General features: G+C 38.5%; 4 protein-coding genes and 1 pseudogene across 4 annotated transcripts; 3 read left to right on the top strand and 2 right to left on the bottom strand.

Annotated features, from left to right (window-relative positions):
* Positions 1–17,982: 17,982 nt before the first annotated feature.
* Positions 17,983–22,794, top strand: LOC122063659 (annotated as a pseudogene).
* Positions 22,795–24,976: 2,182 nt separating this feature from the next.
* Positions 24,977–25,588, bottom strand: LOC122063652. The gene has a single exon (XM_042627350.1). It carries the CDS (start codon positions 25,586–25,588, stop codon positions 24,977–24,979), a length of 612 nt encoding a protein of 203 aa, XP_042483284.1.
* Positions 25,589–27,782: 2,194 nt separating this feature from the next.
* LOC122063643 (phospholipase A1-II 1-like) lies at positions 27,783–31,633 on the top strand. Its single transcript, XM_042627338.1, has 2 exons — positions 27,783–28,385; positions 30,849–31,633. The coding sequence occupies exons 1-2, from the start codon at positions 27,783–27,785 to the stop codon at positions 31,440–31,442; spliced, it is 1,197 nt and encodes a 398-aa protein (XP_042483272.1). The 3' UTR covers positions 31,443–31,633.
* An 8,383-nt stretch (positions 31,634–40,016) lies between these two features.
* Positions 40,017–47,038, top strand: LOC122072305 (phospholipase A1-II 1-like). Its single transcript, XM_042636896.1, has 2 exons — positions 40,017–40,727; positions 46,165–47,038. Exons 1-2 carry the CDS (start codon positions 40,092–40,094, stop codon positions 46,771–46,773), a joined length of 1,245 nt encoding a protein of 414 aa, XP_042492830.1. The 5' UTR covers positions 40,017–40,091; the 3' UTR covers positions 46,774–47,038.
* A 2,091-nt stretch (positions 47,039–49,129) lies between these two features.
* LOC122087383 (phospholipase A1-IIgamma-like) lies at positions 49,130–55,223 on the bottom strand. Its single transcript, XM_042656493.1, has 2 exons — positions 54,627–55,223; positions 49,130–50,523 (listed from the first exon to the last, which is right to left on the bottom strand). Exons 1-2 carry the CDS (start codon positions 55,221–55,223, stop codon positions 49,441–49,443), a joined length of 1,680 nt encoding a protein of 559 aa, XP_042512427.1. The 3' UTR covers positions 49,130–49,440.
* Positions 55,224–59,053: the final 3,830 nt, after the last annotated feature.

Here is a 59,053-nt window from a genome sequence, read left to right as displayed (position 1 = left end):
ACCACCTTCTTTTTTGGTTTACACACCGTATCCCATTTAAGCACAATCTTCTTCGAGACCTCCATATCCCCTGACCAGAAAAAATTTCGGATCCAACGCTCCACCAACTTCATCGATCCTTCGGGCCACCAATATATAGAGAAATTATGGATTGGAATCCCAGAAATGACCGACTTAACAAGTTCCACCCTTCCAGCCATAGATAGGAGTTTCCCTTTCCAACCTGCAAGTCTGCTTTTTATCTTATCCAGAAGAGGAAGAAGGTGGTTATTTTTTACTCTTCCTTTAAAGATCTCCACCCCCAGGTATTTGGTGGGAAAAGTAGCCGCTGCCACTCCCAAATACTCAGTAATAAATTGTCTTCTATGAGGAGCAATTTTCCCAAAAAATATCTTGCTTTTCTCCAAGTTAATCTTCTGACCAGAGAAATCCTGATACTTGGATAAAAAAGCATGGAGCTGCTTAACATAAGTGGTAGAGCCATTCATAAAAATGAAAATGTCGTCTGCGAAAAGCAGATGAGAGGGAGTAACAACACCTCTCGGACCCGAGAGAGATTTCATCTTACCTTCCTCCACCATATTTTTGAGGCCTCTGCATAGCACTTCCTTGCCAAAATGAATAGAATAGGAGAGATGGGGTCCCCTTGTCTCAAACCACGGCCAACCCCAAAAAAACCCACTGGACCTCCATTCAATAAGATAGAAATCCTTGTTGAAATAAGCAGCTGGTGAACCCTGTTAATCCATTTTGGAGAGAAGCCAAATTTTTCTAATGTGGCAAACAAAAAATCCCAAGAAAGGGAATCATAAGCCTTTTGCACGTCCAGCTTTATGCCCATACCACCTCCCCTTACTGCAGAGTGCATCAAATTTGCTAACTCGGACGCTAGGCCAATATTTGATGAGATGATTTTACCCTTTTGAAAGGCACCCTGTTCTGCAGAAATTAATCTTGGGAGAAAAAAAGTTAATCTAGTAGCAGAAATTTTGGATAAGACCTTACAAAAAAAATTCCCCATACATATGGGTCGAAATTTATCTAAGGATGATGCACCATTAATTTTTGGGATCAGGGTGAGGAAACAATTATTGACCCCTTTAGGGATCTTTCCAACCAGGAAAAAATTAAAAATTGCCCGACAAAAGTCTTTCTCCACAATGTCCCAACACCTTCTAAAAAACTGACCTGAGAAACCATCAGGCCCTGGAGAGCTATCTGCATCAAGATCCCACACCGCCTGCTTGATTTCCTCTCTGGTGGGAATGGCATCCAGCAAAAAATTATCGTCATCAGATAATATTCTTGGAATCTGGTCCAGCAACTCATGGTGAGGAGTTATCGGAGTATGAGAGTGGAAATTCTCATAATAATTAACCATATAATTTACCAAATCCTGATGTTCCAAAATACAAGAACCATCCTCACGCTGCATAGAGCTAATCTGATTTTTTGCTCTTCTAATTTTAACCGAGAGATGGAAAAATTTTGAATTTCGATCCCCATTCTTTAACCATTTGATTTTTGCTTTCTCAGACCACATTTTCTCATGCAGCTTTGATGCATTCAAGAGAGCAGTTTTTGCATCCGCCTCTTCATTAAAAAGAAGGTCGGTCATTCCAGATTCAGCAATAGAATCCTGCACTCTTTTTAAATTTGATGTAGCCTTATCCACTTCCTCATTTAGATTAGGGAAAGCCCCTTTTGCCCAGGCCTTGACAGCTAATTTTACATTTTTCAGCTTTTGGGCTAGTCTAGAAATCGGGTTTCCACCAACAGACTGCGACCAAACATTCTCCACCAATGGGAGAAAACCATTGTTCTCCATCCAGAAGCTATGGAAGCGAAATGGGATATTAGGGGGTTTTGGGACAGCAAAAGACTGAATCAATAGAGGAGAGTGATCCGATGCAGAACATGTGAGGACCCACTGGGAAACATTCTTGAACTCATCAATCCACTGCTCATTATAAAAACTACGGTCCAAGACCGCCAGCACATTACCCCTTTTACGGTTATTCGACCAAGTGTATTTTTTCCCTTGAGAGGGGCAGGGAAAGAGCATACACGAGTCAACCATAGCTTGGAACTCTGCTGCCGATCCCAAATTAAAATTACCCGGCCCTCTTTTCTCATGAGACATTAGAGTGGCATTAAAATCGCCAATAACTAGCCATGGAGAAGAAATAGTAGAAATCGAAGCAAGATCAGACCACAGCGATCTACGCTCAATTTTGAAACAACTGGCATGAATAAATGACATGAGAACTCTTTTACCCATCCAATCAATCTCAACAGTGAGTTGTTGGTCTGACATTGAAATCAGGGAAGGACGAGCCATACCTCGCTTCCAGATAACCCAAATATTGGGCACCCTATCCTGACGATTATTGGGAATCACTTCAGCCGCATACCCCAATTTATCAAAAAATAATGAGGGAAAACTACTGACCTCAACCATCGGTTCAGCTACACATAGAATCTCTGGCGAAGATTCTCTGAGGAGAAATTTCAAAGCCCTCCTTCTAGCCTCCTTTCGGACACCTCGAATGTTCCAGAAAAGAACACGCATGGTTAACAATTTTTGCGACCACCTTTGTCAGGATTTGAAGCCTGACCGCTCTGCTTTTTCTTTCTTCTCCTTTTTTCTCCCACTTCTGTGCCTTTCTCGAGAGCCACCACTGCATCATCCACCACTGTAATTTCCAATGTTGCTGCTTCCCTCCTACTCAATTGAGCTCGAACAGAGGGCTGAGGGTCCCTATTGGAGGAAGATCGGCCTCCCCTACCAACCAAAATCCCACGACCAGAGGCTAAGGACATTCCCGTCCTCTTGGGACGAGTGGAAATACGCACAGGGTCCACAGGGAGAGCGTGAACCACATCCTCCTGGTTCTGTTTTTGTATTCTGCTAGAAATAGGCGGGTTCCCATTTTGGTTAAATTCACCCTCCTCTTCATCATCTTGGCCTGAAAGAGACCCATATTCTGAGCCAGTCTCAGAGCTAGACCGGTCCACATCATGTTGACTCACATAATTGTTCATATCCACATCCTCTTGTGCCAATCCATTCTTTACTAAATTGGGGAGATTTGAAACTGTAGAGTCCAAATCAATTTGAATTTCTCCTTCTTCCATATTAGGAATATTGGGAGAGTTATTCACGGAAAGAGTGATACCATTCTCATCCTTTCCATTATGAAAAGATTGCTGACAATGCTCTTGTTGATTTCCTTCCAAAATAGGAGAGAGCCGACCCACCGAGTTGGCCCTGGTTGAGTCAACTTTGTCTTCTTCAACGTATACCGCCCTTGGAATCTCAGCCAATTTCTCAGCCGCACACAGCTTTTCGTCATCCACTTTCTTCAACCTACAGTTGGAAATCAAATGGCCTACTCGCTTGCAATGGGCACAACGTTCCACATTATCCTCATATACAACCTTTTGACAAAAACCGTACACTTGAGAGGTGCCTGGTTCAAATCTCTCAACATGGACTTCCTCCACCCTCACTGCCAAGTCAGAAATGTCAATCTCCACCAACACCCTTGCAAAATAATCTAGAAGGCATTGTCTTGTTCGTCTGTCTAAAGCAACAGGGCGCCCTACTGCCTTTGCAATAGATAATAGGACGTTTTCATGCCAATATTCCAGCGGAAGATCTGGAAAACGGATCCACACAAGTTTTGTAAAGAACTGCTTCTCATGAATATTGAAATCAGGCTTCCAATGTTGAAATCGAATAACCTGATCCCCAATCCTAAGGGGTGATCTTCGCCACATTGCTGCCTTATCACCCTCGCATTGAAACTGAAAGATAACATATCCTTTTCCCAGCGGATGCATTATTACCCCTTGACTTAGGTTCCATTTTTCCCTTGCCTCCCTTCTCAAAGCATCCAAGGAGATCAAATGGAAGTTAACCCTTCCGATTAAGCCAAAACGGAAGTTTTATCTCTTCGATTCATAGTCTCTCTGAGGGATCACTACTCGCCGTTTACCTCCTACCTGAATTGGCTCTGGAAGGGTGTCAATGGCAGGCTATGAAGAAACACCCAAAGCTTTTGCATATGAAAGTCTCTGGCTTGCACCCTCTTGTCTTTCAACCTGTGGAGGACCTTCTGGACCACGATCCAGAGATTCCCGAGCACCTCCATCATCATCCTCCACAGCCATAGCTCCATTCTCTCCTGAATCTCCAGACACTCTCTCTCCCATTCTCCCAAAGGCCTTCGTCTTTTTTCACTCTCACTTTTCACCTTCTTGATTTTGTGTGAATATCTAGGGTTAACTGCTTAATATCCTCTGGTTGCTGATCAAGTTCTAAGGTAGATCCCTCATTCAAATGATCTCATCCATTAACATGGCTTTTTACTTACGTCGTGGGCTGATGGCTAAATAAGCAAGTGATATAGTTTGAGCCTTTCGGCTCAGTGCATCAGCCACTACATTAGCCTTACTTGGATGGTACTGCATATCACAGTCATAATCTTTTATGAGTTCTAGCCATCTTCTCTGTCCCATGTTCAGATCCCTCTGAGTGAAGAAGTACTTGAGACTTTTGTGATCACTGAATATCTTGCATTTTTTTCCATACAAGTAATGGTGCCAAATCTTCAAGGCAAAGATAATTGCCACCAATTCCAGATCATGAGTGGGATAATTCCTCTCATATTCTTTCAACTGTCTAGATGTATAGGCCACTATCTTGCCGTGTTGCATAAGAACTTAACCTAACCCAATTCTGGAGGTATCTGTGTAGACTGTCATCCCACTAGTACCTTCTGGTATCATCAGCACTGGGGATGACACCAATCCTTTCTTTAGTTCTTGAAAACTATCTTCACACTCCTTTGACCATTCAAATTTCACCACTTTTCTAGTCAACTTGGTCGTTGGGGTGATGATTCGGGAAAAATTCTCAATGAACCGTCGATAGTAGCCTGTTAATCCCAAGAAACTTCTGATTTCAGTGGCATTCTTGGGAGTTTCCCATTCTATGATTGCTTTTACCTTCCCCAGGCCAACTTCGATCCCATTCTCAGAGACTATGTGCCCTAGGATTCCAACTTGTTTCAACCAAAATTCACACTTGCTGAATTTTGCACATAACTGTTGTTCTCTTAATCTTTGAAGTACCATTCACAAGTGTTGTGCATGCTCTTCTTATGTTTTTGAGTATATCAAGATGTCATCAATGAAAAAGATGACCTATATATCAAGAACATCATAAAATACTCGATTCATTAAATCTATAAAGGCTACTGGTGCATTGGTTAAACCAAAAGACAGCACTAGGAATTTATAATGACCATATCGGGTCCTAAAAGCCGTCTTGGGTATATCACTGCTCTTTATATTGAGCTGGTAGTAACTAGACTTAAGATCAATCTTTGAGAATACTTGGCACCAAGTAACTGATCGAAAAGATCATCTATGCGTGGTAACGGATACTGGTTCTTGATGGTCAACTTATTCAATTCCCGGTAATCGATGCACATATGTAAACTCCCATCCTTCTTGACAAATAGAACTAGGGCACCCAAAGGAGAAACACTTGGGCATATGAACCATTTCTCTAATAAGTCTTGCAACTGAGTTTGTAACTCCTTTAATTTGGCTGGTGCCATTCTGTATGTAGCTTTAGACATTGGTGCTGCTCTAGGAACCAAATCAATGGCAAACTCTAACTCCCTATCAGGCGAAAACCGGGTTAGATCATCTGGAAAGACATCGGGGAACTCCCTAACTACATTTAATTCTTCTAATGGTGTGACTTTTACTTTTCCATCTTATATTGAAGCTCGGTAGCGTAGACATCCGTCCTCCAATAACTTTACTGCCTGTAATGTAGAGATAAGAATCTTTCTAGGTCATTTTATTTTATCTGCTTGATACACAAGCTCTTCACCATCATCTCACCACTTTAATTTGTTTCTCAGCACACATGAAATTTTCTTGGTGAATAGACAACCAATCCATGCCCAATATAGCATCGAAATTCTACATATTAAATTTGATAAGCTGGGCATCCAGCTTCTTCCCACCTATTTCAATGGAACATGGCCCACACACTTCGTTCAACTGTGCTACCTTACCCGTAGGTGTGCTAACAATTAATTTGCTTTCTAAGGCCCTTGGTGATACATCAATCTTACTAGCAAATCTCTTAGATATAAAAGAATATGATGCACCAGAATCAAATAATACATAAGCTTGCATTCCTATGGTAAATAAGGTACCTGCTATAACATCGAGGCTTGCGTCAACTTCTTTAGCTGACAAAGCATACATTCTTCCTTGAGGTGGACCACCTTGAGTCAAGGCAGGTCTAGGAATAGGAGGCTGATTCTGCACCACAGCTGACTTATATGGGCAATTATTTACAAAATGCCCAAGTGAATGGCATACATAGCACCTGTTCTAAGAGGCTAGCACTAGCAATGGTGCCCTCTGTATCTGGCCCTATGTAGTAGGGAGACGAGGTGGCCGTGGAGCCGTAGGCACCATACTAGTGTTCGGGCGAAAAGAGATAGTCCCCGGTCTACTGGTTGGTCTGGGCATGTAACTCGATGATCTATAAGGCTGCTGATATGATGGTCCATAATTATACGGGCCACGGAAACTCTTGTTTGGGTTGCCCGAATCTGTATAGGGGTTGGACCTCTTCTAAAATCCAGGTATAGTAGAAGACTCTCCCTTCTGCTTGTCTTCTATAGTCTTGGTCTTCTATACAATTTGAGCAAAATCAGTCAAGTCTATAGCCCCCAAAATTGTGCCAATAGATACTTTTAGCCCTTTCAGAAATTTCTTTACCTTTTCCTCTGCTGTTTTCATGTGTAGAGGGGCAAAGTAGAATAATTCCTCAAACTGCTGCTGGTACTCAAGGACAAACTTATTTCCCTGAGTCAAAGCTAAGAATTCAGTCCTTTGTGATCTCTAAAGCTTGAGGGGTAATAATTCAATAGGAACATTTCCTTAAACTATTCCCATGTTGGTTCCGGATGGGTTGCCAACAAGATAGGCTCAGAAGCCTTCCACCATGAATCAACTTCATTTCTTAACTGTAACCTAGCACAGATGAGTTTCTGAAGTTCTGTACATTCCACCACCTCGAATATCTTTTCCAATTCTTGGAACCACCGGTCCGGCTCTAATGGATCACTCCCCACCTTGGTGAAGATAGGTGGTAAGTGCCTCTTAAATGATTCCACTTGCCTTGCAGTAGTGGCAGCCGGTGGATAGTATGGAGGATATTCCGATAATAATGGTACGGGGGAGGCACCATATATAGAGGTGTGCCATGAGGAGGGAAACGTGGAGTAACCCCAGGTGGAGTACCTCTAGGCTGGTCCTGTGGTGGTGCCGCAAGTAATGCTCCCTTGTGTCTCAACAGGTGGTGCTCGAGGAGAAGCACCCCCCGACTATACTCCAACATCGGGTACAACAGGAGGATCTTATGGGAAAGGTACCCCATAAGGATGTTGACCCATGTACATAAGGTGCAATTGTTGCTGTACAGCATTCATGAAAGTCTACTGTTGTTGGAGTAGCTGTTGCTGGAAAGCCTGTTGCGACTGTTGGATAAGAGTCGCAACATCATTGGGAGTGACAACGGGAGAAGGATCCAGAATTTTAGGTGTAGGTGAGCCCCCAACTATATCTTCTAGTCCAGGACTCACCCGTGGTTGAGGTTCCCGAGGTTTAGGTGGTCGTCCAACAGGACGGGAACCACGTGGGGCCCCTCTTGCATTACTGCTAGATCTAGTACGTACCATAATGCTTCACATCTGTATTACATCAAGATTTGGTACAATTAAGTGCCACATTCACTTCATGTAAGCATAAGATCAAATCATATCGTGCCTCCCATCCCGCAATCGTAATGCATTTCATCATCATAGCACACATTCCCAAACATTAAGTTCTATATTGTATCACAATTACCCCACATGATCATGCATGAAAATTCATTGCGCATTAATTTATAATTCTCATAAAAATGGGGTCTACAAGGCTTAAAAATCAAATCCCAAAAGATTTGGGAATTTACGGCCTAAAAACCCACACCGATGGGTCATTTTTATGACCCGCCGATGGCGACCCGGTGGTTCTCTCAGGAGTTTTGTCTTAAGGACAGAAAATCCCTTATTTTTAAAACCTTTCATTTCCCTCTTCTTCTTCGCTTCTCCAAAACGCCCAAGGCACCCAAGGAACGTCCAAGAACACCATTACAAGCCCTACACATGCCTCTCACTTGGATTTAAAGCCTCTACATTTCGTTTTCAACATCAAGTAAGTAAGTTTTCCCTTTTTCTTTTTGGGATTTCGGTTACTATTGTTCAATAACCTCAAAAACTCTCTTTTATTTTGATTTCCTCCAACTAAATTGAATGTAGTATGTGGATTTTTCATCTCTTTAATGTTTCTCATCTCTAACATCACATATGCCATCTCTATGGGTTATTTAACCCCATTTTCTCAAAATTCATGCTGTTATAGGGTTTCTCCAATTTCCTCTTTTATTATTTATGAAATGTTTGATTCAATGGGTCTATACACTCACATTTGTTGGCATAGTAGTGGTATGAGTACTACATTGCACATATGCATCACTTTTCTCACTTTGGCACAAAGTTTCCCCATTTTCTAGGTTAATGTTCTTAGAAAAATTGGGGCTTCCATTTGTTTGACTTCAATATGTCAATTACACACCTTGTTCATGAAATTAAACCCCTTCCTCACATGTTATTGCCTACAATTTTCGTCAATGCCTTTGGTATGCTAGATTTAGGCTACTCCTTGTGAATTTTCTTCCTTTTTCCTCATAAAAAAAACTTCCAATGCTTTAAATTATTGCTACCTTTGGCAATTTCACATTTCTACACCGTAAACAAGTACTTCCACCTCTTGTCTTTATTAATGTATTGCATCAAGCATTGAATTCTCTATCATGTTCAATTATTCATATATGGGTTTTTGTCAAATTCTCTTTTATATGTAGTTCCATTACGACCATGGCTTTGTATTTGTAGGGCTCTTTACCTTCATTTATCATTCCACCTATATTGCCCTCTCAATATACTTAGTGTGGGGTGTTTCAATTTCACTATTCCATTCCTTGAGAACATATTGTTATGTTCCCTTACTTTCTCCATTTGTTTTACTTTTTTCCCTTATAGCATCTTATCGTTTTTCTTACATACTCTTTTCCATCTATCGCAGGATGTCTTCCCGCAAAGGCAAAGGGGAAGCTTCCTCTTCTAGGAGCAGGCAAGCTTCTAGCAGGAGAAGGAGCGGTTATGCTTCTAGCTCCTCAGCTTCCCTTGCTCGACCTGCTAGAGACCTATTCGAAGAGTTTGAGGATTATGATGACCAAGTATTTTGTAGTCTTAAGGCTGCATGCTCTTGGGTCGAGTTCACCAAGAGACCCATTTTGTTGGAGAGATCTGTTGTGGTGGACGACTTCGTTCGAGTTCGGTTGCTTGAGAGATTCACCGCCCTTGGTTGGGAATCCATGCTGTCTTTTGACTGACGTGGCTATTCCAACCTTATGAAGCTGTTCTATTGCAACCTGGAGGTGACCTATGTGAATAGAATGTACACCCTTACCAGTCGGGTATAGGGTTGAGACATTCAGCTTCCCATTGATCTACTAGCGGAGATCCTGGGCATCTCTCAAGAGGGTGCATGGTATTATTGCCCTCCCAGGGGTAGGCCTTGGGTCCCTATATGAGTGAGAGCTTCCAGAGGCACGTCTACCAGACCATCTGTGGTAGCAAGGTCTGACAAGAGTCTGAGACTTCCTATTTTGCCGAGGTTCGAGTCTTCAACTGCTTGGCCCAGTTCAACTTGCTTCCTCGTGCCGGGCACCAGAACTAAGTGAACTTCATGGCTGCTTATGTGGCCTTCTGCCTCTACACTACATTAGATGGTCCTCCACGCTTGTGCCTCCTATACGTGATCATAAAGACGATGGAGTACCATACGGCCCATCCTGCAGATGGTAACTACCCCTACTCTCGGCCACTGACCAAGATTTTGAGTACTTTCACGTTGACCTTGAGGGTGACATGGGTAGTGCCCCCTCGGATCGTTTTTCTTGGGGCATCTTGCACAAGATGGAGCTATTCCATCTGATGGAGCCAGTGGTGGGGGGGGGGCAGCTTAGAAGGTGGGTGGTGATGACGAGGAGGATGATGAGGACTACATCCCTGAGGAGGAGGATGATATAGAGATGGAGGATGAGGTCCCCCTCACAGCAGTTCCACCATCTCCAGGCAGAGGGTTTGACTCCCAGGATATGATGGCCAGTTTGAAGGTACTTTAGCAGGGCTAGGAAAAGCTCCTGATAGGGTAGGCAGAGATAAAAGAAACTTTGGTGAGCATGATCATAAACATCGACGACGTAGACCATGCCTTGGACTTAGCCTCTAGGGATATGGTGATGAGTCTCAAACATCTACAGGATGGCGTGGACTTGCTGAACCGTCGATTCGACTACTATGATCGCCGCTTGGGTATTAACTCAAGAGAGCAGGTGGAGGAGGTCATCGACTTGGATGACATTAACAATGAGGACTAGTGATACTGCTGCTGTTTTCTTTCTTTTCTTTTCTATCATATGTGTTGTAATTTTGGGAACTCTGTTGTTTTTCTTTTTCATTTTCTATTCTCTTTTCTTGTCTAAAATTATTGGAACAGTTCTCTAGTGTGTAGAGAAATTTCTGGATGTATTTATGTTGTGAATTCTCTTCTTATATATGAAAAATTCTCTATTGTTATGTAATCTCTTCTGTTTGTATGAAACTTTTGGTACTCTTAAATTATAAATACATCATGGCAAAAAATTTTAAGTTCTGTGTTCTTTTAGATTTAATTTGAAGTCTTTTATGGTTTCCCCAACTCCTTGTCTATTTTTGGGTTTGTAAGAACTTAGTCTTGCAAGATGTGTGTGATTAGAGCATCGCGCTCTGATACCACTGTTGTCATGCCCCATTCACATAAAACCGGACCGGTGACCGAGTTCTCTCTGGGTAATCCAAACCACCAGGATCATCAGATACAATAACCATAGCACAACAAGCCACAAGTGATCAATGGAATATAATAATATGATACAATGGAAGTCTTGTCATAAATGATTAACTGTAATTCTCCATATACTCTTGATACCCAAATTGTTATACATAATATAATTACATGTGGGACCGTAAGCATGATATTTATACAAGAAATAGTAATTTAAATATTGAGAGCACAAAAAGGAAAATATACCAAAAGAAAAAAATGAGTACAATCAATAAAATCCATCATTGTTGCCCTGTAACACAACCCTCATACGGGTAGCCTTCACCGTATTCAAGTTCTCAGGGACCCACCAATCCCCACTGGGGTTTCGTCAAGGGAACTTGGCATGGGCTCCTTTACAGAGTATCCCACAAAATCATCTAAAAATGTGTGTACACGAGGGGTGAGCTCACTACCTCAGTAAATGGAAAGAAAGATGCACACAAGCAATGGCAAACAAATGATTCTATAAGCATGAGATTCATTTTAGTCCTATTCCACCTAAACAAATCATTCTAGGTCATAATCACATGCTACTCACAACCACAGTGCGCGTATGCCCCGGGTCTGAGACGCATTCTCTATGCCGCAATACGCCCATAGAGTTGTCGAAGAAGGCCCACCGTGAGCACTCAGAAAAGTAAATCGTGGCCGAACCATAGCGGAAATTAAAAGCGGTATGATTAGCCCTTTGAATATATCAAGAAGGTTTTCAACTGTCCTAATGATCAGCCAGACGTACTTCTAACCACCACAGTGGTCTGTGATTGATGCTTCCCCCCAGTGATAACCTAACATGTAAACTCTTGTTGGGAAGGGTCGTAGCATGAGGGAATATGAAATCCTAACCACATGCTCCTACATGAGATAGTACAACTACATAGTTCTTTCGTGTCCCATTCCATAGTGAACCAATAATCTAGAAATCCCACTCATGTTCGGCAAGTCAGCGTCATAAACATCACATGATAAATCCATTCTCAAGATTTCAGCATATAACAATGTATATAGAATTTAAGATATACATATTCAGTTCTAATGCATCACTCATTCATCAATCATATGCATGCGCATGGCAATTGGTATGTCAATATAGTTTATGAATGAGAAGGATGCCAAAAACACTCCAAACATTAAGAATCAAAGTCCTCTCCCCACTTACCTATTCTTGTGGAAGAATCAGCACTCATAGTACAGGTAAGATCCGGAGTAAGAAGATGAGTTTTTCGAAACCTAGCACTGATAAGGGTTTAGAAATACTTACAAATTGAGACCATAAACGACGTAGGATATGGTTACTATACGTATAATAGTGCAAAGAAGATTGTCTGTGAGTTTGGTTTCAATCAAAGCTCAGTTGGGCTACAAGTGGGTCATACAGGTGGGTAGGAGAACCCACCTGTACAATCTGCCCAGATCAGCGGGTTATATAGGAGGGTCAGGAACCCACTGGTCTTACCCACCGGCGGGTCAGGCACTCGCCGGTCCTACCTGTTGGTTCTCTCGGATTTTGCTGTTTTCCTTCCTTCTTCCATTCCAACTCTTGGAACCCCAATGGGGTGATTCCCACATCATTTCTCACACATTCTAAGTTTCATCTACTTGATTGTACCATGGATCTAAGACAACAACAAGATTTGGGGGAAGAAATCACACCTGTACTTGGGAAAACCCCAAATCTTGGAATCATTTTCCCAAATTCAAATGCCACTTCAATAATCACCAATCTTTGTTTCCCTCCTAAAATACTTCAAAAAAATACACAATGGCTTCATTATCCTCTAGATTCAAACATATACAAAGAGGGTTTCATCAAATCTCATGGTTCATGGTGTTACTTACCTCAAAATGAAGATCTCAAGTCACCAGACACTATTCCAACGATGAAATGGCGACGTGCGGCTCTGTAATCCAAGGGGGGAGCCTCTTTCCCCTTCCTTCTCTCCTTCTTCCTCTTTTCTCCCTCTTCTTTACTCCTCTCACCCACTTTGCTAAAAATCTTAAATGAGGGAGAGAGTGTTATAAGGCTATGTATACCCTAGTGTTATAAATATCTACTAGGGTCCATTTGGTTTTGTCCATTTATGGATCGAATCGCCTTAAACCACGTTTTTGGGCGAGGTAGCCAACATCATCGGGCATACAAGACCTCATTATAATGAAGAGGCCGAGACACACATGCTCATCCAAGCCGGGCATGCTGGGTTCCACAATACCCCAAGAGGTGGGTCACACTGGTGGGTCTCGCATCTACCAGTGACACCCACCAGTTGGCCAAGCAAGCCAATCTTGCTGTATTTTAGAGGAAAATAGAGTCTTAACATGTACTTCACTCTCGCCATGCGTTATGGACCAAGTTCCTATCATTCAATACAATAGCGTACCTTTCCTATTCATATATGGCCTTATGACATATGCAGGCGCACGACTTAGGCATGTGGCTCATCTCGGGTACTGGCTCAATCATATCCGGCCACCCCACATTTGACGTCATCCTTGCCATCATGTACCATAAGGCACCGGCATCAACCCGTTTCGGTTCAGACCCTGCTGACCTAACCAAACCAACCGATCAATAAACCGGGTTTAAAGAGCAGGGCTCTACCTCTTCACTGCCACTTACTACCAGCTAGAGGATTTGAATCCCAACAAATGGTGCTTGGCATGCCTCAAAGCATAAGGAAAGTTGTGGTGTGGTCTTGTTGTCCAAAGGAGGTCCTCATACCCATGGACAGTTTGAGATGGGGAGGGGATCCAATCTCTCCCTCACTTCCCTATAGTCATCGTATATTTACTTAAAGCCCCCTATTTTAAACTTCTTTTCTAGTTTAAGAAAAAAATGTTTACTTTTTTTTTCCATGGTAATTTAAAATCCCCATATTATCCCTCTATCCAAGTAAACCCATTCCCCCCCCCCCAAAAAAAAAAAAAACCCGCTTCCTCATCACCTCTCGTCGTCATCCTCCCTGTCCCACCTGCTTTCCTTCTCCCTTGGTTCTTAGTTGTATCTTTCTTCACACTTGGAAAGAGGGGTGGACTCAACACTAGGACATTGTCTTAAATGTGGAAGTTAAGGTCTTGAATTCGGCAATAAGCAAGCTTCAGGTACTTCAACTCATAGTCTATAGATGAAATGATCTCTCGAACATAAGCCTTTTGGAACTTCTCAATGACCATGATGATAGCATAGGCAAAGTTGTCATCTATCTACCGTTCACCCTTATCACTTCGTAAATTCACCTCCATTCAAATTGAAAGAATTCTAAACACCCTCCGCCAAAAAAAAAAAAAAAAAGAAAGAAAAATAATTAGATGTAAACTTAAGGTTATTTTGTTTTCTTTGATTTCTCATCTTTCAAAATTTTAACTTTTTCCCCCCTTTCCCTTTCCTTTGTTTTGACTGCTCGAATTTGCATGGATAGAAAAGAGAATTTTTTTTTTTGGCTAAAAATTCATGTGTATTAAAAAAAGAAAAATAAGAGAAACAAAATACACACTGGTTCTAGAAGGGCACTAGATACAAGAATACAAAAAAAGGAGGAGATTTAATCTCGAGCTCCTTTCCTCACCTTCGGCATTGCCATCAGCAAGGAAAAGGGGCCACAACTCCACATAACATAGCTAATAAAATCTATATCTTGGCCTACTTTCAGCATCCCATCTAATCTCATCCATCATGAGGGGATAGAAAAGAGAATAAAACCTTAGCTTCTTCACTAAAGAAAAATCATCATAAATAAAAGATAAGCCAAATATAACAAAATCAGATGAGAAAAACACGAGGGGAGGGGGACAGAGCTCCCTGGTCGCGTGGCCTTTGGGCCAAAACGACAAAATGGAAAAGTCATATAAACATCTCTTTGACAACAAGAATACAATAATGAGAAGCAAGAAATAATGATTTAACAAATAGGGGTGAGCAAGGGTGATCAAAACCTCTATAGCAACCCTTTCATTGCATTACCTTAATCAGTTGTAAGAGATCGAAAAGTATAACAAAAAAACGGAGGTACATAATAACAACGGGATGAAAATGGTCAAATTGAAAACTAATTTCAAAATTAGAGAGGACCAAGTGAAGCAAGGAGAGATAGAAGGAGTGACTAGTGAGGGAGAGAACTTACAATCTTACAGCAGCTGAAATGTCCAAAATTGGATGTTTCAACTAACTTATAGTCTCCTCCTTGCTCCACTCAACTCTCCTTCTCCCCTTGTTTTTTTAGTTGTTTCTTACACTTGGAAAGAGGGCCGGACGGAGTGGGGGAATGGAGATGGAGCGTGGGGTGGTGGTAGTTCGTAAGGGGGCTATGGGAGGAGAGCAGGTCAGGCGGGATTAGAAAAGAGGAGGTAGGGGAGGGAGGGTGAGGACATGGATGAGGGGAGATGGGGTAGCTAGTTAGGGGGATGGGTTTTACTTGGATAGAGAGGTGGTATGTGGATTTTAAAATATCATGGGATGAAGAAAAGTGGAATTTGCATTTTTGGGAGGAATAAAAAAGAAGTTCAAGTTAGGGGACTTTAAGTAAGTGCCCCAAAACTTTATTTACTGGTAAAATTTCCATCACTTCCCTTTACTTTCCTACATTTACTCGAACTTCCCTATTCAAGCTTTTACATATAATTTCCATCAAAAAGTAAACTCCTACCTCTCTTTCTTCCTTGGATATTTTAAAATATCAATCAAGATAAAGTTCCCTAAAACGCAGAGTAGTTCCCGCACCAGTGTAGGGCCCAGTGGGAGCACACACTGAAGCATCAACTGGTGGGGACCAATGGGAGCACATACTCAAGCATCAAAAGCGTCGAGATTTCTATTTTTCAATGGTCAGTGCAGTCATTTCACCAATTCCTATGTCTAGGTGTAGAAGCCATGCTGCGGTCTAGGCTTCTTTTTCCCATATCTAAAATATCCCTCCTTTATTAATAGAAGTAGGACCCACGTCTTACTCCTCCTTCTTAGAGGTAATTACTATCATTCCCCTACACTTAACTTATACTTACTAAAACACCCTGATCCAACTTCAACATACAAATTTGACTAAAAACATGTTTTTCAAATTTGATTTACATAATGGATTCGACTTCCAAAGATTGACTTGGACTTGCTAGTTTGTGAGTTTACCTGTGAGGTCATATGAAGGTGCCTTTTTTTCTTGGAAAAACAAACCCAGTATGGTCCATTTGATATGTAGAAATGCTACTCTAAAAAGATGCAGAAGATAATAGAAAAGCAAGAACAAAAAATGCATAATGGTTTACGACGTTCAGTAAGATTGCCTACGTCCTCGATGAGGTGAGATCTTATTTCACTATCAATGGAGAATAGGGTTACTGTGCTTGTCCTCACACCTCTTAGTATTTCTTGCATTACAGAGAAAGAAACTCTCGCGTCCTGCCTGTCGAGGTGCCTGCACCAGGACTCTCTGGATTAAATTGTAACGGAATACAAGACATCGTACACCAACATGATACAGATTCCACACTGATATAGACAGAAAGCAAACCCGTGAATAAATGGTCCATGGAATATGAACAGAAATACTGAGCATAATTACTCCTAATTCCAACCAGCAAAAGTTTCTTTAAGGGTAATTTACAGTGTCATCCCCTGGAGAATGCCACAATTATAAGAACACCCTATCTGTTTCACCAAATTAAACTCAGACCCCCAACCGTCAGTCACTATTAAGGAATATACCTTATATGCTGATGTCAGCAACTATATTTTATTTTAAATACCATAATATCCTTATAAAATATGGAATACCTAAAATACCCTTGCAATAAATTAATATTTATTTCATCCAAATCGGTGGATTTGGACCCATTCCAAGACCTAATTTACTTTCTTCCAAATCATAATTTTTGGACCACAGCCGATCATTCAGAGCAGCGGTAATGGCATCGGCGACGGACGGCAACTACCAACAAGACCTCGTGGCGACCAGGCGAAACCCCTCTGATATGGTCAATCGTGTCTCTTGGTTTTTAAAACAACTATGGTTCTCATCGTTCTGTCATCTCTCTTCTGTTATTCCATTCCTGAAATTTCGTCGGAATCTGATTCCGATGGTGGCCCCCAATAACCTTTAAAGCCCCGAGATTTCTCCAGTCCAAACACAGCTCCTGCATTTCCAGTCTAGGCACAAACAGAAACCTGCCGTCTAGACCTCTCAGCCGAGATACTCGACGGTGTGAATGAGGCCTGCGGGAAAAACCTCGTCTACAGCCGGTGCTGTCCTGTACTGGCCGCGTGGTTGAAGTATGTGGGCAGTGAGTCGGTTTTACCAACATCTGGTTTTATAGTCCCTTTCTTATCCTCTTTTCAAATCTCCACTTCAGACTGAAATGCTTCTATTTGTATTCTAAGGTTCGATTTAAATTCATTTCTCTCTTCGCTTCTATTCTCTCTCTTTAAATCTAAGCTAAAATCCAGCGATTCAGCAAGAGTTCATCAAATTCGCTATGGAGCGTAATTAAATTCACCTTTTGTTCCAGCCTGAACCATGTGTAAGTGAAGGCAGCGGAACCAAAATTATTAGAGACTGCATGAAGAAATGAAAGTTTCAATAGACAAAACAAAAGAGTTCAAAAAACATAGCACAAGTAGTTGAACTTCGTTTGACATCCACGTGGCACAAGTAATGCCGTTCAAGTTGCAAGGCTTAATTATCAAAATCCATTAATTTTAATTCCTTACTCACTCGCTGCTTTGAGTATAACAATCAGTTTCAGTTGGTGGAACCAGGTTAGAATGGTAGGTTTATAGTTGCCCTTGCCATGTGCATGCAAAGAAAGCACCTTCTTGGCTTGTTTATTTGAAAACCATCAGACCTGGTCCAAACTTCAAGTCTATAAATTAGTTATTGGTGTGATAGGACAACCCAAGGAACTCCCTAGGGAAGCTATAGTATGTCTACTGCGTTTAGAAGTTTGATCAAAGGAAAAAGAATGGGTAGCCACAATCACATCTTTTCCAAAAATTGGAAGCAGCGGAGTGGGGAGGATAACTGGAAGAAATGCTTGACCCTCTCAATATTGATCTCCGGCGATACCTTATCCACTACGGCCAAATGGCGGAGGCGACATATGATGCCTTCAACTCAGACAAGGTGTCCAAGTATGCCGGAAGCTGCCGGTATGGGAGGTCGGATTTGTTCTCTAAAGTGGGTTTAGAGATGGGTAATCCATACAAGTACGAGGTGACCAAGTTCCTCTATGATACATCCTCAGTGAACTTGCCTGATCCTTTCATCTTGAAGTCTTTATCAAGGGAGGCTTGGTGTAAGGAATCCAATTGGATAGGTTACGTTGCTGTGGCACTGATGAAGGGAAGGAAGTTTTGGGAAGAAGAGACATAGTGGTTGCATGGAGGGGAACTGAGCAGCCTTTAGTATGGGCCAATGACTTGAACTTCATCTTGGTCTCTGCTGATCCCATATTTTGGTCTGGTTCTGGCAAGGCTGAGGTGCATCAGGGCTATGTATATTTCCCATGATCCACGTTCCCATTTCAATAAGTCCAGTGCAAAAGCTCAGGTAAATTATTTTTTCCTTTTTATTTTTTTATTTTTTGAGTATTTTTCTTTCTTTATTATTATTATTATTATTTTTTCCACTTAAAAGATAAGTAGTACTAAAATAGTGGAGGGCTGCTAGGTAAGAAAGAAAGTATCCATGCTAAACTCTTTGTTAATCATTTGGATTTGGAGGGCGGCACGTAAATAACAAAGTTTACGTGATCCCATGATTTGGTTGTTTCAACCATTGAACTTTTGGGATAGAAACTTTAAATGGTATTGAAGTAGATAATATTTTACAGCCAAAGTTGTAATCTCAAAAGTTCAAACTATAGGTGGAGGGTTCCCAGGTTATATAACCAGGTTGTGGGCTATTTAATTGCCGATTTGGGACTAATCTCCTAGCACCAATTGATGCTGTGAATTCCTGGCTGATTCCCCACTTGTTTTGAAAATATTTCATGAAAGAAAGCAAATTAATGAGTTTTTCTTTGCAATAACGATATAACATTTAAATAAATTATAATTATTAAATATTAATTAACAAACAATAAGAGCACACAGAAGGGCAGTGTCATGTATAAGATTTTTAATTGATAGAGGGGCAGGATGGTAATTTCACATCTTCTTATGTCGACCATATAGTATTCTTTTTTCGATAAATAAATACACATCTTAGAGTTTCGATTCCAGCCCCTTTTTTCCTTAGTAACTTTTCTACTCTATACCTTTTGAAAAACCCCTCTTAGAATCTTCTCGTTCCATTTAATAATTGGTTTCAAGATCAGATCTCAGACCCATTCCATTCAGTAATCGGCTGGAAAGATCAGTTTCAGATTTTATTTGAAGAACTAAAAAGTGGATCCCAACATCAATCCCAAATTGACACCCTAAATTGATTTATTCATCAACAACAAGAAACAAGAAGAAAACCTATATAACCGAGAACATCTAATAAGCTACATTCCCTTGGGTCTCTCTCTCCGTGTGTATATATATATATATATATATATATATCTACCAGTTCTGATATATTGGATTGTTCTATACATTAGATCAATATCATAGAGTCTAAATTGTTATCTATATATATATATATATATATTTTTTTTTTTTTTTTTGTTAACAAAACATGAGAAGACCACGCATGGTGGATAATGACCAAATCATTTAAAATTCAACAAAACAAACGATGATTACAATTTATTTGTCACCACACATGGTGATCACGACGTTTTTCAATTCCCAAAATATATATACAATAGGTTTCTTTGGAATTTGGGTTTTCGCCTTCTCTGGCAGACTGGCATATCTCTGGATATATATATATTTTGTAGTTAATTTCACAAGTTACGAAATGTCGTAATAAGTTAGAAAGTTCAGAGCAGAAAACCCCAAAAAAACATATTAGATTATGCCTGGCATAATAAATACTATAGTTGAATAAAGTAGATGTATTTATAGGTTAAAGGGAAACTTTCAGAACATCAGAATTCTATCCATTTAATCATATGCGATAATTTTTTACCAAAAAAAAATAAAAAATCATATGCGATAACTCTATCGTAATTTGGATTCTTTAGAGTTCTAGTAGTAAGTAAATAAAAAAGCGTCCTTTTTGACACTAAAAAAAAAAAAAAAAAAAAACCGAACAAACTGGCTAAATTCCAAATGTAGCTACAAAGAAAAAAATTTAGAAAGACTAACCCACCTTCAACATTGCCATCAATAGATTAGACTATCCAAGAGAAATCACCAGAAAACTTTAAAAGAATGAGTTAAATCCCATTATTTGAGACAGGGAATCTTGATCTTTGCTGAATGAAAAAACATACTTATCTATATTTAACTATAATTTAAGATTGACGCCAAGGGGTTGTTCAGTTGACAAAGATCAAACCCCAAGGGGTTAGCGCAGTTGGTTTGGAGGGACATGGTACTCTGCCTTAGGAAGTGAAGTCATGTGATCAAATCTTTGCCGATGCACCTAATTTCTTGGTCTATCTTGGATTGAGCCGGTTCTATTTAAGCGGTATCATAGTGACCGCAGAGATTAGTTGGGTCAAAGATCCGGACACCCTGGGTGTGATCAACACCTCAAAATTAAGAGATGTTGATTTCAATCTCGTCTAGTGAAGTATAAGGCTTCACTATTTACTACAAGGCAGTATATAAATTAACCCATGTGATACAGAACTAGGTAAGCATCTCATTGGCACAATTTCAACTTAAAATGAACAGTAGAAATAGATAAAAGGGAGAAAGAACCCTACCAGTCTAGTGTAGGCAACATCACTAGGCATAGTGACACCTAGAAGGACTCAAGATTTAATATCTATTAGGACTTTGGCTCAGCCTGTGGAAACTGAAACTAAGATTGTGCAAAGCCCCTAGAAGGACCCAAGATTTAATATCTAATGCCCTGAAAGGCAAAGGTGAAGGCAAAGAAAGGCATAAATAAGAACGGATTTCCAAACTTGTTCTTGTATTTATTAATGTTATTATTTTGGAACTCTGCATAAATACACATTAGCGAAAAATGAAGTATGAGAAGAAATCAATATTAGTGAAGGTCCGGTCCATTCCCCGTTCAATATTTTTTGCATTCCCATTCAATAGTTCTATTGTGGTTAGGTCAATGTATTGGAGTAGATATGAGATTGAAGATGACAATAGAATATATAGTGGTGGGGGCTTTCATTATTATTAAATTTTAATGTTTAATTTATGGGACAATCGCCACCTCATCACAACTGAACTAGACAAGGTATTCCTGCCATGTGATAAGATGATGTGGTGATTCCAATTGTTGGATAGAAAGAACAATGTCTGGATTGGCAACATGTCAAATATAAAATAAAAATTCAATTAATCCCATTTATCTCATGCACTTATGTATTAGCATGTCTGCTCATGGTCAATGAAATAAATTTCACCCTTGATTTATTTTCTTCTAACGTTGATTTTCTGAGAAGTAGGTAAAAAGAGTTATTATGAAATATATGAAAGACAAAAGGTTCCTTTTGTATCTCTCCCTCTCAAAAAAGACTTAAACTCCTTAAACAAGGTAATTTGAGCATCTTAATTGACTGAACTAATAAGTATTTTGATTTCAGTTGTTTCAATTTAATGAGAACTTATGTCTTCCTTTTTTTTTTTTTCTTCGGTTAGAGGGAGAAGGTGAGGGGGAGGGGGAGTAGTAGTCATGCATTTGTGCCTTCAAATGCTCTAAAGTATGAGTTTTATGTGAAATGCTCAAATTGGAGCAAATAAAGTTTTCTCTTTTCTATTTTTCAATTGAATTATGTTTGGGGCTAATTACTCAAAGAAAAAAAAAAAAAAAGTAATGGGACCCCTGCACCTAGAGGGTGACGAAATGACTGCCCCACCCGTTATGAAAGGCAGAAACTTTGCCCTTGTCGATGCTTCCGCGCACAAGGGCCATGCTACTTGTCAATGAACGGACCTTGAACAGTTGATAGCATCAACAAATTATGTTACTCAAAGAAGAATAAAAAATGTTAGATCCTACATCAATTTTATTTCATATATAGTATTTTGGGCTAATTTGTTTCCTGGTTGGTATTTTAGGTATTGGGTGAGGTGAGAAGACTAGTGGAAAAATTCAAGGACGAAGAGATTAGGATAACAATAACAGGCCATAGCTTGGGAGCAGCGCTTGCAACACTGAATGCAGTAGACATCGTTGCCAATGGAGTGAACAAGCCCAAGGACCACCCTGACAATGCCTGCCTAGTGACGGCCTTCGTCTTAGCTAGCCCCCCGTTGGAGACGTCAACTTCTAGAAGCTCTGATCCGGATTAGATGACCTTCGACTGTTACGCATCCGCAACTTCCCTGACATTGTCCCCAGCTATCCACTTTTGGGCTACTCCGATGTTGGACAGGAACTAGTGATCGATACTCTAAAGTCTAATTACTTAAAGAGTCCTGCTAATTTTTCAAGTTGGCATAGCTTGCAGGCCTACCTACATGGTGTCAGTGGCACACAAGGGGCCACAAGAGGGTTCAAGATGGAATTTGATCTTAATATTGCACTCTTGAACAAGTCCATGGATGCATTGAAGGATGAATATATTGTGCCTGTTTCATAGTGGGTTGAGAAGAATAAGGGGATGGTTCAAGATGCTAATGGTTCTTGGAAGTTGATGGACCATCAGGGAGACATTGATTTTGGGCTTTGAGTGTTATTTGAGATAGTCTCAGCTTGTTTTTTTTTTTTTTTTTTTTTTCAAATAAGTTTTAAAATAATAATAATAAGAAAATATTCCTTTACAAATGTCAAGTATTGGTCTTCCGATAATGGATAGTTTTCAGTTTCTCTTGAATAGAGAGAAACCTCGTCTTGAACCTTTTTAAATGGATGTTTCCAAGGGATACCTTCCCTTTATATTGGATGAAGTTTTTTACTGTTGGATATAATTTGAAGAAGGTGTTATTGGGAAATAAATACTATAGCAGATAAGCTAGCCAAGCATGCTGCTACTACTCGTAGTTCAAAGATTTGGGATGTTTCTCTATCTTTAATAACTCATGAGCTTGATTGGGACCTTCAACATAGGTCTAGATTTCGATTTATATAATTTACTTTGTCTTCCTTGCTTTGAGTCTCTTTTCTATTGATGGCCATGCCGAAGGTGGAATAGAGGCTTGGAGAGCATTTGTAATTTCACATTTGATGATTACTAATAAACTTCTGCTGACCTTTAGCAAAAAAAAAAAAAAAAAAAAAAGAAGGTGTTGCTTTCCTCATAATCTCTCCATACACTCTTCCCTTCTTGTGCTTTTCTTACTTCGAGTTTTTACAACTTGGTAGTTTTTCCATTGACTTGTTGTGCACTGTTCTTAAGTCTCAACGTGGCCCATTAGTTGAGTGCAACAATTAATGTTAGGGCCTATTTAGGCTATTGTATCTTGGAGGTCGATTTGCATTTACCCGATTTACATCTTTAAAGACAACTGATCTAAAAAAGAGTAACTAGTGGCACACCTCAGACCACTTTAAATCTCACCTTTAAAGCATTGGAAGTGCAGTGGTTAGTGTTCATGATCATGTGTATGACATTACCAAACAAAGATCGTATGTATGACTTATTGGATCTTGTGACAAGTCCATTAACTTTAATTCCTTGATCTCTCATTGCTTAGAGTGTAGCAATCAGTTTCAGTTGATTGAATCATGTTAGAATGATAGGTTTTTGGTGCATGCACAAGCACTTTTGTAGATAAACCATCAAACCTGGTCTACTTGGAAACTCTATAGTTTCCACATGGTATCTGTGACACTCAAGAATACGAAAAGTGTACCAAACCAACTTGGGAGATCAGTGAGGTGTCTCCACCAAGAATAGTGCAAGTAGTGGAGAGTTTGGGAGATCAATGAGGGTTTGCAAAATTTAATCCCACATCGCCTAGGTATAGATTGCTGGGCTAGTTGATAATTTCTAGCCTCCCTAACATGGAACAACGTGTTTTAAAGTCTTAAGGCCTATGAACCAAAGAGGATAATATTGTGCCAAAGTTAATGGGGCCGAGGCATTACAGATGGTATCAGAGCGGACCTCGACAACATAGTACAACATGTTTTAAAGCCTTGAGACTCATGAGCCAAAGAGGACAATATTGAGCCAAAGTTATAGGGCGAATATATCACAACATTAGAGACAATAGCTCCACCAAATTGCTGGTCAATCTCTTTATTTTTTTTTTCTCGTCTCTTTAGTAAAAACTCCTCCACCTAGCTGCATTGTTGATCACTATCTCTCAATGTTGAGTTGCACTACTGATCACTGTCGAGCTTCACTGCCAATCATTTTTGAGCTGCCCTACCAATCAAAACTGCTAAAGGATCATGAATATTAAGAAAAAAATTATAGAAAAAGGAATGAAAAATATGATATAAAGAAAGAGGTGGGATACAAAGCCACACCTCAACACAGGATGAAGGGGGGACGCACACTATCCACCTTCGACATGGCCATCAGCAGAAAGAGGCGACCACCAAAGCATCCATCACCTAAAAAAAAAAAGGAAAAAATTTACCCTAGCACATTCTATATCTAGGACGACCAGAGGCATCCATGTCTAAGTCCATCTTCACTAAAGGCCACCAAGATGTAACCGGAGACGAAATCTCAAAACGAGCCACTGATTTGGAAAGGAAATCAGCTACAGAGTTTGCCTCATGGAAACAGTGAGTTATATTCCATTTCACCTCTGCCAATTAAGACATGCAGTTTATCCATTTCTGGTATGCTACATGCAGTTTATCCATTTCTGGTATGCTACCCAAGGAGGTTTTTTCTTTTGGAAAAGAATAACCATAGCCATCGAATCACATTCAATCCAAAGGGCGGGGATGCCCAGTTATTGCGCCACCTCAAGACTAATCATTATAGCCAAGAATTCTGCTTGAAGATTTGTTCGAGTTCCTAGGAAATTTCGAAAGTTTCCCACTACCTTGGCCTTCTCATTTCTTAGAACACCCCTTGCACCAGATTTTCTTGGGTTACCAATTGAACATCCATTGGTGTTAAGTTTAACCCAGCCTGATTGAGGGGGGCACCCATATATTTCAAAATTTTCATGGTGCCTATGCCTTACACCTAAAATACCCAAGCTCCTAGCATTTAGAAGATCCATAACAGATAGAAGTGAACCTGAATGCACCAAGGATTGGGAGCTAATATCCTTTCTTAACAAATCAAAGAATTGATCAGCAAAGGCACCCACTCCATCAAATTTCCTTCTATTCCTTTCCAGCCACAAGAAATAAGGAACTAAAACAAAACCCTTCAGCCATACACTCTTAAAAGAGAGCTTTGAAGCTTGATCCTTCCACCAAGCCATCAAGCGGTCAATACCATCAAAACCAGGCCAATTAACTCCAAAGCACCCACAAAAGTTCTGCCATAGATGAGCAGCAAATGAACACTCGAAGAGAGAATGATTCTTAGACTCCTCATCAATGCCACACATATAGCAAACCGAGGGCAGTTTAATTCCATATTTTTTGACATTGTCATCAGATGGAAATCTGTTTTTGATCATTCTCCAACCAAAAATCGATTGCCTTGGCTAAAGTTGGCAATTCCAAATCAGAGAGAGCCATGCCACATTTGGAGACTCCTTCCTCACCTTCTCCTAGGCCGACCTCAAGGTAAAAACACCTGAAGATGTTGGTCCCCAATGGCATTTGTCTTCCAAGTAAGAGATCCTTATGCTCTTAGCTTGATAAAAAATTTTCTCAAAAAATATGGATTCAGGATGGGGGAAATTTCACTCACCTTGTATAATGAAATCTGAGATCCTTGCCTGAAGAGAATAGGAAAGACCCAGTTGCAGATCAGCTAGCAGCTTTGCAATAGATTTATTTCCCAACTAGCTATCTGTCCAAAAATTAATTTGATGATAATTTCCAACAGTCCACTACTTTTGAGATTCCATCCATTTCCAAACCTTTTTGAGACCAGGCCAAATAGAGGATGAAAGGTGACCAGTTTTCAGAGATCCAATCAAAACTGATCACTACCTCTCTTCATTTACATTCAAGGTGTGATCATGATGTATGTGGTCATTTATGTGGATAATGTTCTTGTTACTAGAAATTTTCCTGACCATGTCAACACTCTTCTGCAACAATTAGGGGCTGATTGCTTACTAAATATTTGGACCATCTCAATTATTTTTAGGCATTATGTCTGTTCCCCATAAGAGTGCTATTGTTCTCTCTATCTGCAACATTATATCATGGACCATAAGTCAAGCATAGCAGACTGTGAATCTGTCAATACTCCAATTGCAACTACTGCAAAGGCATCGGAGATGGGGTGTCTCATTCTTTAATCCTAATCGGTTAGTAGTTGGTGCTATTCAATATATTACCCTCACCAGATCAGATGTTGAATTTGTTGTTAACTATGTCTATAAATTTATTCATGCTCCTACTGATGATCATTGGGTTCTAATTTCTGATCTTACGTATTTTACACTATTTGAAACACACATTCACTATGTCTTCTTATTGAACAATCCACCTCTCTACAATTGCAGCATTTAGTAATGCTAATTGGTAGGTTCTATTGATAATCACAAGTTGACTAGTGGGTTTGCGATCAATCTTGGGATGAATCTCATCTCATGGTCATCACGCAAGCAACGGACTATGGCACTATCCTTGACTGAAGTAGAGTACAAAGCATTAGCTAATGTATAAGCCAAGCTTACTTGGTTATGGTGTCTTTTTCACTGAGCTTGGGTTCCCTAGGTGTTGGGAAAAATAAATCCTCCACACCTATGTGTAAGTTAATGCAGATTGAGCTGTTGAGCTGTTGAGCTATTGGCTGAGCTGTTGTTCTGCTGATGGCCATGCCGAAGGTGGATCAATAGTTCAATAGTAATTTTTCTTGTATTCTCTCATTCTTTTGATTTAATGAAATTCATTTGCTGATCCTTAGCAAAAAAAAGTAAGTTTATGCAGATCCACAATGATAACCAAAGATACACAAAATAAGTATGGAACATGTGGGACCCCTTATTGACGTGAGGAGGATGCCAACCCAACAATAGGAAGAGTCCTCCAATTTTGTGGTGTGATGATGGCGATGTAACTTCTCTCTTGGCAACCTAATTTTCATGCCCAAACCCAGAATATGGAGATAGACTTCCAATTTGTGCATGAGAAGGTTGCACACCACGAGTTAATTGTTAATTTCATTTCCACCACTGATCAAAATTGCACACATTATGACAAGGGTTTGCCATCAGCACGGTTCAAGTTTCTTCGTAACAAGTTATGAGTCCATCCCAGAGGACCTTCAACTTGAGGGGGTGCATTGAGTCACATTGCTTGAGGAATTCTATTTTGCATATGGGTGTGGACTCTTCATCCATATCGCATGTGGTGTGGACATTGTTTTAGACTTCTATTTCGTATGTGTATGGCTATGGACTCTTCATTCATATCGCATGTACTGTTGGAGAGGTTTGAGTCTCAATTTGATTATGTTTCTAGTGTAGGCCATTCTTTCATGTATCTTTCTTTACTTGGGCCTCTTGGGCACCAAGGCATTCCACAATGTATATAACCAAAGCCTCTCCAGGCCACGATTTGGAGTTGAAACTAATAGAATCATCTCCTTCTCTTGGAATTTTAGAGTTCAAAGAAATAAGAATGGGTAGCCACAATCAGAGCATTTCCAGAAAATGGAAGCAGCTGAGCGGGCAGGATGAGTGGAAGGACATACTGGACCCGCTCGACATCGATCTCCGGCGATACGTCATCCACTACGGTGAAATGGCTCAGGCGACATACGACTCCTTCAACTCAGAGAAGGCGTCCAAGTATGCCGGAAGCAGCCGATACGCGAGGTCGGATTTCTTCTCCAAGGTCGGTTTGGAGAAGGGCAATCCATACAAGTACGAGGTGACCAAGTTCCTCTATGCTACATCCTCAGTGGACGTACCAGATGCTTTCATCATGAAGTCTTGGTCAAGGGAAGCATGGTGCAAGGAATCCAATTGGATAGGTTACGTTGCTGTGGCAACTGATGAAGGGAAGGAAGTTTTGGGAAGGAGAGACATAGTGGTTGCATGGAGGGGAACTGTGCAGACTTTGGAATGGGGCAACGACTTGAACTTCATCTTGGTTTCTGCTGATCCCATATTTGGACCGGATCTGGGTCCTGGAGATGCTTTGGTACATCAAGGCTGGTACTCCTTGTATACTTCTGATGATCCACGCTCCCCTTTCAATAAGTCCAGTGCAAGAGCCCAGGTGAACTATATTTTCCTTTATTTATTTATTTATTTAAAGAGGAGGGTTTCCAAAAAGAAAGCATGGTCCTTACATCAGTGCTTGGCCTAATGGGAGCACTAGTAGGAACATCAAAAGAGGCAAAATTTTTGCCTTTCATGAGGGGTGAGTCTGTCATTTCACCCCCATTGTGTCTAGAGATAAGGAGCCCGTCGCCTTTTAGGCTTCTTCTTTCATTTTTTCCCTCTCAAAATGTATAGTACCAAGGTTTGCAATCTCAGCTCGCAGATTGGGATCGGTCTCAACCAATACTGATTTGATCTGGATCACTTTTTTTTTTTTTTTTTGTTAACGATGGGTATCCAAGCCTTCGGCTTGACTAGTCCCATGGATCCACACTGATCCCACAACCACATGGACCAAGTCATTCTGGGGTTGAATGAGAACCATTTAATTTTTATGTACTAACCCCACAACCACATAGATTAGGTCATGCTGGGGTTGAATGATAACCATTCAACTTTCACTGAAAGCAGTGAAGAACACTAAACACCCTTGCGTGAGTGGCCTCAAGGAGGTAAGAGGAGTCGAACGCTATCAGAGGGTGAAGGTCCCTTGCCAACTCAGCTACCCCCCTTGGGGTTTTTTGATATGTATCAACCTTGATTGGGTTGGATTGAACCGCTATTTAATAAAAAAAAAAGTCATAAATTATTCATAGGTAATTGATTTTTGTGGGGGGAAGGGTGGCCCTACGTCCAGACACGTGTGAGGGGTGAAATGACCAGCCTATCTCCCATGAAATAAAAAATAATACCTCTATTGATTCTTTCTTGGGTGTTCCCATTGATCTTTATGGATACACAAGAACCGCACTATCTCACACGAGGAAAGTGAATATTCACGTACGTGAACGATCCTGGTCCGTGGATATGGCATCTATTAAATAAGAAGAGAGAAAATATATACCATATCCATGGACCAGGGTCGTTCATGCACACTCACGTACGTGAATATTCCCTGCTCTCATCTCACACGAAGCCCTTCCCATTATTTATTTTATTAACTACTTCTCAACAAAAACTGGCCCAACTCCTCGCAACACATTTCATACAGTTGCAACTGAAAGTGTTTTTGGCCATTCCCATCTAAATGATCATCCTCATCTCAATCCCATGATTTGGTAATTCCAAACTGTTGTTGTGAAACCCGGGCAAAATGACATGGTTCAAAGGTTTAATATATCTATCCGTTTTGGTTCTTTTTCTTTTAATATTTTAGAAATGGTCTGTTTTCCCATAGCCCATCGTGCGTGTACAAAAAAATGGGATGGTTTGGATGACCGGGATTGTTTTTAATGGTTCGGTTTCATGGGAGCCAATGCCAGAACCATTCCAGTCCGGTTTAATAATATGATGGTTCTGTATTTTCTGAGAATTGGGTAAGACTACTTATTTAATTATTATGAAAAATATGAAAGATATGCAAAGCGTATATTTTTATCTCCCCCTCTCATGAAAGACAAAAAATTTCTTAAATTAGGTAAACTTTTTATTTTTGGGTTGCCCTTAAACAAGATAATTTGGGTATCGTAATTGAATGAACTAATTAGTATTTCATACCAAATATTTCAATTTAATGAGGCACTTGAACTGTCCAAGGGGAGGGGGGATGATAGGAAAGGGGGGGAGGGGGGAATGAGTGTGACAAGAGTTGATCCCTAAACCACAAACTTGGCACCTGCTCTACTAGCAGAGGCTGCAACTAGTGCGTTATGCACTGGATTCACTTTTGGGGTCATTATTCAATTTATAGGAAAAATGCTTTCTGTGAGGAATGTGGTCCCTGCACCCAAACACATGGAGGATGAAATGATTGGCATGCCTTTCATGAAAAGGAAAATCATACCTTCGTTGATGCTTTCTCATACATTCTCATTCACTCTTCCACATGCGCAAGAGTTGTAGTCCTCCACAGGAAACACTTCCCGTTAAATATATTTTGCATGTTCATGAGAAACTTTTCGATCACTCTTGTACATTGAACAACTTAGACAGTTTAGAGCAACCCAATGTTGCAAGAAATTAAAAAAAAAAATGTATATATTATAATAATAATAATAATAATAATAATAATAATAATAATAATAATAATAATAATAATAATAATAACAGATAAATCTGAGGTATTGCATGTTATTTGGGCATCAAAAATTTCATCACAAATTATGTTAATAAAGAAGAGTAAAAAATGGTAGGGCCTACATAATATCTATTTTATTTATTTTGTTTTTTGGGTTAATTATTTTACTCACTCACTTACTTTATTTACTAAATTTTATTCTATTTATTTATTATAATTTTTTTTTTTCACTTCACTCCACTACACCTATAATCAAATGGAGGCCTAGAGAGTCCTTGTATGAGCAATGCCATTTTGGGTACAACTATGGTGTATTAAATCTTTTGTTGGGTGGTATCTCAGGTATTGGGTGAGGTGGGAAGATTAGTGGAAAAATTCAAGGACGAAGAGATTAGTATAACTATAACAGGTCACAGCTTGGGGGCAGCACTTGCCACACTAAACGCAGCAGATATAGTTGCCAATGGAGCAAACAATGCCTGCCTAGTGACAGCCTTCGCCTTCGGAAGCCCTCGTGTTGGAGATGCCAACTTCCAGAAGTTGTGCTCTGGATTAGATAACCTCCGAGTGTTGCGCATGCACAACTACCCTGACATTGTCCCAAACTACCCACTTGTGGGCTACTTTGATGTTGGGAAGGAATTATTGATCAACACTCTTAAGTCTAATTACTTGAAGAGTCCTGGAAATTTTTCAAATTGGCATAGCTTAGAGGCCTACATGCATGGCGTGGCTGGTACACAAGGGGCAACAGCAGAGTTCAAGCTGGAAATTGATCTTGATATTTCATTATTAAACAAGTCCAAGGATGCGTTGAAGGATGAATATCTTGTGCCTGTTTCATGGTGGGTTGAGAAGAACAAGGGAATGGTTCAAATTGATAATGGTTCTTGGAAGTTAATGGACCATCAGGGAGACACTGATTTCAGGTTTTGATTTTTACATAAGATTTAAATAATCAGGCCAAAAGGTTCTGTGGGTGCAAGGTCTATTCCCCCTTCTCACAATAGGGTCTGAAGTGACCAACCCTCCCCCCATTTGAAAAACTGTAATCTCACCTCTCTTATGTGTCTATGCATGAAAACCTTCCCCAAAATAATAAAAATTCAAAAATTCCTTTTACCAAATTCAGGTATTGGTCAGCTGATAAAGACTAGTTTTCATTTTCTCTCTAATAGAGAGTCACACCTCTTAAACCCTTTGGGATGAATGTTTCCAAGGGATGCCTTCCCAAAATGTATGACGTTTTTGGCTATTGAAGACAAGTTGAAGAAGCTATTCGTGCTGCCATAATCTCTCCATACGCTCTTTCCTTCTTGTGCTTTCATTACTCCAAACTAGAAAATTTGGTAAATTTTCCTATGACTTGTTGAGCAATATTCTTAAAGTCTCAACGTGGTCCATTATTTGAGTACAACAACTCCTGATAAGGTTTACTTGGACTACTGTATCTCGGAGGTCAATTTGCAAATATTTAGCTTACATATGAGAAGACAGTTACAACCTTAAGTAGAGTGACTGGTGGTATACCTCAGTCTACCTTAAATCTCACTTTTGAAGTCTTGGAAGTGCAGTGGTTAATGGTAGTGATGGTGTATATATGTGGCTTGGTGGATCTTGTAGCGGAGAGAGAGGAGAGAGAGAGAGAGAGAGAGAGAGAGCCTTTAAAAATAATGGTAAGATGACTAGAAAAAAAGCAGAATGCAAATGCATAAGTAAATGAGAAAAGCAAAGAATAAAAGAAAGAGAAATATAGCAAGGAGGATGTTGGGCCTTCCTAAGCACATCAAGGAGGACCTGATGATAGATTCGTCATCTCGTACTCGATTTAGATTCATGAGATAGAGGTTGTGAGTCTCTACTAATGACAATGTCGAAGGTGGAGACTCGCATCTCGTGTTTTGTTTTTCTTTTTCTTGTAACTTCATTTCATATTTTTAATACAATATGATCTCCTAGCGAAAAAACAGAGAGAGAAATACAGCTATTTATCTAGTGGAAGAAGTGGTGTTGGATGGTATCTGTCGATCCAGATTCCATGAATTAAATGATAATTTTTGGGAAAAGGTTTATTATTGGTGATGGTAATGCCGAAGGTGGAATTTCTTTCCTCGTGATTGTAATCGTCTAGGTATGTTAATTTGTATTCTTTTTTCTTTTTCTTTAATATATTTCGTATGATCCTTTGGCTAAGTAAAAAAGAAATACAACTATTTATAGTGGTTTTAGAAATCCTTTTTTTAAAGAAATACAACTATTTATAGTGGTTCTAGAAATCCTTTTTTTAAGTCTACTCCAAGGAGATACTTGCACGCCTCGCTTTTAATTAACAATTGATTGCTTTGCCATGTAGCAGTAAAACTTATACAAGCTAGCTATAGCCTTTTAAATAGGCCACAACAAACCTTTACACAGTTTCCAAGTGACTCCTTTTGTATTCTTTAGACAAAGCAAAAATACATTGAAAATGGAGGAAAACAATTACAATTGCCAACTACGAGCACTATGCAATTGCACTATGCAATTGGTGAGGTCGTGGTGCGCAAAGCCCACAATCATCAGGAGGTCTTGAGTTCGGGTCTCCTTGTTGTTATTTCCCTCCCACTTTCTATATTGCACTCATCCAAAAAAATAAGTGAAGGAACAAGATATATGGATACCAAAAAGAAAAAAAAGAGAAAGAAGCCTAAAAGGCAGTGTGGCTTTAGAAGGCCCTTGTGCCCACATACAGGGGCATGCAACCCCAGATTGGGGCTCGGTGGTTATTGCTTGCCCCTATGTTTGTGGTGTGCAAGGGCATCTCATGGATATTTGCCCCTAAATAAATATTACAGACTAACTTTAACTCTTGAGTCTTGAACTTGAATATCAAAAGAAAAAGAACAATGGAGTGCATGAGGCTCCTGCTATGAAAGGTGGAAATTTCACCCTTGTTGATGCTTCTATGCATGCTCTCATTGACTTCTATGTTGGCCTAAGGGTCACGATACCTTTCAACGAATCCTATCTCTTTATAATAATTAATAATATGAAATCCCTCAATTTTATTTTGCCATCAAAATGTAGGTAAAAAAAAAAAAACTCCACAACAACCAACGGTCTATCCTACAGTTGAATTGAGCTATAAGAAAATCCAAAGAGAAAAGAGAAAACTCATAACTCATAGTCCTCGGGTCAACAGTGGGAAGTAATAGATCACTCCTTGAACGATAGAACACCTAGATCAACGAGACTACCTTGTCATCGATCAGCTGATGAGAGCTTACTTTAGGAGCTCATTTTGAGAGTCCATGGCTTCCAAGATGAAATCTGGGATTACATTTGCAGTCACAGGGAGAACCTTCAGAGAGGAATCAGGCCCTGAATCCTTCCTACCCTTTCTGCACCGGCGAGAAGGAGGGAAGGCTTTGGAGTTCGAAAGTTCTTGCTCACCTCGGCAGAGAGAGGATATGCGATCAGTATCGTCATTTTTCTTTTCTGAGATTCATTTAGAAAATAAACTAAAAATAAATTTTTTGGAATCATGAATGTATAATTACCTTAAACTCTTTCTATATAAGACAATTAAGATTTGGGAATTGGGAGTAGGATCACTCTAATCTATGTGTGCAGTTTCGGGCAAAGGAGGTTCTAGAAAAGACGACCTTGTACAAGGGGTATTTGGGACTATTGCTAAGGGGGTAAGCTACAACATTTCTCGTGGTGGCATGCCGTTTTGATTTTGAATTGGTTTGGTGGGAATCTTTCCTCTTTAAAAATTTTCAAATGTAATTTTTCTTTTCCTTTTCTTAAATCCTAGAAATTTGATTACAAATTGTACTAATTTTGGAATATTTTTACAAATTGCACTAAATTTGAAATATTTTGACACTAGTTATCAAATTATCAAAGCATATTAGGTAATAATTACAGAAGAGTTTTTCACTTTAGGTTTGATTTAGTTTCACTTCCCCTCCCTTTATTTTCCTTGCAACTGTCCTTGCAATTAGTGTTCAATAATTTGAACAAAAACCCTTATATGTACACTTTTATAAGTGTGAGTTTGATGCTAAACAAACTTTAAACTTTCTCGATCACATAACTTAACTAATGAACGCATCAAATCTTCATCATTATAAATTAAAAAAAAAAAATCAATTAAATAAATCTTAATGAGATGATTTGTTATTTCTGAAGACTGGTTGGTGATTGTAGTCAAGCTTGACTGGTGGGTCTGATTTTTATTGTTGGGAACAAACACAAAACCCCTCAGGGGAGAAAGATAAAAATAAAAAAGGAGAGAAAACTCCAAACAAGCAAAGTCATGATTCTGTCCTTTACACCTTGGTGTAGGTGATTCTAATCTTTATCATAGTGAGAGCTGGTTTAGCATTCCAAAATTAGAATAGAGATAAGTGGTCTTCTAGAGTATCCCTACCGAAATTTAGTATTACATTTCATTCAATGGTATATCCATCATTTACTAAGACTTCTTCTTTTGTATTAAAGATCCAATTCATTTTTTTTTTTAAACTTCTATGATCTGTGAATGTTGACCTTTCAATCATATTAAAATAAAACTATGTTTTTACCAGGTGCGAAATCTGTTTGAGTTAACTCATCCAATAAATATAGTTCCACTCCACCTATAGCCACGTAAAAAATTGGTGACCTTGAAATAGTACAAGATGAATATTTTAACTTAAAATATAATAGTATGACTAAATTTGTATTTTAATATAATATCAATATTTATCAAGTCTAGACAGAAATGTCTTTATACAACTTTGGTCATGCCCTCCTGGAAGATTAGAATCTTGCTTTTGATCAAATATTTTAATAACAATTATTAATACATGATCATGTGATGTCATTGTGGGTCCTTTATAGTTTATCTAATTCTCCTTTCCAAACTCCTCTAAAGACGTAAGAGAGAAAAATCAGCAGTATATGAGACTGTCCAAAAAGAGTAAGAGTTAGGTATCTAAGTTATATCCACTTGATCAAAATATTATCCTTTTTCTCAACAATTCTCCGAGAAGCTTTAAAAGGTTAGCTTTTTTTCCAAAAGTCAGCAAGTGAATATTATTAAGAAAATACAAAAATGAGAACTTACAATAAATAAATCTATTGGATCGTTATTCCATCTTTAACATGACCATCAGTAGAAAAAACAATCCAATCAAGCCCTTCCTCGTTCCTCATTAACTTCATTAATTTCTTCACCCTTCTCAGACCAAGCACTTCCGCTTTCTTTGGGAGGTAGACAGATGCCCAAGTGATAGTATGCAAGAATTTATTATTATCCCCACTACCTTTTCATAGGAAATCAGTCATAAGAATCTCAGTCTTCTAGGTGACGAAACCTGGAATCCCATAAATTAACACCAATCTAATAGAAGTAAAAAGCCTGCATAATTGCTCTAATCAACTCCAACCTATCCAAAATATAGATTTTCTTGATGTCCTTAGGACTCTTCTGCTGATGGTCACGTCAAAGATGGAGGTTTGAAGTAAAATTTGAGTTTTTTATTTTGCATCATCTGGATATGCCTAGACGTTAATTCTCTTTTCTTTAATTCTATTTTTCTTATCCTATGGCCAATATATATATATATATATATATCATATGGATAGCTGATATGGCATTGCAAGAGTTGAATAGATAAATGGTCTTCTAGATTATCCCTATCAAAATTTAGTACTACATTTCATCCAGTAGTATAGTAATCATTTATCAAGACTTCTTCCCTTACGATCCAATTCATTTTTCCCATCCATGTTCTGTGAATGTTGACTTTTAAATCATAATAAATTAAAGGATAAGGGTTGTCTAAGCCTAGCACTAATCTTATGCCAAGACTCATTATCCAAATAATTTTTTAAGGGATAAAATAACAATACTATATATTTTGGCACAGAGAACGTCTTACCAAATAAATATAGTTCTGCTCTACCTAATACCCATTCGAAATATTATGCCCTTAGGATAAAAAAAAAAAAAAAGCCGTTACTCAGTGCACAAAGGCTTCCAACACTTAAGTAGGGATCTGGGAGGGTATATAGGTAGACAGCCTTACCCCCTTTATAGAGAGGCTGGTTCCCAGGCTCGAACCCGCACCACTGCACAGGCGGAAAGATTCCTTCGCCATTGCGCCCTCATAATAGTTCAAGATATATATTTACCAAAAAGAATCATTTAAGAAGAACATTTTAACTTAAAATATAGTAGTTCAACTAAATTTGTGTGTTTAATGTAATTGCAGTATTTATCTATCAATATCTTGAGCAAGTCAAGATGTCTTTATAAATCTTTGGTCATGCCCACCTTGAAGATTAAAATCTTGCTTTTGATAAAATGTAATAAGAATTATTAATACTTATGATTATGTGAAGTTTATTGTGGGTCATTTATAATTTTATCTATTTCTCCTTTCCAAACTCCTCTAAAGACGCAAGAGAGAAGAATCAGCAGCACAGGAGACTCTTCAAATAGAGTCAGACTCATATCTGGTGTATATCCAGTCGACCAAATATTATCCTTCTTCTCAACAATTCTCTAGAGAACTTTTTTTTTTTTTTTTTTTTTGCTAGGAATCCGTAAGGTTTTTCATTAAAAAAGAATGACCGAATACACCTGATGGGCAAATACACCAAGAACCTGAAAATAATAAAAGAGTAAAAAACATAATTGGACTACCTATCTAACTTCAGCATGACCATCAGTAGATAGATAATCTAATTAGATGAATCTAAACCACGGCCTCATTCAAACATCCCAACTGATGTCTAATATTATGAAACTAGGAGGCACATTGCAGACTGATGATACCCTTAAATTTGGAGCATGCATGGCCCGAAAGCAATGAGAAATGCTACAAGTAATTGCATCCAAGTATCTCTTAAGAGTGCAGTCATTTTTGTCTAGTAATTCTCCATAGAACTATTAACTTCTTTCATCCTCCTCAGACCAAGCCCTCCCTCTTTCTTTGGGAAATAGACATGCCCAAGTGATGGTATGCAAGAACTTATTATTATCATAACTCCTTTTCCATTGGAAAATAATCATAACAGCCTCAATCTTCTAGGTAAGGAACCTAGAGTCCCATAAACACAAATCTATTAGAAGTAAGAAGCCTGCATAACTGCTAATCAATTTAAACCTGTCAGTAAAGAAAAGAAGCATGTTGTTCTATATCTGAAGCTTTTTCTTGAGCTTATCCAAAATAGGGGAGCAGTAGTGCTCAGAGACCATAGAAGCCATAAGGATAAGACTCAGATAAGAGATGGGTAACTGACCAATCTCACAACCCATACGATCCTTTAGAGTCTCTTAACATTGATCGATACACCAGTGATGAAAATCAAGGATTTTTGGGGGTTTATGGTCAACCACCATATACTTTCAAACAAGGATAAGGCATTCTAGACAGCTAGTATTTACAGCCAAGAGGCTCAAAAGAAAATGATCTCCATAGATCAAGAGAATAAGCTCCATCTCTTTACATTTTGAAATGGGCACCATCAACATTTTCTAACTTTCCACCTAAGGCAAGAAGAGAGCCTTCCATCACCAAGGTGACTAACAAAAGGGACAGAGGGCAGCCTTGCCTTAATGGTTCTTGACTTACAACTTGCACACTTTGGAATTTGTTTCCGTTAGGAATATTAAAATTCTTAATTCCTTCTATGTATCTATTTATCATATATGATTGGAAAGAATATGTATAGGTAGACTTCCTCGTCTCGAGCCTACAATAAAATTTGGAGTTTTATTGATTTTGAGATCAAGACAAAGGCCATATCCATTTCCATGCCTCGGATTTGGATTGTATTAAGAATCATCATATTGTATCTTCTTCGGGTCTTCAAATTTGACGCCTTTAAAAAGCCTTGTATTTTATTTGTATTGTCTCTGTACCTTGTTGGGTTGATTCTGTATAGTTCTCTTTTCTTTCTTTAATGTATCTAATGAGGATTAGATTTTATTTTATTTATTATTTCTTTTCAGAATGAAGGGTTTGATTAACACTACTAGCTGTGTTCCACTTAAATGTACATTAAGGGAAATATAAAATGAAGCAGCAATTTTGTAGGGGGTTCCTCCTTTTTGGGACAAACAGCCATTGCAAAAACTTCCAAGAAATTAAAGGTTATGTATCAATATATAACATACGTTTATTAGGGGTTTTAAAGGAAGAAGAAAAGACTCCTTTGAGGTGGTTGGTTAATGGAAGTTCAAAAGAAAGCCCTTTAACCAATTCAAGAATAAGAAATTACTCGTTCGCTTAAACTTTGAAAGCTTGGGAGGCGATAATCCAATCATAGGTGATCTAATATCTCAACAGTGCTGATTAGGTGAAAATGTTTAAGCAAATTGAAGCTATCCACGTGGCACACATGGTAGTGGTGACCTATCCATTAGACTTGCCTAACATGAGACTCTTATAGCAACTCCTGAGATAAAAGTATTTTAACTAATTAATTAACCTTAGCTCGATCCTAAGTCATAAATAATAAATAAATAAAAAGAAAAATAATTGAAAGGGAACCCCACGACGGCTTCAAAGGAAGCAATTGCTTGCAAGTTATATCTTACGGTAAGAGCGAAACAACTTGAGTTGATTAAAATAAAGATTCATGGCTTAAGCGTTGAACTCTTCTCCTGTCAATAATTTTTTTTTTTTTTGGGGGAAAAGATTTGGCATGCTAATCGTATAGCAAAACCTGACTGTTCTTATCCTTAAAAAGGTTCCAATGTCATTTTCAGCCTAACCTTTTATTGGTTGAACCGTTAAATCTAGGATATCGACGATGTAACTAGCCTCCTCCCATATTTTGATCTCTCATAAATTTTATGAGAAAATTTTTATCTCAATTTGGTAGGCTAACCAAGTGAGAGCATTGTTGCAAGTGTACCCAGTTGGCCTTTGAATGTTAAAAGCCCACTGGGGTTATTAGCCAACTATGGTCCACCCAATTCAACCAGTGCTGGTTCAAGCACTGAACCGCACTTTATACCATGCATATTTCCGAATTAGATCAAATACTCTATGTATGAAACCTTACTATGCCAAGTTTTGTAAACAATACTATTAGGCATGTAGTAGCTCTGGTAGAGTTCAATGGATGCAAATGAGCACGAGTCTGGATCTACTCCCCACATGTTGATCTCCCCATATGGGATCGCACCAATTAAGAGATATTAGACCACGAACCAATGGTGCATTAAATACTCTTACCCATAATCCACGTATCCCTTAAAGACGGTTGAATCTTACCCTCCCCACATGAGGAGCTGATCATGAGCACAAGTAGTTGAACTTGGTTTGACTTCCATGTGGCATAAGTAATGTTGTTCACCTTGTTAGGGTAATGAAAAACCATGAATTTTAATTTCTGGTTCACTAGCTGATAAGAGGGTAGCAATCATTTTCAGTAGGTGGAACCAAGTTAGAATGGTAGGTTAGGGCTGTCCTTGCCATGCATGCAAACTCTTTAAGTAAATAAATTGGTTATTGGTGTGATAGGACAACCCAAGGAACTCCCAAAGGAATCTAAAAAGAGAAACTCTCTGATTCTCTGTCAAATTAGCTCTAAACTTGTATGTGTATTGAATTCCTAAGTTGGATCAAAGAAATAATGGGTAGTAGCCAAGATCACAGCTTTTCCAAGAGATGGAAGCAACTAAGCGGGCAGGATGAGTGGAAGAACATGCTTGACCCTCTCGACATCGATCTCCGGCGATACATCGTCCACTACGGCGGAATGGCTCAGGCAACATACAACGCCTTCAACTCAGAGAAAGCATCCAAGTACGCCGGAAGCAGCTTATACGCTAGGTCAGATTTCTTCTCCAAGGTGGGTTTGGAGATAGATAATCCATACAAGTATGAGGTGACCAAGTTCCTCTATGCTACATCTTCAGTGGACGTGCCTGATGCTTTCTTATTGAAGTCTTTGTCAAGGGAGGCTTGGTGTAAGGAATCCAATTGGATAGGTTATGTTGCTGTGGCCACTGATGAAGGGAAGGAAGTTTTGGGGAGGAGGGATATATTGGTTGCATGGAGGGGAACTGTGCAGGCTTTGGAATGGTTCAACGACTTGAACTTCATCTTGGTCTCAGCTGATCACATATGTGGGCCGGGTTCTGGCGATGCTAAGGTGCATCAGGGTTGGTACTCCATGTATACATCAGATGATCCACGCTCTCATTACAATAAGTCCAGTGCAAGAGCCCAGGTAAATTATTTTTGCCTGCCGAGCTTGCCTGCCTTTATTTTTTGGGGTTTTTTTTTTATTTTTTATTTTTTTATTTATTGACATTTTCCTCTGCAAAAATGAAGAAGCTAGCGAGGATGAAACCTTTGCAGGTACATCTCAGGTGCCAACATCTGTGCATTTTGCTTCCATATGTATTCTTTCTCACCTTTTAAATGGCAAGGAATGGGATAGTTATTGGCACCTGAGATGTATGTTCGAAACTGTTGAGGATCCATTTTGAATTAAGAGTTTATAATAACATAAAGGATGGTTGGTAGTTAAGAAGAAGGTACGGCAAATTCAGGCTTATCTCAACTTATGGGGTCGGCATAGTTAAGAAGGTCTCTATACTAAACTCTTTTTCAATCATTTGGATTGGAGACGAGGCATGTCAAAAACTAGGGTATCAATGTGAATTCGACGGTTGAGAGTTGAACTCCCATCTGTTGAGGTGTATGTCTAGATCCTCTCAGTCGTTGAATACGTGCTGACACTCTAGTGTGGCTAGAGAAGATCTTAATCCGAAAAACTAAGCAAGAAACCTTAAGCTATATATTTCATCACTACTTCTAAGAGAAATGACTCAATTGAAGGGTTATTTTATATAAATTTAGAAAGAAAAAAAATTCCTGCTACCGTGGTAGTAAGAAATTCTTCCTTTGATTGATTGCTTGCATTGAATTAGAATAATCCCTTTCCCTTATAGGTTTGTGAATATCCCTTAGGTTATAGTATTTTTCAAAATACCTCTTTTAATAGGAATAGAAATCCCTGGTTGGTAGCAGAAAAACTTAGTCCCATCTACCTGTTTTTTCTCTATTTTTCCTCTCAATATTTTCAGAAAGGGTCAGTTTGTCATATACCATGGTGTGTGTACAAAACTTTTTGGCTTTTGGAAAAAGAAAAAGCAAGTAGATTTATTTAAGGGTACTGTCAAATGGGATGGTTCTAGATAATTGGAATGGGTTTTTTTACCGGTTTCGATCCCAATGGGGACAATCCATGAAGCGTCCTGGATATGATTCTTTAATGGTTTTGAGTACTAATATGCCAAAGACTCAAATAAGTCCAAAATTCTTATGTAATACAAATAACAAAATGAAATTGGTCCTTAACTCTTGAGTCATCAATTTGAATCTCAATCCTCGAAAGTAATAATAATTAACAGCATGATCCTTAGCTTTTATTTATTTTAATTATCATATAAGTTTTATAAGAATTACAATTATTAGTATTAATTAACTATTAATTAATTTTAAATAAATAAATATGCATATTAAACAGATCTTTTGATAGATGAGTTATTTGCTCTCCCTTGATGGCAATGCCAAAGTTGACTATAGTTTTTTTTCTATTCATCATTTGTTTTTCGTCTAAACGCTATTTTTGTATAGCTTTTTATATTATTTAATTGATTCATTTGACAATTCTTAAATAAATAAATAAATAAATAAATAAAAAGAAAGGTCTTACGACTTTAACCAGTTCTTTTTTGTTCATTGGAACTGAACCCATTAGATAGCTCGTCCGAGAACCATCCTGCCCCAAAATCAGATCGAACAATCATCTCTTTCGGTAATTGGATAGGTCAATTAATTCCAGGCTTTATTAACAAGAAGGAAAAAGAAGATAAGCATATACAACCCAATGTCTAATATTCTACATCCCCTTGGATCTTGCTTCATAAAGACATGGCCCACCAAAAGAGGGGACGACGAAGAAACACTGCCAAATAAAAACGGACCTAAAGAAGGGAACCACCCAGATACAACATGACGATTCCTACTTGTGCCAGGGACAATGGTTAAATGAGAACCAAGTTAGCCTATAATATTAAAGGAACAAAATCTGGAATTTGCTAGAACGGTCTAGACTAATCAGTTCATTTTTTTAAGGTTACTCTCAAACCACAAGTGATACACATATGTGCTTAATGCAAGCTTACCGACACGGTTACACCAAGTTTTACCAGATAATTATAGAACAAAGTATTTAAAATATAAAACTACAAAGAAGTTTGTTAGATCAAATACCAAGAAATACGAATAAAAGGAGACAATAGATCCGTACAACACAGAGATTTAACGAGGTTCACACACCAGGATGGTGTGCTACGTCCTCGGGCAAAGAAGAAGATGATTCACTATGCAGAAGAGAGATTACACCCTAACAGCGGCGAAGAAGAACTCGCCCTGAAACCCTAGCTTCGTGAAAACCCTAGAATACAATGACTCTCAACAAGCAACAGTACATTATATATATATACTCCAAATAGCGGTTTGACCCATCGGGTCGCGGTCGATCCGATCGACTACGCCCCCGCACCCCCATACGAGATCAGTGATGGGTGCTTCCATCACAGATCTCAGAAAATTTCCCATTCAGGTCGCCACCAAAATATGTCGGATCGGGTCAATCTTCAAAACGGGTCAAGAATTCGAGACAAACTTAACAAAGTTGTCGGATAATAAGGATAATAAGTGGATGCATGGAAATACATGGTAGGATATGTAATTACATGGATAGAAAAATGATCGAATTTGAAAGCTGAAATTTGTCATGTTGATAATCTAAGACTGTCTAAATATTATCATATTTGCCACATTGTTCTTCCATGTGACATAATAAGAGCCGAGTTACAAAAAATTTGTAACCACATAATAGGAATTGAATTGTGATTCTATTTCTTAAATTGGATTTGTGCTCCAATATATATATATATATATATATTTATTTATTTATTTATATATTATGATAGAAATCCATGTTGAGGGAAACTCTATCTGACAAGAAGATCTAACAATAAGAGTTACATTAGGAATCTATCATCACATATGGCAATTGTGGATAGTAATACAAACTCTATGAGAGAATAGGATTTAACATCATGTAGAAATCTGGTGAGGCATGAATCCTAATAGGAAGCATAAATTGATAGCTAGAGACTGTTAAAAGAGTAGAACTGAAACTCTTGCTAATACCACATGCTGAACATTTTCCCATTACATTAAATAGGATTCTTAGAATTTTTTTTTTTTTTTTTCCTGGCAGCAGCAAGTTGTTAATCATTTAACAAGTTCAGAGCACAAAACCCCCCGAGATTGACCCTTGCATAAGAAATGTTGGAGTTAGAAAATAGATTTATATATAGCTCAAAATTCAGATCATCAGTTCAGTAGATCTACTGATGTTAGTCCAATGTTTGGGAGTGGACATGAGATTGAAGATGACAACAGGCAATATATCGAGGGTTCATTATTATTAAAATTTAATGTTTAATTTATGGGACAATTGCCACCTCACGACTTAATCAGATAAGCGAGTTCTGTCATGTGGTAAGAAGATGCGATATCAGTTGTTGGATCTAAAGGACAGTGGATCCCGCTTGGCAGTGTTTTATTATTAGATTATTTGGTTTGTTCAATAGTACCAGAGTTTTGTTAGATAGCTTCGAGAGATAAGGATAAGGAATGAATATATTAGAGTGGATTTGGGAATTTTTCTTTGAAATGGTATGCCATGTTCAACGGAGGTCATCAGATGTATTAGTAAGGAGTGACTTGATCCAGATAGAACGATCCAAAAGAGTCAGAAGCAAATAAAAAATGACCATAAAAGAGGTAATGAATAAAGACATGCACATATTAGGTCTTGTTTCGAGTATGACCTCAAATTGAGTGGATTGGAGGACTAGGATCCAGATACCAGACCCTCTTTAGCTGTGTTCTACCACATTAATGTTCTTAGTTTTCTATTTCCTTTAAATTTAACTTTAACTTTTCCTTTTCATTGTCTTCGCTAGGAATAAGATCCATGTAGCCGACCCATTAGGTTGGGATGAAGATTTTTTTTTGTTGTTGTTAGACAGTCAAACTCATGACCTCTTAATAGTAAAGTGTTGGTCATAACTAACGTAACCATTCCCTTGAGATTAGCAACTAACTTTGAAAACCACTATGCACCCCTGTTGATATAGACTCTCCTTCCCTCTTTTCTTTAAATTTTCTACATCCAACTAAATCTTAGTGCATTCTCTTTTAGTCCATTATATCTTGGAATAAATAGATTTTTTTTGTCCTAATGTTGAACCGTGCCAAGTTAGGCACAACTCAATACCTCAGCACCATGCCAAGCCCGGCCCTAACTTAGGCCTAAGAATCTAAACCCTGGTGGGCTTGAAAGCCCAATCTTGGCCCTATTGTGTTATGGGTTTTAGGTGGGTTCAGTCTCATCGGGCCAAGCTTGCATTCCCTAATTCGTGACTTCAAATTATGTAAAATACGAGTTGTATGTGAAATTATCAACTTGGGCCAAGGAAGGTTTTTCTTTTATCTATTTTTAAATTGATTGATGTTTGATGAGAATCATTCAGATAAAATATATTTGGCATGTTCACATAAAATAAGTTGAAATCCTGTACATTGAACAATTAAGATCATCCAATTGTTGCAAAAATATTTAGAAAAAATGAATAAATATAAATGGATTAACATGAGGTCCTGCATGTTAGTTGGGTATCAAAATTTCTAGTAGTATTAAGAACCCATAAGCTCAAATTATGTTACTAAAGAAGAATAAAAATGTTAAGAGTCTACAAAAATTTGTGTTTCATATATTAGATTTATGGGTTAATGTCGCTTAGTCACTTTCATTTATTTTATTTCATTTTATTTTTGTAGTACAATTTTGTTTTTTTCTTCACTTCACTACGCTTCACTAAACCTACATCCAGATAGAGGGCCATAGCTAAGGGTGTTAATCGGTTTGATTCCGGTGTAGATAGTTTGATTCGGTTCAGCTGCTCAGTTTGAAGTTTTTTTGCCGGTTTTAAACTGGCTGCCATTGGTTCAAATGGACTTAGACATGGATGCTTCTTCTGGTTGCCCAAGATCGAGACTTTGTTAGGTCGTTTTGTTTATGTGTTTTTTAGTTGAGAAGTGTGGGTGTCTTGTTTTGCTAATGGCAATGCCGAAGGTGGAACCTGCACATCCCCTTTTCTTCCAGGTGTGAGTGTGGGCGGTGTGCCCCTGCTCATTTGATGTACTATATTTGATTTTTTTTTTTTTTTTTTTCGTTTCAATATATATGAATTTTTAGCAAAAAAAGTTTGTAGATTGAATGACTTAAACTTACTACGCATATGCTAATCAGTTTAATGATTTATTTAAATGGGTTACCAACGGTTTAAAAAAAATCACAATTTCAATTTTTAAACCCAAAGCCAAACCATTTAAGAAACAATTTCACAATTTCAATGTAAACTATTCGATTTGATTTCGGTAAAAAATTTCGGTTTAAAATTCACATGAGAGCCCTTATGTGAGCAATGTCGTTGGTTCATTACATAGCTAGACCCCACACTTATCATAAAGTAGCACTACAGTGGATTAAATCATTTTGTTGGGTTGCATCTCAGGTGTTAGCTGAGGTGAAAAGCCTAGTGGAAAAATTCAAAGATGAAGAGATCAGCATAACTGTAACAGGTCACAGTTTGGGTGCAGCTCTTGCAACACTAAACGCAGTAGACATGGTTGCCAATGGAGTGAACAAGAGCAAGGAAGACAATGCCTGCCTAGTCACTGCTTTCGTCATCGCCAGCCCCCACATCGGAGATGCCAACTTCCAGAAGTTCTGTTCTGGATTAGATAACTTTCGACTATTGCGCATCCGTAACATCCCTGACATTGTCCCCAACTATCCTCTCTTGGGCTACTCTGATGTTGGACAAGAATTGGCGGTCAACACTCAGAAGTCTGATTACTTGAAGAGTCCTGGAAATTTTTCAAGTTGGCATAACTTGCAGGCATACTTGCATGGCGTCGCTGGAACACAAGGGAACAAGGGAGGGTTTAAACTGGAGATTGGTCTTGATGTAGCACTCATGAACATGTCGGATGATGTGTTGAAGGATGAATATCTTGTGCCTGTTTCTTGGTGGGTTGAGAAGAATAAGGGTATGGTTCAAGTTGCTAATGGTTCTTGGAAGTTAATGGACCATCAGGGAAACATTGATTTTGGGCTTTGAGTGTTCATTTGATATAATCTTTAGTATGATTTTGTTGTAAATCAACTAAGTTCATAAAATGGCAGCGAAGTATGATGCTTCAGACCCCGTGATCTCTTGGCCTCTTTTGCTGAGAATGGAATTGGAAAAGGATGCAATGCTACGTCCTCGTTACAAATTTATGTAATAGTCTATTTATCTTTTCGACATGATTATTTTCCTTCAAACTTTTTCCCTGTTGATGGCAATGCCAAAGGTGAGAATCTAGTTCTTGATAATTTTCCTATATTTCCTGCATTTTGATTTTTGTCCTCAATACTATATTTTATTTCATTTTTAATATAAATCTTGGATCTTCTAGCGAAAAAACCTAAGTTCATAAAACAGTCGCAGTATGGTTTTAGGTTTTAACCAACATTGATGTAATATATATGATAAGGTATTTGGTATCCACTTGTTCCTATTCTGTCAAATTTTTGGAGGTAGTATGATTGTTTTGAACCTTCTAGAGGGATAAGTCAAGGCTTCGGCTAGGAATCTGGTGTGGGCCCATGCCCCAAAGGTCCCTTAGCTTGGCATCCTCTGGATTTCAAATCACATTCCTTATCACAGCTTTATCACTTGGAGGGCCCTATCCTTATTTCTCTTTATGCAGTCTTTTCTGCAGGAGAGAGGAATAGTTCAGTCTTCTACTTGCTGCCTATGCTGCCTAGCTATGCTGGTATGCATGACGATATCGTTCATCTATTGCTGTCTTGGAAAGGCATCATCAGAAAGTGAAAAAATATCTTCCACGGCGGCCATTGAGGGAAGTGGGATCCCAATCGTCGGATGGACCTCAGCATGTGTTATGGTGTGTGCCGGTGTTCATCCGATGGCTAGAACCCTCACCTCCTTCTACAGCTCGCCCTAGAGGATCCAAACTCTCATCAATGAGGTGGTCCTTATCTTTGGGCATAATTGCCTTTAGACAGGGACTAATAGTGGATTAAAGAAAACTTTAATGAGAAATCAGGTTGAGATAAATTGAGCAAGCTTGCCTTTTACGGAACTATCAATTATATATGAAGAGAATGGAAGCTAACACGATGGACCACCAAATCCAGGACAATTGTCAGATTTGGGAAACCGTCTCATTCAAAGTCAAAATCAGCATTAGTCACTTCTTCAGAAACCCTTGATGGGAGTCCCCAAGGAATGGTCACATTGCTACCTCTTGAGATCTACCTATCCCTTCTTGAGGGTAGTGTGGAAGTGACCAAGGAGATGAACAAGATTGCTACATGATTGAATTGATACTATTTATGGTATTATTTGATAGCCAGTCGCTACATGAATCAGTCATGACTGGACCGGATCAGATCTGAATTTCCATTGGCCTGGATCGGTCTGGATTGATCTGAAATCGGTATTTTAATGCCTTTCAGGATTATTTTTTTTCCTCTACATGTATCGAATGAGCCAAAATCAATTGGAATTGGGGATCGGCTGATTCCAATTCTATCCCTATCTCAATCAGGATTGGCCGTTCTGATCCTAATTTCAAAAAGTTAGAACCAGAATACTCTCAAAGCATGCTGGAGAAACGTTGAGATCTCAAGACTCAAATTATCTCACTCATAAGTGGCCATTAACAAAGTGAAGGACTTGAACTTGGACCAGACTTCATTGAAGAAAATCATTTAAAGGAGCAGGGGGGACGGGGATCCTCTAATGCTTAATATTGGCCATATGAATATTGAATATTTAGGACAAGTGTTTTCTTTTCGGGAGCTTCCCTACTCCCAAACACATGGGGCACATCTTAAGAGCGGTAGGGTAGTCATTTCAGACTCCCTGTGTTTATGGTGTATGGAGAAATCTCGAACAGTAAGCTTTGTCCCAAATATTTATTTTAAGAATGAGAACTCTGTCAGAGCACCTATGCCAGACACCGGGTGGGGCGAAAATGAGTGTCGCCTCAATTGAAAGCCTAAGATCTCAAATAATTAGGTTTTAGTGTAAGCTCCCATTAATCATGTGCTGTCTCAAGACCACACTCTCAGACAGAAAATTCTTCCCCACATACTTTTGTTTTTAAGTTGATTTACCTAATTTGCTCTTATTTAAAAAGAAAACATACTCAAGCCCTCATCCAAGAGCCAGCCTGCGACAAACGTAACCAAAGCAACCATGTGTACCTTAGTCAGTTTGAATCATTTTCTAAGGTTGAGCTGCAAACCCCAAGGATATAAAGCAACCCAAAATTAAGCCACCCACTGTTGATCATTTGATCTCGCATGGGTTGGATCTCCAAGTGCACAAAGCGCAGAGCTAGAGCATGCATGAAAATGCTAAATTCCAAAATTCATTGAATTCAAGAGCACTCCAAAGAGTGCGTTAGAGAAAAAGTTGTATTGAAAGAGTACAATAACAATAATATTCAAAACCTTATCCCAACTTAATGGGATCAACTACATAGAATACAATTACCCTCAATTGTCATCATCAATAATCCTGTTGCAATGTCAAGTGTCCAAATTTATTTTTCTCACCAACTAACAAACCTGTTAAAATTGCACCATAAATTAAAAAAGACATACACTCTAAAATTATACATACCTTATTAACCCCGACTGAATCGATTGTTGTGGTCCATCGTGTCGATGACTAATCAGAGTCATCATCATCATCCCATCCGTGTGGATACTATTGCTGGAACTCTACCGGACTGGGCTCCCAAAACTGCTGGAAGAAAGATGTGATGCTACTCTCGCTGCTCTCAGCGGTTTGACTAGTATCTCCATGTGACTGGTAGCTTTCTTGACTATTAACTTCATACGGTTGGTAGTTAAATTCAGACAAGTAAGCATATTGAGATTGATTGTATGGCTCTAGTGGAGTGGGCTCCCATAACTGCTGGAAAAAAGATGTGATGCTACTCTCAGCAGTTTGACTATTGCCTCCATGCGATTGGTTGCTCCCTTGACTGCTAACTTCATATGATTGGTGGCTCGATGAATAGTAAGGCTCTAGTTCATAGGTGGGCAGAGGAGGATAGATTGATGGAGGTAAGTACTCAAAAAACCCATAACGTTGCGTCTGTGTAGAATCTGATGGTTGAGTCTCAGACTCGGAGTGTGTAGTATATGGAATAAGTCCATGCCTTTGCTCCTCATCATACCAGCTATGCATGTGTCCCTCATGATCCATTAACTTCCAAGAACCATCAGCAACTTGAACCATTCCCTTATTCTTCTCAACCCACCATGAAGTAGGCACTAGATATTCATCCTTCAATAAATCCTTGGACTTGTTCAAGAGTGCAATATCAAGATCTATTTCCAACTTAAACCTTCCTTTGGCCCCTTGTGTGCCAGCAATGCCATGCAAGTAGGCCTGCAAGTTATGCCAACTTGAAAAATTGCCATGTCTCTTCAGGTAATTAGATTTCTGAGTGTCGATTACCAGTTCCTGTCCAACTTCGGAGTAGCCCAATGGAGGGACTTTGGGAACAATGTCTGGGATGTTACGGACGCGCAACAGGCGGAGGTTATCTAATTTGGAATAGAACTTCCGAAAGTGGGAGTCTCCAACACGGGGGCTGGCAAAGACGAAGGCCGTCACTAGGCAGGCATTGTAGGGCTGGTCCTTGGGCTTGTTCACTACATTGGCAACTATGTCTACTGCATTTAGTGTTGCAAGGGATGCTCCCAAGCTGTGACCTGTTATAGTAATGCTGATCTCTTCATCTTTAAATTTTTCCACTAGTCTTCTCACCTCATCCAATACCTGAGATACAAGAAAAAGATTAAATCTACCAAGTAAAAGAAAGTGAGTTACATTCGCCCAAATAATAATAATAATAATAATGTAGCCCTACCATTTGTATTCTTCTAGAGTAACATAATTTGTGATAATTATATATTTTTTTGTATTTATTCATTTTTCTATATTTTTTGAAACAGTTGAGTGATCTTAATTGTTCAATGTACAAGAGTGCAAATAGTTTCTGTGAACAAGCCAAATATATTTTAAGGAAAAATCTCTGCTAGGTCATGTGACCCCTTGTGCTCAGACACAGGGTGAAATGATGGCATGCTCCTTGTGAAATATGAAAAAATTACCCTTGTTTATTCCCCCATCCATGCTCTAAGTGACTCCGTGTTGACGTAGGGGCCACACGACTTTGGAGTGATCCTCCATTCCATATTTGTTTGAGTGATTTGACTGAAACACCAACTAAATAAAATAGAAAAAAGAAAAACCTTATGTGGTCCGAATTCCCCACCCAACAGAAAAAAAAAAAAAAAAAAGGGTTTCCAAGAGGAGGAGATAGATCTAATCAGGTATGTCGCCGGCTTGTTGGAGCTAGCAGCTCAACAAATGGAAGGATGGGAGGGGCATAGGGGACTTTTCCAAGAGGAGGAGGAGAGAGATAGACACATATATGGGTATACAGCGGCATAGTACCCAACCCTCTCCCATAAATTTTTATATATTTTTAACAAAAATACATAAAAGAATTCTAAGAATTTTTACCTAATAAAAATATAAATAAATATGTAATATGTAATCGGAGATAATTTTTCCTTCACCTAAAGAGGACCGTTCATCCACCATCCTAGTTTTCACAAACCCTTATAGTGATTTAGTAGAACAACAAAAACAGAGAGCAGGGAATATTCACGTATGTGAATGTACGTGAACGACCCTGGTCCATGGATATGACATATTTTCTCTCTCCTCATTTAATAGATGCTATATCCACAAACCAAGATTGTTCCCGTACATTTACGTACATGAATATTTATTTTCCTCACAAAAACAGCAACGATAACAACCATATCCTTATCTCGACTATATAGGATCAGCTCCATGGATCTGCTAGAAGCATACATAATAAGAAAAGGAAAGTAGAAGGTAAAAAGGAAAATGAAGAACTAAAAAAAAGTGGAAAAAATTCAAACACAAAAGTCACAGCAGCATCTCGGGAACATCCCCCTAAAAATGGTCAGTTACATGGTCTTTATCCTCCAAACAGCTCTATCCGTTGTCATACTTGGATTGAGCCCAATAGGGATTAGTATGTTCCCAAAATACCATCCCGATACTCCCTCTCCTGCACCATCTAAATCATTGTCATAGATGGATTCCCATTCACACCTTAGTAACTCAGTTCTATGTAATATATGTGATGTATAAATTGTTTTAAATTTATAATCTTAGCTTATATCCTGTATGTATACATATGATTTTTCATTTGATTACTATTATATACTAAAGAATCCAAATTCCAATCTAATTATAATATACGATTAAATGGATAGAATTATGTTCTGAATTTTTAACTATATATACGTCTACTTTTTCAAGTCCAGTATTTCTTATGCGAGGCTCCATCTAGGATGGTTTTCTTGCGTTTGGTGCTCTGAACTTGCTAACAGACTACGACCTTTGATACGTAACTTGTTAAGTTGGCTACCAAATATCCAAGAAGAAAACTAGTGCCAAAGAAGGGAAAAACAAAATTTCTACGAAACCTATTATATATATATTAGGAAAACCTTGTTATCACAATGTGTGATGACAAATGCATTGTAATCTTGGTTCTCATTTTGTCACGTGGAAAAATAATGTGGTAAACTAGATCATTCAATATTTAGGTATTGATAAAAAAAAAAAAAAAGTAAGGATTGAGTTTTTCTAAAGTGACAGTGAAAGGTAATCCATTCACCACGGTACTTCAGATGCATTTGCCACACACTTCAAATGGGAAGGGGATGTAAATAGTATTTTTGAGGAGATACTAAAATACTATAGGGGTTTGTGAAACTTAGAATGATGGGTGAACCATCCTCTTGTTGGTGTACGATGTCTTGTATTCCGTCATAGTTTAATCTAGGGAGTACTGGTGCAGCACCTCGACAGACAGGACGGTAGTCCCGCTAGCCGGTTAGCGGGCCATGGGGGTTGTAAGTGGGGCAGGAGGCCCCCTGCATAGCAGGGGGTGTGTAAGGGGGTGCAGCCCCCCGCTCGAATTTTTTATTTGAGGACAGTTGTATACTTTCCGGATTAGGGTTTTTCGCTATATATTTGTAGCGAGGGTTTCTTTCTCTGTAATGCAAGCAATACTGAGAGGTGTGAGGGATGAGCGCTGTAACCGTATTCTCCATTGATAGTGAAGCATGATCTCATCTCACTTGGGACGTAAGCAATCTTGCCGAACCTCGTAAAATCTATGTGTATTGCTTGTTCTTGTTTTTCCGTTATCTTTTGCATCATTTTAGGGTTGCGTGTCTACACCTCTATGGGAAAGAAAACTTTTTCCATATTTAGACTATACTCTTGATTTTCTATATGCAAAATTCAATCATTTCTTCCTCCATGTTGTGGCAACAACCTAAAATATATACTAAAAGAATATGAGAATTTTTGGATAAATATCTAGGCATTTCAAGATGTAACAAATGTACATAAAGGAAAACACTGATGTTTCATCTTTAGCATAGCCATAAGCAAAACAAAAGGCTAAATAAAAGGTACTTCGCACTAGGATCCACATTTAACATGGCCATCAGCAAATACCTTAGGCAAAGTCAAAAAGGATAAATAATAATAAATTATTTACGGATTAAAATGATAGCGAGTTATATCATTACTTGTGGTCCCACACAAATTCTCTTTGTAGTCTTGAATATTAAATGGTTTGTTCTTAAATGTGAATAATTCTCGTTAAGTTGAAATTTGGCATGTGAATATCATACTATGGAGTCTTCTCGAAATTTTCAACCCTGTTCAGATTGTGACATAGAGAAAATGATATATGGTTACGAAAGTCAAATGTCATGTTGACGTGATGATAGCAAGTTTAGGTTCTTAATTCTAGAGTTTTTATACAACATAAAGATTGATGTATACACTTGTATTCATGGATTTTTGGAACAAGATTTTTACCTTATTTTTTGTGTGAAAATCATCTACAGCAATTGTATTGGTGCATTGAGCATCGGGTGATTAAAAGCTTCTTGGGGTGTGTACCTGAGAGCATGAGAGCAGATGCTCTCAGGCACCAGATGTTCACTGCACCTCACCGCTCATTGCAGACAATTTAAACCCTTATTTTCTTACCTTTCTAGTATGACATGTTTTTTCTTCAGTGTGAATCAATCCGATCATTTCACATAAATCTTCATTAAATAATTTATAACTTTTTGAAATTCTCTTTTTTCCTTTCACTAAATATTGTAATAAATAATTTTAAGAATTAAAAAAAGAGACAATTGAAAATACAAAAACTTTTTTAATTCTCCACTTTGATCAGGAAGTTCTTGCCATGACAAACAAACCAACCCTTTCCAAAAGTATTAAAAGAAAACTATCAAAACATGTGGATAAATAAAACCAACTCATGGGGATTAAGATAATGATGATCTTTAGGTGGGATTAACCGAAATACTTTCATTTGCAACTATATAAAAGGGAGTCTGGTGAATCTTCACGTACGTGAATATACGTGAATATCCCTGATCCGTGGATATGACATCTATTTTCTCTCTCCATATTTAATAGATGCCATATTCACAGATCATGGATGTTCACATACATTCAAGTACGTGAAAATTCATCGCGCTCTATAAAAGTTATTGCGCTAGCTTCCGTGGAGAACTAGTTCATGAAATAAAATAATAAATAAATAATTTATAGCTTCTTGCTTGGTTCTTTATGTGCCTCTCCAATCCAAATGATTTACCAAAGAATTTAGTACAGACATTTAAGATTTAGATCAAAACCCAACATGAGAACCGTTGGGAATGGGTCTCCTTCCATCAGAGGAGAAAAAAAAAAAAAAACCCAAAAAAATAAAGAATAAAGGAAGGAAATAAATAATTTACCTGGGATCTTGCACTGGACTTATTGTAAGAGGAGTGTGGATCATCAGATGTATACACGGAGTACCAGCCCTCATGCACCTCAGCATGGCCTGAATCCGGCCCAAATATGGGTTTAGCAGAGACCAATAGAAATTCAAAGTCATTGGCCCATTCCAAAGGCTGCCTTGTTCCCCTCCATGCAACCACTATGTCTCTCCTTCCCAAAGCTTCCTTCCCTTCATCAGTGGCCACCGCAACATAACCTATCCAATTGGATTCCTTACTCCATGCCTCCCTTGACAAGGACTTCAATATAAAAGCATCTGCTACATCCACTGAGGATGTAGCATAAAGGAACTTGGTCACCACATACTTGTATGGATTAGCTATCTCCAAACCCACCTTGGAGAAGAAATCCCTCCTCCCATACCGGCAGCTTCCGGCATACTTCGACTCCTTCTCTGAGTTGAAGGCATCGTATGTCGCCTGAGCCATTTGGCCGTAGTGGATAATGTATCGCCGGAGATCAATATTGAGAGGGTCCAGCATTTTATTCCACTTATCCTTCCCGCTCAACTGCTTCCATTTTTGGGAAATCTTGTTATTGGGGCTACCCATTGTTATTTCTTTGATCCAACGTCTAAATTACTCAAAAACACTTTATATAGTTGGAGTTTGGACGAGGTCTAATGATGGTTTTTTTTTCAAATGAAGAAACCAAGAAGGTGATTGCTTTGCCTTTGCATGCATGGCAAGGGAATTAGGGCATTACTTGTTCCACCAACTGATATTGATTGTTACACTTTAACCAGAGAGTGATCTAGAAATTAAAATTAATGGATTTTTATAAACCTAACTTGAGCTTCACTGCATTACTTGTGCTACGTGGATGCAAAACCATGTGCAACTACTTGTGCTCATCTAAGTTTTTCCAACTCTACCTGAGCTACTACATGAACGGATCAGATTCAGGTATAAAAATATTCTCGTACGTCACTGGTTCATGAATTTAGATTCTATTAAACGAAGAGAGAGAAAACTGATTTAGGTTCTAAATCCACGGATCAGGGTCATTTTCATACATTCTCGTATATGAACCTGATTCGTTCTCAGCTGCTACATGGCTCAGGCTTAAAAAAATAAGGTTTCCAAATAGTCTAGTAAAAAATAATGTATTTTTTTTCTTTAAAAGGAAGCAACGTGACCTCTACCTCTAGACACAGAGGACGAATTGATAGCTCTGACTTTCATAAAAACGTGGAAATCCTGAGACCGTTAATACTTACGTGTATACTTTCTTCCATTGGCCTGCCACGCTGCCTGAATTATTGGATGAAAAAATATATTTTATAAAATCTAAAGGAAGCTAGAAGCAATAATTAAATCATGCAAAAAACAACAAAGAGAAAAGTAGAAGGCTTAAAGACTAACAAAGGACAACCAATAGGACAACAAAAGCCTTTTCTACCCAAAAGGAAAAAGGAAAAAAAAGAAGATGAAGAAGAAATTAACCAACCAAAGAAGTCCAGCTTTGGAAGACGAGAGAAATGGAAGGGGGGAAGTGAGGGGGAAGGAGAATTACGGGAGATGGGGGGCAATTAAGGTGGAAATAGAAATATGTGGGGTGGGGGAAGGAGAGTAATAAGAGTGGAGGAATGTGGAAAATAAATGTGAGCGGCACATCCCAAAAGAAGCAATCAATCTAATTCTCACACTATCTCCTCAAGGAGGAATTAAAGAGAGAGGCTTTTACCATACTTCAAAGCCAATAGAACTCCAAATCTATTGGCAATTTGGCATGCACGAGAAAAGTGGAACCACCTTTTTTTTTTTTCTGGTAAGAATCAGCAAGTAAATTTTTTTATAATGGAAAAAGAATGAATAATACAGGGAAATGCTCAACCATTGAACTTCTAAACCACCTTTAACATGATCATCAACAGAATAGAAGATCAAACATAAAATAGACATCTATCCATAAGGTATTGATTCCTTGGAGTTGGGGGCCCTTTGGAATGAAAACAAGACCTCGTTCCTCCACATTTGATTGAATATCTCTAATGATGATAGGATTGGGCAAGTTTTATTCCGAAAGATATGAAAATTTCTTTCCTTCAAAATGTGGACAATAATGCTGTAAAATGTTGGCTTGGCAATACAACCTATCTATCATATCTCCCTTGACCAGTTTAATGTTTGAACCAGTGCAGGTTGAATTGGGTGGTACAAGGTTGGCTAATAGCCTCAGTCGTGTGCTTTTTACATTGAAAGTCCAATTTGGTTTACTTACAACAATGCTCACTTGGTTAGCTCACCAAATTAAGACCAAGATAATTCTCACAAGAAATTTGAGGCCAAAATAAATGGGTCACTTTCTTTTTTTCGCTAAAGGTTAGCAAAGTATATTATAAATAAAAATAAATAGCTTACAAAAGAGCCTTTAGATCTCTATTCCACCTTTGGCATGGTCATCAACAGAACAAAAACCCAAAGCTAAATAAATAGAACAAATTACATGAAACGAAATTTTGGTCTATATTGGGAATCCCACTCTAGATCAGAAGTGATGAATGTAGGAGCAATATCTTAGGCAGTTGAAGTTCTTGATGCAGCTGCATGCTTTGCCAACTTGTCAGCCACCATGTTTAATTCCTTATAGCAATGAGAGATCATCCATGAAATATTATCTACAATTATTAGTTGCGTCATTGGAGGATTAGCGAAAAAGAGTTTCACGGCTTGAGCTATGAATCATTTTTTTTAATCAATTCACGTTAGTTTTCTCTGACTGACTATAATGTAACTTGCTTTTGCTTTTGCAATTGCTTTGTTTGACAGAGTCATGAGTTCCACTTTCATTATTTTTCATTTTTTTATTTGCTTTTTCTGACTTAAGGTCAAGCTAGTTTAATCAAGTTAAAAACAAGTAGTTCAGTAGTTGCTATCAGAGACTCATGTTAGGCAAGTCTAATGGTGTTACTGAAAAATTTCTTTCAAAACCACAACCAATCCGTTTGTGCCACTCATAAGAAAGATCTTTTATATAGATTTAATAATTTTGCTATGTTGAGGAATTGGACTCCCAGAAGATAGAACACATGGATTGACATTAGCATAATTAAGTTGCCGTGGTCCTTCAAATTAAAAACCCTAGAGTCAGTCAATACACAAGGATCAAACGCAACATGGGACATTGGATCACCTTCGATTGGATTATAGCCTTCTAAGTTCCATTGTTTAAGCAGACAAGTAAATCTCATTCTTGAATTGGTTAAAGGGCTTTCTTTTCGTCTTCTATCAACCAACCACCTCAAAGGAGTCTTTTCTTCTTCCATTTAAAAACCCTTATAAAAATATGTAATGCATAGATACATAAGCTGCAATTACTTGCAAGTTCTTGCTCATGGCTGTTTGTCCCAAAGGAGAAACCCCACAAAATTTGTTGGCTTCATTGATATATTACATGGATTTAGGGACGGTATTGGTACCGATTTGATCCGGATTAATCGGTTTGATAAGTATCGGTCAGTTTTGCCTTTAGGGATTTTTTTTTTGTTGAAAAGTGCAAATTTTTTAAGAATACAACCGATACGATACCGATACTTGAAACCATACACATCCCTTAATGGGTATCTATAAAGTTTCGCCATATCCCCCTTTGTTTTGAGGCTAGGATCTTATTGTGATGTCATCCCTTTGTTTCTTTTTTCATTTATGCTGCAATCGCTGAATTCATTAGATGCCGATTCTTCTATATCAAAAAGGTGTCTCCTCCTATTTGATTTCTCCTCGCCTATCTTCTGTTTCATCTCTTCGGAGGGCCATTATTTGGTCAAATCAGAATAATTCTATCATTATCTATCTGCAATTCAATATAGATAGATATATACTATATAATATCCATGCCCTTCTTCGCCCCATTTTTCCGTGCTGTTTGGAATACTCGAACGATCGATTCAAGATTGTTGAATACTGATGATCTAGTCCTTCATTTTACCAGAAAAAGAGAGAATTTTTTTTTCCCACTAAAAGGTCATTGTCATTTGTTTTAAGAGAGGAAGAATAATCTAATCCTTCATCAGATTCAGATTTTTTTTTGTTTTCCTTATTCTTCTTCTCTTTCTATCTCTATTATGTTTCTTCATTAGCTTCGGTGTACAAACAGTTGGGAAGTATGTCCTCAGTTTATCCAAAGAGATGTCATATGGGATATGCAGGGTAGATCAAGATATTCTCTATCTATTATTTACCTTTTTCTCTGATGATAGCAATGCTGAAGGTATTTGAGAGGTAATTTTTTAAAGTTGAGGCTTTTTTGCTGATGGCGCAGGTGAAACCTCTTCTTTTCCATTGTATTAGTTGGGTCTAGGTGTACAGACACTTGTATATATTTTTTCCTCTTTTCTATGTTAAGATACTCTTGCTATTTATTTATTTTTTTTTTTTTT

Source organism: Macadamia integrifolia, chromosome 2 (assembly GCF_013358625.1).
Source record: "Macadamia integrifolia cultivar HAES 741 chromosome 2, SCU_Mint_v3, whole genome shotgun sequence".
Classification (NCBI taxonomy): domain Eukaryota; kingdom Viridiplantae; phylum Streptophyta; class Magnoliopsida; order Proteales; family Proteaceae; genus Macadamia; species Macadamia integrifolia.
Note: the sequence above shows the minus strand (reverse complement) of the source record. Positions and strands in the feature narration are given on the sequence as shown.

What these genes read in the sequence shown, in the direction of transcription:
- LOC122063652 (XM_042627350.1), bottom strand. Translation starts at nt 25,588, where the DNA reads ATGTGTGGCATTGATGAGGAGTCTAAGAATCATTCTCTCTTCGAGTGT.
- LOC122063643 (XM_042627338.1), top strand. Translation starts at nt 27,783, where the DNA reads ATGGGTAGCCACAATCAGAGCATTTCCAGAAAATGGAAGCAGCTGAGC. An exon ending in AGTCCAGTGCAAGAGCCCAG is followed by an intron (nt 28,386 to 30,848) that starts GTGAACTATATT and finishes GTGGTATCTCAG; the next exon opens with GTATTGGGTGAGGTGGGAAG.
- LOC122072305 (XM_042636896.1), top strand. Translation starts at nt 40,092, where the DNA reads ATGTGTATTGAATTCCTAAGTTGGATCAAAGAAATAATGGGTAGTAGC. An exon ending in AGTCCAGTGCAAGAGCCCAG is followed by an intron (nt 40,728 to 46,164) that starts GTAAATTATTTT and finishes GTTGCATCTCAG; the next exon opens with GTGTTAGCTGAGGTGAAAAG.
- LOC122087383 (XM_042656493.1), bottom strand. Translation starts at nt 55,223, where the DNA reads ATGGGTAGCCCCAATAACAAGATTTCCCAAAAATGGAAGCAGTTGAGC. An exon ending in AGTCCAGTGCAAGATCCCAG is followed by an intron (nt 50,524 to 54,626) that starts GTAAATTATTTA and finishes CTTGTATCTCAG; the next exon opens with GTATTGGATGAGGTGAGAAG.